Source organism: Boleophthalmus pectinirostris, unplaced genomic scaffold (genome assembly GCF_026225935.1).
Source record: "Boleophthalmus pectinirostris isolate CB_2022bp ecotype Guang Dong unplaced genomic scaffold, ASM2622593v1 HiC_scaffold_18, whole genome shotgun sequence".
Lineage (NCBI taxonomy): Eukaryota > Metazoa > Chordata > Actinopteri > Gobiiformes > Gobiidae > Boleophthalmus > Boleophthalmus pectinirostris.
Genome location: NW_026571133.1, coordinates 25,216,825 through 25,288,913, shown reverse-complemented (window position 1 = coordinate 25,288,913; position 72,089 = coordinate 25,216,825). Strand labels below are relative to the sequence as shown.

General features: G+C 38.5%; 1 protein-coding gene across 2 annotated transcripts; it reads right to left on the bottom strand.

Annotated features, from left to right (window-relative positions):
- Positions 1 to 12,394: 12,394 nt before the first annotated feature.
- On the bottom strand, positions 12,395 to 61,981 carry col5a1 (procollagen, type V, alpha 1). 2 transcript variants are annotated; one of them, XM_055153394.1, is made up of 66 exons: positions 61,562 to 61,981; positions 51,173 to 51,340; positions 45,521 to 45,734; positions 44,892 to 45,054; positions 36,768 to 36,899; positions 35,929 to 36,039; positions 35,459 to 35,836; positions 33,587 to 34,111; positions 33,457 to 33,513; positions 33,174 to 33,215; positions 32,607 to 32,669; positions 32,458 to 32,532; positions 31,636 to 31,728; positions 31,330 to 31,386; positions 31,195 to 31,248; positions 31,068 to 31,121; positions 30,944 to 30,997; positions 30,819 to 30,872; positions 30,679 to 30,732; positions 30,025 to 30,069; positions 29,536 to 29,589; positions 29,302 to 29,346; positions 28,950 to 29,003; positions 28,825 to 28,869; positions 28,595 to 28,648; positions 27,963 to 28,007; positions 27,784 to 27,837; positions 26,132 to 26,176; positions 25,819 to 25,872; positions 24,677 to 24,784; positions 24,459 to 24,512; positions 24,219 to 24,272; positions 23,769 to 23,813; positions 23,613 to 23,666; positions 23,495 to 23,539; positions 23,360 to 23,413; positions 23,226 to 23,279; positions 23,089 to 23,142; positions 22,658 to 22,765; positions 22,478 to 22,567; positions 22,306 to 22,359; positions 22,072 to 22,179; positions 21,875 to 21,982; positions 21,367 to 21,420; positions 21,210 to 21,263; positions 21,015 to 21,122; positions 20,884 to 20,937; positions 20,588 to 20,695; positions 20,110 to 20,163; positions 19,898 to 20,005; positions 19,762 to 19,815; positions 19,618 to 19,671; positions 19,487 to 19,540; positions 19,331 to 19,384; positions 19,153 to 19,260; positions 19,023 to 19,076; positions 18,893 to 18,946; positions 18,697 to 18,804; positions 18,558 to 18,611; positions 18,435 to 18,470; positions 18,292 to 18,345; positions 17,936 to 18,203; positions 17,708 to 17,820; positions 16,241 to 16,309; positions 14,717 to 14,950; positions 12,395 to 14,598 (listed from the first exon to the last, which is right to left on the bottom strand). In XM_055153394.1, exons 1-66 carry the CDS (start codon positions 61,659 to 61,661, stop codon positions 14,452 to 14,454), a joined length of 5,988 nt encoding a protein of 1,995 aa, XP_055009369.1. In that variant the 5' UTR covers positions 61,662 to 61,981; the 3' UTR covers positions 12,395 to 14,451. The 2 variants fall into 2 exon arrangements, with proteins under 2 accessions (XP_055009369.1, XP_055009370.1); XM_055153395.1 differs by lacking the exon at positions 16,241 to 16,309 and adding an exon at positions 16,113 to 16,181.
- Between the last annotated feature and the right edge of the window lie 10,108 nt (positions 61,982 to 72,089).

Here is a 72,089-nt window from a genome sequence, read left to right as displayed (position 1 = left end):
ACCGGGTGCTCTTCTTATGACACCATATTGTCCTTCACTGGAAAAAACACAGATGCTGTCCATGTGCTGCACTGTCCTTGTTTCTGTAGACAAGTGAGTACCTTAATGAAGTAGTCCTTTCAACTGGAACATCACGTATCCATCGGGAAGCTGTTGAGTTTGAGATAGAAATAATTTAGTTTTGCTTGAAAATGACTGCTTGTGTTGAATCAGGGGATAATCATTAAGAAATTGCCTATAGCTTCAGTGTCATTTGTGAATCATCACATGTGTCATGATTCCTGTGCTGTCAGTGTTTTTTGTCATTGAGCACACTGTACCATTGGTTTCCAAATCAACTTATAATACTACATGCCTACAAACAATATTTGTAGTTTATTTTAAAGATTTTATATGCCGAATCACCTTTTGGAGCTTTTATCCATGTAGCAATATTTTCTCATCAAAAAATTCTTGGTGTTTTGTTTCAGTCGTGTAGTAATAAGTGGTGGGTGAAGGACTCATTATTGCTACTTAAATAAAAGTACTGGATACTGGAGACAAAAAAAAAATCAAGTGAAAGTGATTCTTGGAAAAATCTTCTTTAAAAACGTACTAAAATACCAGTTTAATACTGTACTCAAAAGTAAACATTTTTCTACTTTAAAATGTACTTAAGTAAAGAAACCACATTTTTACTGAAGTATGGTATTTTACTACTTTTACTTAGTTATATTCCGCTACTGGTAGTAATCAATACAAAGATGTTCAATAGTTCATAAAGCCCAAACGAGGCAGGACTAGCTGTGTGGATTTGGCCATTTGACGGTCATGCTGCTGGTCACTTTACTGTGATAATCTGAGCATTTGTCATGTTGTTTTCAGAATAGCCATGGTGGTTGTTATGTCACTGAGAATCATAATCAGGATTTTCATTTTGAATAACCTTAAATTATAGTTAAGCCACAATGATCAGGCCTGTAAAATAGGGCTACAAGAGTCATCACTGCAAAGAAGTCACAATTGGAATGGACGCAATCAGCAAATCGCAAAGGCTGCAATTTTTGAAGTACCATAATTTCCTTCACAAACAACAAAATATCCTGTCTTATTCTGCTTAAAAGCCTCTAACCCTATAAGTACAAACATGTTATGAAATCTGATTTTGTATTTTAACTGTTGTTTATCAGTTCTTCTGGACAAGTATAAAGTGTGAACTTTGAGCTAAATCCTCCTATTAAAGCATGACTAATCTAATCACACTTGCAGTGCTTGTGAGAAAAAATATTTTCCCCAAATTGTTCAGACCTAATTTCCATACATTGTATCAGCATCATAATTATTCTATTACTCTTCACAATTAGTTTGTGATGACACAGGTAATATGAGTCTTCTTTGTTCTACTGAAGCAAATAATAAGGAAATATGAAAAAAATTGGATTCTGCATATATTGTTCTTTATACTGTCAAATACTGTATCATTCTTTAACATTGTAATTGGCATTCCAACATGACAAGTGGCCCACACACTGACGCTAATTGCCAGTGTGCTATACCTGGAGTGAGCTATGATTTATGTACATAATACTTCCTGGAGCCTGCTGCAACTCCTTTAAAGATACTGTTGCCATGGCTTTAGATGTGGCTGTATTTGAAGATAGATTGTCTTTATTGTTCATCTCATACAGCTCCTTCCTAATGCAGCTGTCATTTTCATTAACATCTAATGACAGACAAGGTCAAGTCAGCATTTCTAACCAACCACGTGGGGGTGTGCTGCTACGGCAACAACAGGTGTGTGCTCTGCTCACAGAAGATGAGGAGACGTTCACAAACATGTTCTACACGACATACAAAGAGCACTGTTGGTGTTTTGTTTATCTCATTCAGACTTCAAAATATCAATAACTTTAAAAAAAAAAAAAAAACAAGGATGAAAGGGGCAAATGACTGTATGAATCCATCTAGAAAATTAAGAAATCTTTGTCGGTCTGCTGCTTGTGAGAAAGTTTCCCATTTTGGTCACAAATTATACAAATGATTGTGTCCAAGAAATACACTGTTGTTTTCCTGTAGTAATGTAGTGACAGGTAAATCCAGGTTTGCAGGTTTGTTAGCAAGAAAACATACAGTGGTTAATTCATGATCCCAACTTTTTTTTTTTTTTTTAATCAGTGATGATTATGACAGACTTGATTTTAATCATTAATTAATTAATCATTGCATTTATATAGCAACTTTCATGACACCTAAAGTGCTTTACAGAGCATTATTTATCATCATTATGTATTCAATCCACACTCAGTAGTGGTAAGCTACTATTGGAACCACCGCTGCCCTGGGGCAGACTGACTGAAGCAAAGCTGCCAATCTGTGCCATTGGCCCCTCTGACCAACACCATCACTCATGCACACTCTACTTTCTTACTAGCAATGTGGGTGAATTGTCTTGCATAAGGACACAGCAACAGTTTTTTGACATTGGCGCCTCACTGTGGCACCTGATTTTCCCAGCGGTAACCAGGCTCAGCCTTTCTTAGCTTCTGAGATCTGATGAGATCAGACTTTAACAACCTGGTATGGCCACAGTTGGTAAGGGAACATCTAGTGAAAAAACAACTCACTACTTTACCTAGACCTGTAACTAATTTCTGCTGATTATTTTGGGTTTTTACACAGTGGTGCTCTCTTAAGTTGGCCTTTCTGTTTGAGGTGTGATGTAAAATATCTTGAATGTTCAAGTGGTGAGCTTTGCCTGTGGCGTCATGTGAATTCACTTGGTATTCTTGTCATGCCCATCCTTTAGTTTGCACGTACTGTACTGTGTAAATGTATGTAATAGGGGCACTACACAGCCTCGAGGTTTTGTTGACAGCCACATACCATCTGTTCATTATTTACCAGAACCTCGTATTTTCATCATCAAATATTAATTCATCAATGTGTGACCAAGTCTGGATTGCAATATACTTAAGAGACAAAGACTATTGAATTGAAATAGCATTTTCACAAACAATAATTCATAATATGTTCTCAAAATGCATGTTAAAACAGCAAAGAAAAGCTATGAACATTTTTTTTCTTCTAATCTTAGATTAAATTACATGGTTGCAGTAAGAAGACATTTAGACAGTAAATTGTACAAAATGGAACATGGAAATGAACTGAACTACCAAGGGCATCACAGTTTTGTCCTTCAGTACATGTTTTTGTGGATAACCCTACAACCTCCACTGCAGGTACTGTACTGAACTAAGGTTTTTTGCCTCAGACATTGAGTGAGTCATCAAATTATCCATTATAAAGCCAGGGCCACTATGAATTCTCTTTCAATGTGGCACTACAAACAGGACATATCTGCCAGAACTTCACACATTGTTCATTGTCCTGCAGATCTATAGCAGATCCACCGTAGCAGTAGCGACTGCCTATTCATAAAACCAATTTTGCCCACTAGATTGAAGTGGTAGTTTATGGAACATGCTCCCTGTCCAATTAAAACAGTGACAAAACGTGTCATCTTAAACAGAAATGCATGTCTCCAATTAATGTATTTGTGCTGAAACTGTCATAATCCCTTATAAATCCAATATTTTTATGGAGCTCAACAGTGACCACTCACTCCCTGGTTACAGAAGTAAATTTCTTATTCATTTTTCTCATAAACTTTCCAAAAAAAGAATGAATATTAAAAGTTTTAAAACTTGCTCAGGGCTAATCAGCTACATGATAACTAATGACCACAAGACCTGTAATTTTATTTAAAATCAGTTTCTGAAACTTTATAAACCGTCAAGTTATTAAACCTTCATTTTAAATCTTTCGCTTTTAGAGCTTAAAACAACGGTGTTATGGATGTTAGTTACCACATAGCCTCTGCAATGGATTTGAACTCTTAATATTTGAATTTTTCGAAAAGCCTAGGACTATTATGGTACCACTTTATAATACTCTAACTGGTCTTATTAAAGGATGAACAGAGATTTGATTTGATTTGCTTTGAAATAATTAATAATGTAGAAATTGTTTATTCAGAGTAATTCAGGTTTAATAAAACACATAATGGAAGCAATAGGGTATTAGTTACTAAGTCTGAAGTAAACAATTTGCTTAGTGTAGTTATATTGTTAAACCAAATGATGTAGGTCATATGCTAACCTATATTTACAGGTGTCTTTGGCAAAGTGACCATTAAACTTTCTGAGTCTGATTAAAATAATAATTCACCAGCAAATCAAATCTCAAACTCAAACATTTTCAAAGTGTGGATAAGATAAACCGTCGTTGAGTTATCGTGTGCACAAAAGTTATGATACCAATGTTTTACCCTCATAAAATGTGTAAGCTATTTGTGTTAGAAGATAAACAGTGCAGGCAAAATGTGGTAAAATCAGGCTGGAGTAAAGTGAGACACTATGGGAGAGTTGATGTACCTCTCCCTCATGAGACAGGATTGGCGGAGGACAGATAGTGTGTGCTAGCAGAGCCATGGCAGGTAGAAGAGACAGGTGATGACAGCACTGAGCCCTGTCTGCTTAATACCAGTAGATGAATTACTCTCTCCATCTTTCAGAGTGTCTGTTAGGGCAGATTTTTATGTGGTCACTGCCCACTGTGGACCATAGAACAGAGATGAATACTGACGTCAACAAGAGGACACAATGATGGCTTTGTCTTCAATCATTCATGATGTTTTTTCACTTTTGCCTTAAAATAAAGTTGCCACACTCACTGTCACAAATACAATAAATGCACTTCTTTTTGTTTGTTTTCTGGCAGTCAGTTTTTCCAAGAATTTTTCATATTCTCTAAACAAGAGCTAAATTGAAATTTTAATTCAGCAGGGTAAAGTTTAAATTCGTTAAAAGGACAAAGTTTGAGCACTACTAGATTTAATGATGTTAGTGCACTGAAATTTCAAGTCTGATTTTAGTACTAAGGAAAAAACTCAATACTCAGAACCTATTTCGGTACCTCAATGATAATTAAAACGCTCTTTTTATAGTCCGAGTCATTTTCAACAGTAAATAAGCTTTCTTTCTATTATAATATGGTCTTACAAATTATGATCATTATAAAATTATTCACAAAGGTTCACTTATGTGATTTTTTTTTTTTAGCATGTTTACTTTTTCAAATGACTGTTTTGACACTAGTTTTAGTATTGAATAGTAATAGTGTTATTCACAGTTTTGATAACAGATAAATGGAGACCCTCGAAGCTTGCCTGGTGGATGAGAATTGGGTTTCAGATTCTCAAATGCAATAATGTCATAATTCCAGATGTGGGACAGATATACTACTATATTGTACTTTTCCAAAAAGTAAATGCACAAACTTGATTATTTCCATTATTTACACTGTATATATATATATATATATATATATATATATATATATATATATATATATATATATATATATATATATATAAGCATTTTAATAATATTTTATATAATATAATATAATATAATTTCAGCTACCCCCATTTGTATAAAATATTTTTGGCCTATAGAATTTTATGAAACCCAGCAGCATCTAATTGTAATACGAAAGGTACCATAGATTTTGGAGGCAAACCTCAAAGTATAGTGGATGCAGGCTGTGTCTAATTAAATGTAGTCCATTGGATTAGAAAGAGATGGATCTGTTTGGTAGTTTGTGTGTGAGTGTGTGAGTGCATGAGTGCGTCTGAGCCTTGTTTAATCAGAGGGCTCTTTGACCTGCTGCTCAGGTGTGATGTGGAAATGACAGTGATGAATTACCTCCCCGCTCTGACCTCCGGGCTTTTCCATAATTTAATCTCACTTTTTAAGAACATCTTTTTTGGCAGGATGCTGTGGAGGCAGAAGATTCCGGGTGACTCTAATCAATAGCAAATTAAGTTTCCAATCATTGCGGTTTTCTGTCTTGACTTGAGGTTTTTCACAAGAAAACGGAGAAAGATACCCGAGATGGGCAAATCTGAAGCAAAAATAACTCTCTTACCCAAAGTACTCCACTTAAACAAGGCCTTTCAGATAAGTGCAGTTTGAAACACACTATATTGCATCAAGAAGCCATTTTGGTCAGACCGAGTCCAAGTGTATTATGGCCATGGCCAGAGTGTTTGTGGAGTTGTGCAGTGGGCCTTTGGATTTGTCCAGGGAATAAATCAATATTTGCTGTGTTGTTGTACATAAACAGAACAATATGGATATGCTAATGCATTCTAGGTTTCACATTTGCATGAGGAAATGACTGCGGCTGGGTTCTATTTTGTTACTTCACAAATGATTTAATAGGAAATAAAAGTGCGGGAGAGGAGCCGCCAATGGCTTTTACCGGCTTCATGAAATATTCAGCTGAGTGCACAGACACTCAAATGATTTTATAACCTGATTCATTTGAATGTGTTAGACATATGCTGATGCACAGTCCAGGTATGTACCTGTGCCTTCGTGGAAATTCAAAATTATGCATATTTGAAAAATATGTGTTATGTAAATTAACAGATGCAAACTTTTGTCTGCTCATAAAAGTTCATTCTTTTTACAGTATTACAATATAAAATTCAGTGTAGTCAATTCAAATATAGTTTGTGTAATTCTAAAGTTATCCTACTCCTAAAATAAAATAAAATACAATAAATAAATAAATAACTACATAAAAATGCTGATTGAGAACAAGTGCAGAAATCCCACTTGCTTTTACCAGGTCACCTATTACAGGCTTAGTGCTGTCTGAGCTCAGAACAGCACCAAGGGACAAATATTAGGAACAGCGCAGCCATGTAAAAACTCTGATTGAATTCACCCCATTGGTTCCTGAGTTCATTTTCACCAACCCTTTCCACAATATCATCATCTTTTTTTTTCTTTTTCTTTTTACTACACACAAGCTTCTAAGGGAACTGATCAGACTGCAGGTTATAGCAAAATGTTCAGAGCTACAGTATGTTTCTCTAGTGTGGGCTTCTCAACTCATAGAACTATGTGGGCTTTGCAGATTTATCTTATCTACAAGTTGTATATACAATTTTATATATCCCCATGTCCCCAAAATCAATAATATAATAGTATTCTTTTATTAACGGGTAGTTGAATAGTTAGTTTATAACAGTGCTAATTTTTCATCATTCTGTAAATCACAGAACAAACCACTGCTGCCCTATTTATCAGAAGATTGTACAGGGCACCCCAGAAATAATACATACAAAGCAATATATAATATTTTCTTCTCAAATGCACATAATGTTTATGGACAGAATAATGAATGAAAGTAGTAAATGAAGCAAACCAATTATGTAAACTTAAAACCTTTTATGTGTGTCGTGTGGACAACTTTTGGGGGTCCTGCTGCAGTGCCTCAAGGGGTCATCGGACCCACTTTGAGAATCACTGACCTAGACTGAACATTTAATTCAGTTGTTGCTTAATAAAAGAAATTATACGGATTAAAATATATATATCAGCTATTTAGTACCACTTTATGATAATCCTTAAAGCAAAGACTTAATTCTAGTAACTACTTAACTAAGAGGTTAGAAGTTAAAAATGTTAATTAAATAGTTACTCCTGAATCATTCTTTTAACTATTCATTATGATTTAAGACTTTGTTCATGAACGCCTATTAAAAGTGTGGTTTTACTGTGCTACCAAATGTTCAACAAAATCTGTGGGAAACATTCTGAACAGAAACAAACACACCTGATCATGCCTTAAGCAACTTTTCCTTCTCAGTGCAAAGTAGCAAGTACACACAGAATACTGCAGTATTTCACACAAGAGCTGCTTATTCATGCACTGGGTCACAAGGCCACTGTAATATTGATATATAAACCAATTAGAGGGACATTGGCTTTGTCCTTTGGCTGAATAATATGGCCTGTCCTTATTTGTCATAGCTGAATGACATGGTGGTGAAGGTGTGGTGGGTGGTGGGGGAGGTAATTAAAGCTGATAATATGAGCCTGTCCTTGTGTGCTGTTGGGGGCTCATCCGCAGGTGCTTTTGACCCTCATGTCTCCACTGGGGAGCCTTTAGCAGACAGGAGCACTGTCCCACTACACTTCAAACACTCACATCTTGAAATAGCACACCGCTGCATGAGAAGGCAAAACAGTGCGCTGCCATATGCTCTTCCTTCTGGCCCCAGAAACAAGATGGTCTAATTAAATCAAGGACTAAGTTTTACATGAGTGGGACAAAGCATCCCCCAGCGAGGCACCATGCAAACTTTCATTGTTTCACATCAGACAGACGTTTGAACTAAGTATCATTGTTTCCCATTAAGTGGCCTCACATAGTCACATAGTCTAGCTGAGCAATACATTTATATAAAAAATACTTTTTGTTTGCTGTTTTATCATATATAGAAGTAACTTTATTTAAAGGTCTTACTCTTATGACGCTTATATTTTATACATATTATAATCTTGTTATCTCACCAAACCATACTCATTGTGTTAAATTTCTTTCACACAGTGTGAGTGACCCTGCATTATTAGTCTGTCTAAGCTCATAATGCTCTGTTTCACCTTGTGATGTCATGAAGCGGTAGTTTTTACACCTACCATTTGCCTACCATTTTGTTTTCATAGGGATTAGCAATTCCAGGACAAGTATATAGGCAATTGTATTCAATAAAATTATTCAAATAAGTCCAAGACTTATGGTTTAACATTATTGTTATCATTACTTCTGGTAACAGATTATTATTCTTTTTAATTGTTGGCTACTTTGGTTGTAACTTCATTTTCACTTTTTCACAATGTATGTTATATGCCTCTTTTTACTTTTCAACATTTGACTTTATTTTATTAAATTTTCAACCACAGCAGCAGTATTCTGACTCTGGGATAAATGCTATGGAGTCAGGCACTATGGCTTTTTAACCCATAATTGACTGTATCTAGTCATATATTTACTGACCTCTTGTGGTTACTTTAGTTAATATATTACAATACATATGCAATACAAAAACATTCCTCTGCAAACTTGATTTGTGGGTGCTGTGGATCTAAATCATGTAATGGCTATGCTATGGCTATGTTTTATTTAATTTCAAAATTGGGGTTCTCGTCACATCTGAGCATCTGCTTCTCTCGGGAATCCCTCATGTTCTAAAAAAGTAGATTTAATGACATCCCAGATGTTTGTGTGTGACAAAAGCATGAGAGGAACAAAAGGATTCTGCTGCTCTGGTTGTATCTATGCTAATCACATCTGCTCCATTGGAATATCATTCGGATACGCAAGCTTGCTCATGGGTTATTTACCTGGATTTTATCAGGGGAAAAAACTCTGCACTGGAGTGTGCTGTATTTACACTTCAAACGTCTCCCACCTTTTCCCTAGTGTAGCCGCCATTTTGGGCTTGTATTTTACTTCTCATTTTGCATTATATAAATATCTGTCATTCACTAACTCTCCTTGCTACAATAAACCAGTCATTTTGTTCTGTTTATATACAAAAATTTACTTATTTATTTTCATTTAATAGCAAAAAAATAAATAAAAAAATTATGTCAATTGGACAAAAGTTTCTTTTTTTTTTTTTTTTGTACTCAAAAAATTTTTGTCCAGTTTTTGTTTTTGTTTAGTTTTTTGCAAGACCAACAGTTTGAAAGTATGTTGTGTGAAGAAGCATGACGGCAGAATGTGCCCACGTAATCCATTTCACAGGTGCAGACATTTATCTGTTGCTGGGGCTGCAGCGGTGAGTGGGCAGGAGCTCATTTGACTGACAGGCCACAGTCCTTGAGGAAGTACAGTTTGTACCATGAGAGCAAAAGTTTGATTCTTTTAACAGCAGAAAAATAGACTTATTGTACAAAATAAAGTCTTAAAGGGAAAACACCTGTGTAGCTGCAGAGAACGTTTTAATCTGAACTTTTATATTAATAAAGTTAGTTGTCAGTTAGTTAGTCAGGCACAATATCGTCAGGAAGGAGTCTGATCTTAAATAAATAACATCTGGACACGTCACCGGTGGTCAAACCTGTATGCTGGGACCACTGGGAATACCAGATGCCACAGTGGGGCAACTGCGACTCTAACACGCACTGTTGTTGTATTTCTTCAGTAAGATAATTCACCTACATTGCCTAGTATGAATGCGGTGTGAATCCATGACTGGTGGTGGTCAGAGGGGCAGATGGTGCATATTGGTAGCCTCTCTTCCATCAGTCCCTGGACAGCTGTGACTACAATAGTAACTTACTAACACAGAGTATAGAGTGTATGAAAGAAGCACAAAATTGTAAAGTGACTTATACCATGGGGAAAAGCGCAGTATGAAGTGCTGACAGTTGGCTTAATCCAACACTTGGCTTTTAAAATGTGGTATGGAAGTGAGTCCAAAGGCAAAGTTTGTTTAAATGCTCTACCTCCTCCCCACACTGCTCTAATGGGATTTAAAAAGTTAAACTATTACCACCAATCTGTCTTCAAAGCCGTTTAGTGCATAAGAGCCTGGTATTAAAATCCTAAAAAGGCATGTGTGTCGTACTAGTATCTTTGTGTCTTTGCCTGTCCTATCTTATTCAAATGGAAGTGGGTCAGTGGTCTATGAATGGGCCCTGTTCATTCCACATCCACTGGCTCTGAGCTATTAGACCTGAACAACAGCTCTGTCCTAATACTTCCTTCAATAGGCCACACCACTGTGAGCAGTTAAGTTATATTAAAATCATTTTGTAATGCAATAGCATGGAGTAGACTGGGCATTTTCCTAGCTCTTGGAAACATGCCTACCTCTAAGTTTATAGTGATAAACTGTTTTTTGTCAACTTATGTTTAACTGTACTATGTGTGCTGACTATAGTGATGTGTTACTTATATGTAGTGTATTACTTAAATAATACACTAGGCAGTAATTAATACCCTCCAAAACTTACTTGAAACTGCATCTTAATATGTTCTCCTTTAAGAATCAGCCACAGCTCTAATTTAGGCTAGGAAGCTTAAGTAGATCTCCAAGTCCTGAAATGACCTATTCATAAATCTTAAGGTGTCTAAAAATGCCTCCCATGATTAACTCATCTGGGGAGATGTAGAATTACCTTGAAACATGACCTGTTGCACAAAACAGTCCCCCATCTGCAATTTTTCTCTTTCTTTTCAACCCATTTTGTGCCCCACTTTTTCCACTGCTGTCACTGATGCTATTATTTCTCACATAGCTCTTCCCTCCTAGTACTTCTTGGTCAAATCCACAGGCTGGAATCCACTCTGCAAACACCACATTAAACATTGATTGTAGTACTAGCACAAATGTTTTGCTTTATGATGATCACTTTCTGCTGCGCTCAGCTTTTGCATAAAGTAAGAATTTCGCTCTCTAATGAGGCATAGGAGGTTGCTCCTCATTGCGGCACCAGCTGATCAAAGCAGAGCATAAAAATGTATAGAAAAGACTGTCCTATAGGAGTTAACTCCAGCAGGGATAAGGGTGAATTATGACTTATGACTTTGTTGTGATCCATCCAAAGGAAACTTAAAAAATATGTGTGTCTAAGCAATTATTAGGACAGTAAGTGACGGTGCATATTCTTAGAGTAAGAGAAAAAAGCAAAAATAAGGTACATTATAAAAACCCTGAGCACTAATAAAAACCTACTGTACCTATAGGGAAGTAGATCATCATTTCAGTTTGTTCATTGTCAACCACCATATTAATATAAAAAGGCCTTAATAGTGACCCCAGGTCTTCGTAGTTGCATTTCACTGTAGCAAGAAGCACATGTTCATATTCTTATTTGATGTTCCTATTTGACATTTTAGATCTCCACATGTATCAGAGTCTTGTTCAAATAATCACAGCTAAGTGCAGGAATGTGGGTGGGGGATAGATGAAAACAGAAATTGTCTGAGCACTTAAGCCTTAAATGAAGGACAATACAGGATTACTCTGTCAGCTAGTGTTATAACAAAGCTAAAAGCTCAAAAAAGCTTAAAGTTGATTTAGCTTATGTCTCCATAATGCCCCCATATTCTGTAATAATATTAACAAAGACAACTTTACTGCTGTCCAAGTGCTTGTGGCCATGGAGCCCTGTCGACTGCCCCTCCAAAAGCAGGTGTGAAGGAGCATGTGACTTCATGTTTGGCCACAAGTTCTGCACCTGTGAAATTCTCCAAAGAAAATGAACAAGACCGTACGACTCTATATGTCACTGCTCAACCACAAGAGGTCTCAATGTATTTTGTGCTTATCCCAAAGAAATGAGGGACGCAGCACTGGGAGGTCCCTGAAGAGCAGGAAAAGGCAGGAAGTAGTGCTTTTAACAGAGGAAATGTCATATATTTAGCCACACACAAAAAGACTATAATGGTGTATAATGGTGTATAGTACAGTTTTGTACTATATAGTACAGTTTTGTATAGTACAGTTTAGTCTGAAAATGTAAAGAGTGGCCTTATACACTTATGCTATGGTCTCATTTTACATTTATTGATTTTAAATAGTACAATAAATATACTACAAAAACATTGTCTTTGGTAGAGTTACAAGTTCATCATTTTCTCTGCACTTCACAATTTTGGACATGATCCTTTGGTTTATCGGTAGCAATGGAAAAGCTGCTATATCCTGATTAGAAAACATGAGCATGAGATCATGTCATGGCACAATATAACAAGAGAAAAAAACTTTACAGTTTCATGCATACAGATAGGGTTTAATGCTTCAAAAGACATACAAGAGTGGATGGCCACAGTAAACTTGAATTTATTGACATAAAAACCAAATATCTTTTATCCTCCTATTCTTACACAGGTTTGACAAGATTGTGAAAACAAACAAACAAACAACCACATAGAAATCTACAAACACAAGAAACGATGGCAGCCTTGGCTGGTTTGAAAAATTTACAAAAGGATCTGTCTGATTAAGAGCGTATTGCATGACATGAAAAATAATACCAGGAATCTACAAGCATGGAGTTCACTAAACAGACATTGTTCAAGTCTCTCATTTTATTAAAAAAGCAATCCTATGCAGGGGGGCAACTCTGTGGTCAATACTAGTGGTCATAAGCAAAAAGAGTGCATAGTTTAAATTGAGCATCAGAACATGGCAAAAAGGAGCACAACAAGCAGTATTTGGTGTTGCATACGTATTTGTGTTGCTAATTTGGTGACATTTATTGATTCATTAATAAGTACAGATTCTTTTTTTCCCAAGTTCTTTTTACATACAAAAATAGATTTTAAAATATACACGAAACACTTTGGTTGGAAGGGATTGAGGAAATCAATTTGGCACGTCCACTCCTTGAGGTTTGTTGCGGCACCGATGATGGGCACATACCAGCCAAAGACAAGCCCAGAATGCAGCATCTTGAAACAGCCATGTTCAAAGCCAACGTCATTAATTGCCATTCGCCAGACATGGGCCACTGAAGCAGGGTACACTCTGGGCAAGCTGCACCAGCCAGTATGTGGATAGGCAGGCAAGTGGCATGCACACACCACAGCAATGCAAGTCAACAATACTTAAAGGGCAGTCATCTACAATTTCAATCAGACAGTATAAAATAGAAAATATTACATAGCACCACAGAAGAGAGAAAATAGCACCTATGTGGTCTGTGTTTTAGTGAACCATGACCTCATCTGCCATTGCATAGTCCGACATTTATTAAGTTAAACTCCCACTGGAACAGGGATAACACTCAGGGACAAAAAGAAGGAATGTATTTTTTTTTCTTTGGAAATCAATTGTCACATACTATCACAGAACTTGAATGTGTTTTATTTGTATTCTGTTCTTAAATTACAACAAGCCGTTCTCCACACCTGCAACAAGAGAGGACTTCCTCATTTTTGTTTTGCTCTAATTAACAATTGAAGTATTCCATATTTCTAAAATTGAATGCTACTTTCCCAGTTGATTCCTTACCTTCCAAAGATAAAGTCACATGCATGTTTTGAAGCCAGAAACAACACACTTAACCAGGAAAAATATACAGAATGTACTTACAAACATAAAATTATTTATATATATTTATATATAAGGTCCATTTCAAGATAATTGGAAGATCATTATGCACAAACAAAGCTCCCGTGGAGAATGAGCGAACACCAAAACGTGTAGAAGCCATGTGAAGAGACGCAGGTCTGATGTAAAGCATGATACCAGGTGTGATATCAGTGATATTAAGTCCACAGTAAACAGTGCGGCCATCAGACAGCAGCAGCTCACAGTGCTGCCTTCCTGGACAGAGAGTCGAAATGAGAGGGGCATGACCTGACATCCAGTTTCAAAACTTGCATGTGATGGAGAAGGCACACTGAGGTTTCAAGGTTGCTCTTTTTCACTTTCCTCTATTCTTTTAAAATATCACCTTTGTCTCATTGATTTCATTGTACTCGTACTTGTTGTTTTAAGGAGAAGGTACTTTTTTACAAATAGAATTGTCCTAGTTTTAAATTGTTTTTCTGAGAAAACAAATATGCTTTTTTCCTCCATTCACACAGTAAACAGTCTTAGCCGATGAAACAAGCTGGGCCCACTTCAAATCCGAACTTCTGCGTGGAGCCGCCAAAGTCATTAAACATGATGTCCACAAAAGGCACTTGTTCCACCTTTGGTGTGTTGATCTCAAGTACTGTCTTTTCATAGCCCTTTTTCAACTGTGGAAGAAACAGAAAAGCAGCACTGAGTGACAGCATTAGCAAACGTGCAGTCTAAAACACTACAGAGAGTACACAGTCTAGTGTGAATGCCCTGAGAAATAAGACAGTTACTTACCGCACATCCATCGACTAGAGCATGCATGAAGGGGTTGTTATCATATGACATCTCCTCATCATTGGAGCCCAGGAAGCGGATGGCTTTGTCATAATTGTCCTGCTCTTGATCGTGCCAGGCCACAGATTGGTAGCAGTTGTATGTAAGGTTCTGCCTAGCTGCTGCGCTCAGTAACCGCAGGAAGGTCATCTGGACCACTCCGATGGGGTTTCCCTCTGCATCCACATAGGAGAGCTGCAACAAAAGCACAGCACTGTGACAATAGTGCATGGCATTATATCATTCTCATATCAATCCCTCCAAAATAAATGAAGGTAAAAACACTTTAGTATGGGAAAAGATTATTGAAACTGTTTATTATAACTTGTGGTTCACAAGCTGTTTCACAAAATTATTTTTTTTAGATTATTCTCTTTTCATAGAAAAGAAGACAAAATTGAAAAAGGAAGTTGTATAAAATATACATTCTAATATTATATTTTTGCCAAGACTTTTTTCTGCTTCTGCTTCTGTTCATCTTGTTCTTGTACTGCTTGTACTGTTCAAACTGAACTATTATTTTGACTAATGTTCTAGTAACGACATTTGTGATGTGTTAAGAAAGAAGATACATCAGTTGGGCCTGAGAATAGTTTGAGTCGAGACCTGGTACATTTTTTTCCTTAATGTGACTATTTTCATACCAACCATCAAGAATCCATCAGATCCAAAATGTCTCTTCGTCTTTGCAACATTAAGACCTCCTTAAAATTAAAGCTCATGCAGCATCCATGCCATGCAGCCAAAGCACCATCCAAGAGCACCAAACCTCCCACAGGCACAAACATGCGTGTTCTTCTCATATAGCACACACATTAATATGCCAACTGGAAGCAGCACTACCCTGCTCATGCCCTATATTCATGCAGGTCATATGTGCTTCTTTACTGCAAGGTGTGCATCAGCACCATTCACAAAGAAACATTACCTCTTCATCATCATAGCCGCAAGTCAAGAGTGACTGAGTACCCAGGGACCCCTGGGTGTTGACTGAGCACCTGCACTGCATAATTTGGGTGATTCAATTGGAGTTTGAGGGGAGTCTACTTTTAAGACCTCTCACATTTACTGTTACTGCTAGATTATTTGATACAAATATATTTGAGTCACTGCAGTGCCAAGGCACAAAGTCATATTTCGTGATGCTTTCTTATGGCAAAGGTATGGCAGAGGTAACTCTACTAACCTTTCCAGAGCACCAGAGCATCACCAGATCTAGTAGGACTGGGGTCATGCACAACAGCCAGGTGCAGCATCACATACACATACATACTGTGTGGAGCAGTCCCATGCAGAGCCCCTGGCAGACAGAGTCCTGCCTCAGCCAGGACCCTGCACCAGAGGCACGGGCACTTACCAGGGAACCCCGCTTGTAGTGACTATACCATGTGCCTGGTGTGTCTTTGGGCCATTTTGCCATTTTGCTCTGTAAAATATGAACAGTATTCAGGAAAGGGGGCTTAGGAAAAGAAGGGTGTGGCTTACCAGTTTACCACGTTTGAATTCACTGAACCAGGAACCAGGATTCTCCTTAGCCCAAGACGTAAGCCTAGCCTGGGGGCATAGATTGATAGAGAAGCAAAAGAGGAGGAAAAATGGCAATGTTAAAGAAGAAGAGTGCATTTGAGAAACACACTAGTGTGGCATTCACACTCAGACCTTCTTCTCTTCCACCAAAGGATTTATCCAGACCTGCAACAAGAGTGAGACCACCCCGAGAAAATGAACCAACAAAGTGTAACAGAATTACTCTCCATTTTGTACTGACCAAACTGTAACAGCTTGATAATTGCTACTGAAAAATGTATGAGTACAAACTGTTTAATTATGGAATTATTACCTGCATGGAGCTCAGCAGCCACTGCTTCTTTTCACGCCACGCAGAAACCTGACTAGTTATGTAATAAAAGCTGTGACTTGGTCAATGCGACACAGACCTAATGGTTTTAGCAATGACAATGATAGATTTCTGTGTAATTAGGTAACAGCAATCTATATGAGCTGGTCATTAAATCTGTGTAATGAACGATGGCTTAGACATGGCCTATAGCTGTGAGATGACATATACATTAGAGTCATGGTGATTTAAAGGTGACCTTCACTTACGGTATTTGTTGAGAAGTGATACTGCCTTTGACTACTGCAGTGTTACTGCAGTGCAACTGTCTATTATCCATGTTTCTGCATACTACATGAACAGCACACATGGTGTCAGTAAAGAAAGTGGGCCAGTCTACACATATGTGGGCTTTTAAATCCCTCGACTGACAGCACAGGCTTTTTTCTCATCTCAACCAACACGTTTGTGAGGAGCCCATCAACAGTGAGCTATAAAAAGTCTTCTTCATTATTCCAAGTTTAAGCAAACCCAGCTCCTCTGAGACTTGGTGAGTGGGATCATTAAAGTGGCTGTAACAGTGTGCTATTACACAACTCCTGACTTGTCAAAGAGTGTTTCACCACACTCCTCTCCCTACCAATTCAGGCCTATAAACTCCAAATTGACCAAAATGTCTCAACATCCTTGTTGACTACTAAATACTTCCAGTATGATGAAGTTTGTTATGTAATTTTATATTAAAGGATTAGTGCTAAAACCAGTCTTTAAAAAGTCCTCTCTGGCATTACAGATTTAATATAGTAAAACATTGTAACTTGCACTTTTTAATGAGACAAAACTACTTACTATGTTTTGGGACAAAGTAATTACTCTGTTACACCAGCAAATCTTCCAGTCATTAAATAAATGTAGTTATTATTAAGGATGGGCTTTTTGTGACATGAAGATATTAAGATAAAACCTTTATTACTATTTAGTCGCTTCTCTATATTTTCCAGTTAAAACAAAAATCTAATCTCTTATGTGCTTTCACATCAATAATTTTGATGTATTTTGTTCAATCAGGTCACTGTTTTCATGGTATATTTGCGTGTATCTGTTTCTTTACTTACCCCTTCTGATTTTTTATCTGGGAATATGCAGCTTTCCCCTCCTGCTGTGAAGTTGCAATACACCTTGAAGGAGTCTCGAGAGCAGCCTTGGTTTGGATCAATCCAGTATTCACCTGGAGTGGAACATACAAATGTATGTCAATATATTCTGGGCACAAACTTTAAATAGCTGTAAAAAAATTGATACTGCAATAGTAAACTGGTTTGGGGATGCACTGTCTTACACACCATCTGGGAAATCAGGGTGGCAGAGCTGCAGGTCCTTGCAGGTCCGTGCAGGGTTGCCTTGTGTTCCCAGTGGATGCTTCATCTGCTCAATCTCAAGTTTTAGAGAGTTCAGTGATCCAAAGATCTCCTCCATGCCATCATCATAGTCCTTGTAATTGGCGTCTACAGAGGCATCATCCACTATCTGGCTGGCATCTATGTTTCTGCGTGTTCTACCTTTCACAGGGGCTTGGATAGGCAGTGGATGGATAACATCACCAGGAGGGCCCTGTGGTAAAAAGAAAATGGATAGAATTTTTGTTTATCCATTTATAGAAACAGAAACAGGACAGAAAAAGAGAGTGAAATGAACTTACAGGCGGACCTGGTGGTCCAGGTGTTCCAGTTTCTCCCTTTGGTCCTGTTTGGCCCTAATTTGCACAAATAAACATGCATAAGGACATCATGGGTAAGAAGTTATAATTGTTTTTAAGTACTTTTGTTTGCAAAAATCACTTACGGATGATCCCTTGGCTCCTTTGGGACCAGGAGGGCCCTAAAACAGATCAGATAATATCACTGTCATCTGTTTTTTTTTTTTTAACAAAATAATAAACAAAATAAAAAGACTTTTGAGCCTTACAGGTAATCCAGGTGGACCAACTGGGCCAAGAGGACCGGGTGGACCAGCAATACCCTTTAAAAAGAAATAAACTGTATTGACCCCAGAAAATGATCATGTTAAATGATAATCATATTTCTACATGCATTTAAGTCCTCACATTATCTCCTTTTGGACCTGATGCTCCTGAAGGACCAGGAAGACCCCGGTCACCCTTTTCCCCCTGTTCACCTGGGGGTCCTATTAGGCCTATGAGGCCAGGATGGCCCTGTTCAGAAGACAACACATGGTTGCTTAGATACATTTCAGGCAGATGTACCCAGAAAGACAAACGATTCGGTTTAAATAATACTCACTTTTTCACCTTTAACACCTGAATCTCCTTTCATGCCTGGTAAACCTGGAGGGCCCTGTGGTGCAGACATTGCAGTGGATGAGGACAGTCACATTGCAAATAAATGTACTGACAATATATTTTTTAATTACCATAGGTCCAGGAGGCCCATCTGGCCCTGGGGCACCAGGAAGACCTTGTTCTCCCTGTGTACAAATAGAGTTAGTACTAATACAACCCATACAAAGCAGCTCACATCATAAAAAGAACCTGGATACTTACAACTGGGCCAGGGATTCCTCTGAGGCCCTCTGAGCCAGGTTTTCCAGGTGAACCTTGGGGACCTACAGGACCAGTCTTTCCCTGGGGACCCTCCAAACCAGGCTCTCCCTTAAATGCAAACATTAAGAGTTGTAATTGGTTCAAAAGAATACAACTTTGTGATGGATGATTAAAATACCTTGGCTCCCTTCTCGCCTTGTCGGCCCTCTGGTCCAGCAGGTCCAGGAGGTCCCTAATTACACATATGACACACATTAATATTATATAAGACAAAATTATTTTGCAGCATTCTTCTCCATCAGTATGGTGAATAGTGTATAGGAATAGTGCTTACCCGTTTGCCTGGTGGCCCTGAGGGACCAGACTCTCCAGTTGGTCCAGGAGAGCCCTGGATTTTGTACAAAATGAGCATGAATAGTTTTACTTTATTTTTAACATTTTCTCTATATTGAAAGCATTACTTACTGGCTGACCAGGTTCTCCATCATCTCCCTTGTCTCCTGGTGGACCATCTAAACCCTATATTGAAATGTAGTTTGAAAGAGATCATAGCTGAATGGCTAAATGGCAAACTATTCATAAATGAAGTACAGTATGAATTTTACTTACAGCAGGACCAGGCTCTCCGGGTGGACCAGGGTCACCAGGGAAACCACTTGGGCCCTAAAATACACAGTAATCTTTAAATAATAAAACTAATTTTGATTGGATTGAGTATTGATTACATTTAAAAACTCAAACCTACCGGACTTCCTTTGGGACCATCATCTCCAGGGGGACCTTTGGGGCCAGGAGGTCCAGCTGTGCCAGCAGGACCTGCCTCACCCTTTTCTCCTCGTTCTCCTCTTGGTCCCTATCATTCACACAGATCATTAAGGGCAAGCTGCTCTCAGGGTAATCCAAAATGTATCAAAATGCTTGAAGTAAGTATCAGTGTCAGTCAAATTCACTACTTACTGGAGGACCGACTTCTCCTTGAAGTCCAGGCTCTCCCGGTTCACCAGAATCTCCCTAGAAACAGATAGGAACAACAATTATTGGTCCATAATTAATTATTTTTGGCATTTGGCAATATAAAGAACAACTACTTGGCATTCACTAATAAGTGCTGACTGAATCCGATGAGACAGTAGCATATCCATATGTTATGTAAGGATGTGGCTGTTCCACTATGTAAGTGTGACAGCCGCAGTTTCTATTACTCTATGAAGAAGTTCAAAGTCCAAAGTTCAAAAAAGTTTACTGTCAATTCTTCATACAAAGATCATACAAAGAATCGAAATTGTGTTTCTCACTATCACATGTGTATTAAATAAATAAATAATGGTAAATAGTGCAAAAGTGCAAAAGGCATACAGTGCAAGGCCCAAGTCTTTCTTTTTTTTTCTTTTCTTTTTAATATAGACTATGAAACATGAAAAATGTGTAAGGGTACCTTTTCTCCAACAGCTCCAGGATTTCCAATACCACCAGGAGGTCCTTGAGGGCCATCAGCTCCAGGAGGTCCAGACGGTCCTCTGGGCCCTGGCGGGCCAGGTGGACCCTAAAGATAATGGCACAATAGTACCTTTTGTATATTTACCTCTTTCATTGTATCTATATTATTAATTGCTTCTTGCTAAAAGTTTACATCAACTGCCTAGGTATAGTTCTATGATTGTCATTTTTTTATTCACTGACAAGGAAAACTGCTTCTGATTCTAAATTTGTAAATAATTGAAAAAGCCATACCTGTTTACCAGCATCTCCAGTTTCACCTTTCTCACCAGGTGGACCTGGCAAGCCCTATTGAATTGTATATAAAATTAGCTGAGTGCATCATCCATTATTTGTTACAATTAAATACTGTGCATTTGTCATACTTGCAGTCCAACTGGGCCAGGAGGTCCAGGGAAACCTCTTGTCCCTTCATCTCCCTTCTGGCCAAACAGACCCTGCTGTCCTCTGGGACCAGGCTCTCCGTCAGCTCCCTACACACAGAATTATTAAGTTTAATTCATACTCAAAAAGACCAATGTCCAGACAGTATTTTTAATGATTCAAAACTGAGTACTTACCGCAGGACCAGGTGCTCCGACAGGTCCCTGGGGCCCAGTTGGACCTGGAGGACCCTGTGAAATACAACAATATACATTCAATATACAACAATATGTATTCAATTCTAAAATATATAACTGTGGTATAATGATACTGCATGGCTCCAACATGACTTACATGTTCTCCTTTGTCCCCCTTGCTTCCCTTTTGACCTGGTTCTCCAATCTCACCCTAGAAAAAAAAGTTATGTGTTTAAAACAAATACATTTTCACATGTATAAATCAAAGTTCAATTATGTTGAAATTTAACTAATAAATTAACAAATTTGAAGTTGCACAGTCCATTTGTACTATCGGATCAATATTATTTAGTAAGTGAGCTGTCCATCACATCCTTGATCTAGCTTAGATACTTTGAGTTAGTCGGTGTGGTTTACATCATCCCTTTTTCACACATTCTGTCCATGTCACAAATGTTTCTCACTTCCCTCTTAGTCTAATACTATGCACTGTTGTTCTAAAAAGTCTTTAGTGCAATTAAAGACAAAGTAAGAAATAAAGAAACAGCCTTAGATGCCATCATAAACATTAGCTGTGTGACTTATATGACTGGATGAGACAATGCACAGTTCATCTTAAAGATAGATTATATAGTAATATATACAATACATTAAATAAAACTAACCTTGTCTCCATCCTCCCCAGGTGGCCCAGGCGGACCTCCAGGTCCAGGAAGCCCTACTGGTCCCTGAATACCATCTCTTCCAGCTGGGCCTTGAGGTCCTTTTTCACCCTTAAAAATAATTAGAAATGAACATTTTTTAGACTTGTATATAGTGTATGACATCTAAGCTTGGGTTCATTACGAATTAAGAGAATTACCGGTCCGCCCTTCTCTCCAGCGGGGCCTGGTGGACCCTGAGGACCTGGACGTCCAGGAAGCCCAGTAGGTCCTGCAGGGCCAGCTGGGCCACGTTCACCAGGAGAACCCTAAAGCAAAGAATACATGAATTATGGAAATCATATCACTTGAACACACAACATTCACTGAATGTAATAATTATCAGCAAAGCAGTAAGAGAAAGGTAGCATTAAGATACTGGTATCTGTACTTACTGCAGGGCCAGGTGGGCCATGAGGACCTTCATTTCCTTTCAGTCCATGAGCTCCCTGTAGCATACAAGAAAAGAGAGTTTTCACAGACACGACTTCACTGTCTTTAAACATGCATATTAAAATTAGCTATTATTTTATTTGTAGTTTATTCCCAGTACAAAATATAACATACCACAGGACCAGGCAGGCCCCTGTCTCCAGGGAAACCTCTTTGCCCAGGAGGTCCATCTTTACCAGCAGGTCCAGCAGGACCAGGGTCACCCTAAACATAAAGATAAGATCAGTCTGTGATATTACATGGCATGAAACATAAATCTACATGAAGACATTAAAATTCAAAATAATTCTTTACCTTAGCCCCTTCTTTTCCAGCAGCTCCTGGTAGACCCTGTTCGCCAGGAGGGCCAGGGGGTCCAGGGTGACCCCGGTCACCCATTTGTCCTGTCTCTCCTGTTGGCCCCTGAATAAAAGTTTTCAAGAAGATTGAATATATCAAACATTATTTTCAAAAAACGATACACTTTATCAACTATAGACTGTAAAGTGCTCCAGTTTTCTACGAATTAAAATGAGCAAGCATATTCAGTGTGAGAGGATCACTAGTTCTTATGTCCTACTAGGCTGAGCTATGGTCTTAGCTGAGCAGCTGGGAGACAAGGCCTGGTTAATGTTTACACAATGACTAAAAGTCAAATCAATAGTAAAATATACTTGAAGGGTCATTCCAATGGATAGCTCATGTCTTTCAGACAACATTTATCTGAGAGAAAGTTTGACTCTCACCTGTGGTCCAACCACACCTGGTGGCCCGGGAGGGCCAGTCTTTCCTTGGAAACCCTGTGTAGGACAGAAAGACGCTGCTAACTGAAGCTCAAATGACTCTGATTGCAATAGTGATAGAGAAGAAAAACATTACTTACAGTCTCTCCTCTCTGCCCAGGATGTCCAGGAAGTCCATCTTTGCCTGGAGGTCCCTGAACCCCAAACCAACCAAATGTTTACATAATATTCTCAGAGGGAAGAAGAGAATGAAAATTCATCGAGCAGGACTTACAGGAGGTCCTTTTGGACCAGGGAATCCTGTTGGGCCTTGAGGTCCAGGCAGACCCTAAAACAATACAACAAATTGTTAATTATGAGGAGTTAGAACATGGCAGCCCTAATAAATTAGGACATCTTTCATACATACCCTCTCACCCGGAGGTCCTGGTGGACCATCATTTCCGGAGTTACCCTGAAAAAATTAAGTATTTAATTAAGTATATCTGTCTAAACATAATGTATCAACAACTACCTAAGAAATATACCTTTGGTCCTGCTTTTCCTGTTGGTCCTCTTGGCCCTCTCTCTCCCCGAGGCCCCTTTAGAAGAACAAACAAAAGCTTGGTTATCACTGATGCTCCACACAATTGAGTGCCAAGCTTGCCATCTGCATACTACTGAGTGTGCTGAGTAAGACTAACCGTTGGTCCTCTCTGTCCGCGTGGGCCAGGCTTTCCTCCTGTTCCCTGTGGGCATCAAGAGCAAATGCAAGGATCAAAGAAATGGCACTTCTATCAAAGGGCAAAAAGCATCAGATACTCTACTGTAATGAAATAGTAATCACAACAAATACATTTAAAATATACACAATATTCTATTTTCTCTGACTTTCTTTAACTTTTAACAAAAGAAATAAAGATAGGCAAATTTTTAATTCCATGAATTAACATGGCCATGAAGGAGGTCAAGTTCTTGCAAAATATTTCTCATACTGCCATACTGGATTCCTCTTCTAACTTGCACATTCTACTACACAAACTTATGCATTTTGTACATGTTTGCACTGGTGCGCAGGTTAAGGTGTGATTTTCAGATAATTGTGAGAACAATGTTATTTACAAAATTACATACTGATGTACTGTGAGACTTACTCGTGTTCCTTTCTCCCCATTGGCACCGGGGAACCCTTGGAAACCTTGAGATCCCTGCAAGTATAAAAGAAAATAAGTGAGTCAATATGCAAAATGTATAAAGCAGAAATTTGTGATAAAGATCTCACATAATGTTGTAATATTGTATTATTCTTACACAGCATCAAAGCCATATGGTTAAAACAGGCTCTTTAAATAACCTTGTACATAATTATACAATAGCAATAAAAACATAGTAACCTTTGGTCCTTGTCTTCCAGGATATCCAGGCAACCCGGGAACACCAAGTTTACCCTGTGAGACATTTTATAACACTATTAATAATTTGTGTATATATATATATATATATATATATATATATATATATATATATATATATATATATATATATATATATATATATATATATATATATATAAAAAACTGCTAATGTTTTGTGAATACATTAACACAATTACCTTCTCACCAGTTGATCCAAGTGGTCCTGGGTCTCCTGGAAGACCTGCACGACCCTTTGGACCTTCAGGGCCATCTTCTCCTCTGGGTCCAGCAGGTCCAAGTTCACCCTAGAAGGAAAACACAATGAGCTCTGTTGTGTTTTCAAATAGTCAGACATATTTTTCATTTTTTATCTTTGTTTTAGTCAACAAGTATATTAGATACACATTTTCTACATAGTAACTCCCTTCTCAGCATGTATGGCTACACCCAAAAATCACAAATACAAGAAACTGTACTTGATGCACATTTGTAGGCTCATAGAAGATGCCTTTAAAACTGAGCACACATTTTCCTTGGTGATGTTTAAAAATTAGTTATTCATATTCCTCTCCATGTCTGTCTCCCCAGAGTTGAGGGCTGTCTTAAATCTTTGCTTTCATCTGGATTTGCCATATCTCCAGAGAAACAGAGAGGGCTTAAACTGCCATTGATTTATCCTGCCCTGCACACAGCTTTACAGTACCACATGGGTTGATGTTTAAAGTGTAAGATGCTGTGGCTGTGTTCTCTTATGTAGTTTCTCAAAATCAGGATTGGTTTGGTATAGAGCTGTTGTCAGCAAAGCCCAACACACAAAGCATCCATAGAGATACATTAGCCAAAAAGGATTTTTTTTTAAATACTGGCACTTTACATTTATTATTTATTTACAATAGACTCAGAATATTTGAATGAATGCTCTGAATGAAGTTTAGTTTTTAGCATATTGGTTTAATATTAGGCTAACTGAAAATTCCATAACATGTGACAACACAATCTTGAGCTTTATGGGTTTCAGAATGATAACCATTATCATAGCGATTAACAATTTCAAACTAAATACATAATAAATAATGTCTTTTGAATGAGACAAAGTTCAGAAAATATTGCTTATAAGAAAAAACTGAAACCCATGAATAGGAATGAGAAAAACTTGATTATCATTAGGTCTGAGTGGTGCAGTGACTTATGTGTGCTCATTACACACAGCTACACACTGGTCACAAAGGTTGGCCCCGAAAGCGGCTAACGTGACATGAGTTTTTAGCACTTTCATTTATTTTTGCTAAAGGTCACAGAACCAGAATTCACTGAGTTCAACATAAACAAGAACTCTTACCCTGTCACCCTTGACGCCCATATCTCCTTTAAATCCTGGGAAGCCGTCTTCTCCCTTTAGAGTGAGGTAAAGAACAGAGGTGAGAATGTTAATGAAGTAGAAAGGCCCATTCAAGCTCAAGGACCAAGAGACACGCGCCAACTAAATATCCTGTTGCCATAGTAACCGACAGTGGGAACAAATTTATGATTAATTTCATGAATAACTGGATATCTGAAAGTGTTAAATCTGTGTCACTGTAGGAAGATGTTTTATTGATATTTTATAACAATTAAAATAGTCACAAAAGCATACATTTCTGAGTTGCACTTACTTTCTCACCCTTGTTTCCTTTTAGGCCACGCACACCATCGGCTCCCTGTGTACCAAGCATAAGAAAATATTAGGCATGTTACAGTGAAGCAGTGTAATTAGCTTATTTAAAATTCAATTAAAATAATTGCTCTAATCAGTTACAAAACGCTGTTGGGCAAGTTACTTTAAAACTGTAATGTGTTATTTATTACTTGTTACTGTAATTTCAAGTAATTTGTTACATTACAATGTTAATGCATTTAAAATCTAAGACATTACATTACTACTGTATTACTTTTAAGTTACTCTCACCAAAATAACTGCCAAGATGCTGAGCTTTTGCACCATATATGGACTGAACCAGGACTAAACCAGGACTGAACCGTGGACTGAACCAGAAGGACTGAACCAGAAGGATTGAACCAGGACTAAACCAGGTCTAAACCAGGACTAAACCCGAAATAAACCAGAACTGAACCAGGACTAAACCACAACTAAAGCAGAACTAAACCAGGACTAAACCAGGACTGAACCAAAACTAAACCAGGTCTAAACCAGAGCTGAACCAGGATTGAACCAGGACAAAACCAGGACTAAACTAGGTCTAAACCAGAACTGAACCAGGAGTAAACCAGGTCTAAACCAGAAGTAAACCAGGTCTAAACCAGGACTAAACCAGAACTGAACCAGGTCTAAACCAGCTAAACCAGGACTAAACCAAGTCTAAACCAGAACTGAACCAGGTCTAAACCAGCTAAACCAGGACTAAACCAAGTCTAAACCAGGACTAAACCAGAGCTAAACTAGGACTAAATCAGGATTAAACCAAGACTAAACCATGTCTAAACCAAGACTAAACCAGGACCAAACCAGGACTAATCTTGGACTAGAACTTGGAATCTAGGACCGCCCCTGAGAGAACCCCTGAGTGCAATCAGGTGTCAGCTGCGTTTAGCTCCGTAGAGCGCGGAGTTCTGCGCTAGTCCTTTCGCTCACGATCACGGTCTACGCAGGTGCACCTCTGGCGTTTCACCACTGCTGATATCGCGGTGATTTTAGTGAATTTGTATGAAGAAAACCGTAAAAACCCACCACTTGACATTTGTACCGAGTAAAATATTGCAAATTTTTTCCCTGTAATGCCTTACATTACTGCATTATAGCAAAAAGCAATGCATTACAGTAATTTGTTACTTTTATAACGTCTTACTCCCAACACTGGTTATAAATAATGGTGTAATTTACAGTGACTTTTAAAAACATGAAAAACAACATTTTCTAGGACTCAAATAATGATTGTAGACCTAAAAGCCCCACCTCCCCATAGTAGCTTTTTACTGTAGCAAGCTTTTATTGTTGAAAATGTTGTCTATGTGACATTTTTTAACCTGTATGAGATAGGGGGGTAGTTAAAAGCAGAAATCTTCATAGCACTCAAGCCTTAGATGCAGGACAATACAGGATTACTATAAGGCTGAAAGGTTAAAGTTGATTGCATAATATGCCCTCTTAAGTGTTTCTAATAAGAAAAAATGACTGAACTATAGTTAAATACATTAAACTCTCTATGGCAGAGGCTCTACATTTTTTCACACCATGTACTACCAAAGCAAAGATTTGGTTTTCTGAGTACCACTGGATCTAAATCAATTTGTTATGAGTCTAACTTACCTTTACACCGCGAGGGCCAGGGTAACCAATGGGGCCTTGAGGACCAGAAGGACCCTGAAATAGTTTAACACAAGGTCAGATTGAAAAGTATTTTACTTTTGTGCTGATCTAAGAAAAAACTACTGGAAATACAAATACCCAATCATCCTGAAGAAAAACAAAACATCCAAATATCTCACCATGTGTCCCTTTTCTCCAGGAGGCCCTTCCTTTCCAGGATGACCCTGCAAGTACATTGTTGCATAAATATATCATATTGCATTGATCAGAAACCATTATATATATATATATATATGTATATACATATAGATCAGCTTCATGAAATTGTTAAAAAGTACTAAAAGGAGCATCTATCAATTTGTATTTTTATGCATGTTAATACAAGGCTTTACCAGCGCTAATGGGCATGTAAAAGCCAAGGCTGCCCTCAGTAGCCGCACATATACACACATGTCCACACACACACATCTGCAGTCAAAAGATCGGAAGGGAGTTGATTGCTTTCTGTAGAGACAAAGGAAACTAGCAAATCCCCTGATGGGTCCACTTCAGTGAGTGAAAATGGAAGAGGAAAATCAACCAAAAGTGTAGGAAAGACAAAAATATGTCTGTTGGCCTAATGAGAGACTAGTGAAAGAAGCACTGTTGTAAAAGCTCAGTAAATCAACATTATCCCCTTAAATAAAACTATAATTAGTCCTGAGACAATTAGTAACATATATACCTAACTAAACAAATTAATTATATTATCATATAATATCATATCATCATATAACTTAATAATTTAAGATGTAAAGTAAGAGTAACTCACTGGTGGACCATCAGCTCCTGGCATTCCTGGTAGACCTGGTTTTCCTGTGGGACCCTATACATACCACAAGTAACAATTAATAATATTTAGTACAATCACTTGGAAAAAAATATACATAAACTTAATCAAGCAATTAATTACAACTCAATATAGTGTGGCTAAATCAAGATGGGGATGACTTATGCTGATAAAATCTCAAATTAACAACTTAAATAGCTGCAGCATTGTACCTTCTCCCCTGGGGGTCCTATTGCTCCCTGTGGTCCTGGGAGTCCCTGAAACAATGTCAATGAACAATAAGAACCTTTAATTTAAACATTTGAACAAACGGTGAGTCTAATGAGTCTGCTCTTACCTGAGCACCTGGATTTCCCTGCTGTCCCGGAGGTCCTGGCTCTCCCTGAGGTCCCTGTAAACAAGAGACGGATGCAATTTGTTGTTTTTAATGTATTTATCCACTAACTACATCTACATCAGTTGATAAACTGATATCAGAATCTTTACATTCAGAAGTAGACAAGAAGTGGTTAGAGACAGAACAATCACCATGTGTTTTGCTAAAGCTGTCAGAGGATATTCTTGGATAACTATCAGTCATGTTTGATTCAGTATATTGAAGAAGCTGATACTCCTATATTTTACAATGTGACAGTCTTCACTTTGGTTCTCTCTCTTTCTTAGCTTAATTGTATCTGGGGAACACTTACAATATTTCCTTTTGGTCCAGGTGGTCCATCTGATCCAGTCACGCCCTGTGAGTAAATACATTCAAATTAACAAGCATCAAAGAAAACTTTGTAACCATTACACTAGCAAATGAATACAAATATATAACCAATATTTTGTATATATATAATTTTTGTTTAATTTAAAATGAAAAACAGTGGATGTTGACAACAAAAATATAAAAATGCAGAGCTTGAGATTTAATGTTGACTTACAGGAGGTCCAGGAGGCCCTTGAGGTCCTTTTGGTCCCAACAAACCACGGGGCCCCTATGAGAAAAAGAGTAATAAATCCTTCACCCTTTGATAACATTCCCAACAACAAATTTCCATCACATATTCTTCACAACCACGCTGTTACCTACAGTAGAATCTATGTCTATGTATCTATGTATTCTGCATGTGCCCAAACATACAAAAAGAAGCCTAACTTCTTGTACCGGACAGTGAAACCAAATTGACACACCCTGGTGGACAAACTAAGATATGGCATCTATGGAGAGTCTTTCCATGAAATTTCCCTGTCTGACTTCACAAAATACTTGAAATAGTTTGAAGATTAACTTTTTTATAATGCTGAAATAGTGGAATAGAATAAATATGGATGTTCTGTTGAGTGACATTATAGGAGGCCATATTTTGACCTCTAGCTCTATCATATCGGTTCTCAGAAGACTGAGAATGGGAATAGAAGTGATCACTCACTGGTTCACCAGGAAGTCCCCTGGGTCCGATCTCTCCATCATCTCCCTGAGAAAGAGAAAGTGCAGGTCAGAGAGTGGAACAGACAGAGAATGATAATGGAGAGGAAATTGAGGAAGTGTGAGGTGGGGGATGAAGGGATAATAGGAAGGCACAAAGACAGAGGAGGGTGAGGCGGACTCAGGTTGCATTAGCAGCAGGTAATGAGCACGGAGGCAGGATAAAACGCAGACAATGGAGTGGAGATATAAAAGATGTTCAAGAGAAAACTGAGTAACAGGTGAACTAGAGAATGGCTATAAGGAGCAATGATATGATGACATTATACAGTCATGGGGAGAGGATGATGTTCTATGTCTGACATTCAGCCTCGAATGTAACAAGCTCAACATACTCAGAGAAGGGTAAGGGTGTCAAAATAATATGGAGCTGGTAGGTTACATTTTGTATGGATTTTTAAATAGAATAGCATATAATCAATCATGTGGTAGAGTTTGGACTTTGGAGAAAAATTGGAGTTGCTTGTGTTCAGTGGCAAAGTAGAAAGCATTAATTTGTTGTTTAAGCAGAGATTAATTCAAAATGTCTTCTATCTATGTTCACAAACTCATTTATTTATTTATTTTATTTTATTTTTTCATGAAATGCAACACTTACCCTTTCTCCATCCTCACCAGGTGCACCAGGGGGCCCCGCAGGACCTGGTTCACCCTGTAATAAGAACATGTTTGAACTATTTTAGCTCACAATACAAAAAGTAAACTCAATGAGAAACAATGCAACAACAAAAATCTTACTCTGTGTCCTTTTTCACCAGGAAGCCCAGCCAGGCCATCAAAGCCCCTGTCTCCCTAAAAATCACATACAATAAACATATGTTAGTTCTGATAAAAATATTACACTAAGTTAAGTGTAGTGTTACCTTTGGTCCAGACTGTCCTGGCATGCCTCTAGCACCATCAGCTCCAGATCGACCCTGAAAAGAAGTTGTGTAAAAGTTCTGATCTTTTTTTTCACAAAATTATGAGCAATAGTCTAATATTTACCCTTCGACCTGGTTTTCCAGGAGGTCCTGGAGAGCCCATGGGTCCTCTCGGTCCCTGAAACAGACACTTATTTTAAATATTTGAATTTCTACAAATGCACAAATGTTGTCATTTGTATTTGACAAACCTGTGGCCCGGCTTCTCCCGATTCTCCCTTCAAACCTGGTACACCAGGAGGTCCCTAAAAATTAAAAAGCAATTGAGACAAAACTGTAGAAGAATGGATTTTCAGATTAGGTGACAATTGCTTTGAAATACGTACAAGTGGGCCAGGGCGACCCGTTAAACCCATAGGACCAGTTGGGCCTCTCATTGCCAGCTGAAAGAAATAGTTAATACATAAAAGGTAAGAAAGTAATACCAAAACAACTGAATTATGATTTTAAAAATGGCTGCCAATCTATGACCATGAACAGTCACTCACACAAGCGTTACATTCACACAAGGTATTGCCTACATGTTTGCATTATTGTATATGTTAATGTTATTTTATCATTCTGAAGTCACAAGGACACACAATACACATTGAAAAAAGTCAAAAGTTAGAGTTCTATAAAGTGGTGGTTACCCTGGCCTGCTGCATAATGGCTTGCATCTGGGCTTCTTGAGCTGACATTGCAGGTCCCTTTTGTCCAGAGTCACCTCCAGCACTGAACCTGAACTATAGACACAAACACATAGTCTAATCACTCAAATCAGGAAAAAGCATTTTTAACAAAAGTATAAAATAGTTTTCTCAAACTCAGAGTACAGCTTGAGGTCAAACAAGAGTGCTAAATAAAACAACTATAACATTACTAAAATCTGAAAGGCATGGCTTAAATGAGTAAAGTGATGTCTAGTGACATCTGCTGGTGATATTGTGGAATTGCATAGTTTGTGAGTATGACAGAAAAGCTTCTTGGAGCTAAGTCACATAAAATATATTTTACCAGATTAATGACTGCATTAAATGTATGCTGACACACTGTAAACCCACCTCATAATATCTACAATGGATCTAGAATGGAACAGTGATCCATTGTATTTGCTCTGTCATGCACATAAACAACTTAATAGTTATAGCTTTTATGTTGAGGATGTGAAATTTAAACCATCATTACCACCGGTTTATGATATAAAATATGTATATATGTCCCTATGTTTGGGTCAGGTCAAATACAATAATTTTGGTCTAAATCTAAATTGATAAGCAACTCTTCCCCTGATGATATACAGAGACATTGGCTTACTCCAATACTTACTTACTTATTGTACTAAGACATTACTTTTTCCCAGATGTGTGCATATATGAATTACTTTTGGCTTTCCAAAGAACATTAGTCAATAACTCGTACCTTTAAGTGGTGTGGAGCTATCACACCAGGTATAGTGGTTGAATTTTACTTACAGGTAACATTAGGACAGTTCCCGGAGGTCCTGGTAAACCATCGGCACCAGGAAGACCAGGCCGACCTGGATCACCCTGGAGGAAAACACAAAATTACTATTACTATTTTTCACATCGGCAGATTTAATCTGAATATAAATGTTACTCACCCTCTCTCCAGGATCTCCAGGACTGCCTGGAGGACCAGAAGAACCTGGGGGTCCAGGGAGACCCTGTAAAGATAAAACATTAGGACTTGACACAGAGAGCAATGCAGAAATACCATATCTGACGCTGTATATGCTGCTGTTTTATCTCACTAAGTAGTCACATGTGGGAGATAGGAATGCATGAGGCAATACAACACTGTTGAGTGCTAAATCCTTTGTGAGGCACTCTCTGTTTGACTATTGCTTAGTGCTTCAGTGGCTTATTTCTATGGAACTCCATCAGCTGAGTGTCAGGAGCAACTGTTTGACTAAGAAAACTTGGCTAAATAAATTATTTTGTTCTTTCACATCTGGACAAGTTCTTTATCTCCTCAGGGGAAATCACAAGACTACTCCCTTTGCCTCACTAACAGAATTTTACTTTAAGCCAACTTCTAATCTTCTAATGCTATTATACAATATTCTACTGCTGAGTAATAAATTATATTCCTAAGAAATATCTAGCAGAAGTGAGAAACTGTAAGAGAAACTGAAAAAAGACATAATAGTGTGAGAGAGATGACTTACTGTTGGCCCTTCAGGCCCTGATGGACCTTCAACCAGCATTCCCTAAAAACACAAACCACATAATGGTCATTATACAGTACACTACTTGTTTTTGTTTGGCTTCATTGTTTTAGCTTTCTGAGTAAATATGAATAAATATGGTTCATTCTCTGCTAACACTTAGCTAACACTTACTGATGACACACACACATACACATATACATATATGTGTGTGTGTGTGCGTGTGTGTGTGTGTGTGCGTGTGTGTGTGTGTGTGTATGTATGTGTTATCTTCACTACTTACTGGCTCAATGACAGCAGGCTCACCCTTCTGTCCCTTTTCACCACGAGCACCATCAATCTACAAACACAAAAGAATTAGACACACTACTTCTAGTTTGACACTTTTGACTATTTTCCTCATTTATTTTTACCTGTCCATAATATTCATCAGTCTCGGCTGGGAGCTCTTTTTCTTTCTGTCCATAATCCAGCTCATCATAGGCGCCATACCCTTCAAGTTCACTATCAGAATAATCAATGTCCTCCTCCTTGAATTTATCAATTTCATAGTCGAGCTCGCCATCAATGCCCAGGCCGGTTCCACCAGCCCCTGCCCCGGCACTTGCTGAGCCTGCCCCTGTGGTAGACGATCCTCCTGAGGCAGAAGAACCTCCCGCAGACACAGAGCCCCCTCCAATGGAAATGGTGCCTCCTCCGACCGAGACAGAACCACCTCCAACTGACACAGAACTGCTGCCTGTGTCGCCCCCTCCAAGACTGATGGTTGAACTGCTGCTGCTGCTGCTGCTGCTGCTGCTGCTGCTGCTGCTGCTGCTGCTGCTGCTGCTGCTGCCTCCACCACCAATGTGAACAGAAGTGCTGCCACCTCCACCTGTTGTGTAAGATCCATCAACGTTGTAGTCATATCCATCATAGTCTTCATAGGCACCACCAACCTGTAAGACAGGTGGAACTGAATGAGCAACCAAGTACATTTAGGCATAATTTATAAAAAAAGAAAAGAAAAGAAATAAGACCTAAACACATACAATTCCTTCAATTGCCCACATGGACAAAGTTAACTAATGAAAAAAATATATTAACTAGCTAATGCTACCTTTCTTATAACTCTTTACTATAAACTGCATTGAAATGATAATTTTTTAATTAAGTATTTTTAATTAATTTCAAGTAAGTATTATATGAGTAATCAATATTACTGATTTGTACATGTGGGAATGAGAGAGACCTTAGTGTAGAGGTGGGCAATATGCCAAAACAGAAATTATTTATTCAATCTCTCACATTTTTTTTTAGAGTGAATACAAGTGGCTTCTTCAGTTTTGCTTCACAATGAACATGAGTAAACTGATATATTTATTCATTCTTTTCAATCAGTCACTTTTAGGCCTACGTACTGTCCAACTGGTCAGTACTTTGAATTTTTAAAAAATTATAACTGATACTCCTTTGCTGTAAACAACTTGGATGTGTTAGTTTGTGTGGTTAACTAGAACAGAAGAAGCTCCTTGGATGAATGGCAAAATGTATTCACTATAAAATACATTGGACGGAATTCAATCTTTTTTCCTATGGGCCCTCCTGGACAGCTGTGGAATAACACGGACTCTATGTTCCTTGTTCACACTTCACTGTGATTGGTTAACTCCAACTGTCACACAGTTGCACTAAACAGGGACGCACAGAATCATAATATGACAAAGGAGAAGACCACGATTACGTTTTTATTGCCATATCACTCAGCCCTACCCTAGAGGTGTGGTGAGTTACAGGGTGTGAGTGCCGAGTGGTGGACTGTCTGGAAAAGAGGAGATATGTGTGTAAGCAGGTCAGAGTAGGAAAAAAGTGTCTTTTGTCGGTGAATATCGATGAATGTAGTATGGTTTACAGTGGCACTAAACTGCAGGAGACACAGCATGAGGTCGCAGAATAAATGATTTTGAAGTTCTCTTTGGGAGTGACTTCATGTTGGATGTCTTGGAAATAAAGACTGGGTGATGTGGTGATAAAAATGTTACTGTGAACTCATTCCTTCGACAATATGGAATTTAGATTAAATATTGTGATTTTCTTGAATGCAGCTCTATGCTTAAACAAAGATACTTTCAGCATTTCTTTGAATGAGTGACATGTGAATTTAACCAAAGGAATGGAGTGTGATGCTTTAGAAGAAGATTACTTTAATTGCCTTCTAAGACAATATAAGATACTATACATGAACTGTCAAAAATCAGAAACACAATCCGACGGCAAGACCAACAAAAGAACTTCTGTCTACTTACTGTTGTCTTGTTGGTTGTGATGCTGATTGTTCCTCCTCCGCCTCCTATGACACTCCCTGTTTCCAGTTCGACCTTTGACCCAGCACCCAAGTCAATGTCCCCTCCGGTGCCGATGTTGGTGATGGTGAAACGGCCAGTTGTGTCCTTCTCCGGAGGTGGTGTAGATTCGTCGTAGTAGGTGTCATAACTGTCATAGTTGTCATAGGGACTGGTTTCATAGTTTTCATCTCCTGTTGTTGAACTGGCTGAAGCCGAGGAGCTGCTAGAAGAACCAGACGATGGCGAACTAGACACGACCGATGTCACTACACCGGTGGCACTAGAGCCGCCTCGTGAAGCCTTCTCCACATTGGTCACCACGCTGTCAGAATCAGTCACCTATAAGAAAAAACAAACATGTGCATTATTGTAGTATGCATTAATCAAAAGTATTGAACAGTAATTCCACAAACATGCATAGCTGCAGGTACCTTATCTGCATCTGCGGTTGTCTCCTCTGCATCAGTGGTAGATTCATAAACTTTGCCATCCACATCTCCATAGTATGGATATTCATAGTAGTAGGGGTCATCATCTGGTTTCTTTATCAGCAAAACACCACAAACCAATGTAAATAATAATAATAATGATAATGTATTTTTGATATCTTTCTATCTCAGTCTCATAATTTACAGTTGGGATAAGGGCACTCCACATTGTTAGGCTTATCACAATAATTACGATATCGACTTATGGTTCAATAAATTATAGCGGGAACAATATGTTTTCAGCTCAATATTTAATGTGTGTAACATTTCTTTGCACGGGTGTTTCATTATATGGAGTTAATATGATTGATTGACTGAGGTTCAGGAGCAGGACTACGCCTCAGTTACCTCATTATATCATTCATCAATAAATATCTTAATTGCAAGCCATTGCTGTGACATGGTCCTTACTAGTGAACAATTTTTAATCATGATATTTTCCAACGCACAATACAGAACATGTGATGGGCTTATAAAATCTATCAGCACATTCAAGAAGTTCAAAGGACCAAATCACTCACTGCTTATATCAGCTTTTACACATAAGGTCAAAAGGTGAAGCGAGTGTTCTCGTTGTGATAGCAAGTACACTGTATATTTAGAGCATGTGTGGAAGCTTGGTACAGGCTTAGGCAGGCATCACATTAGTTTAGCATCATTCCAACAATATTAACAAAATATCTTCCCTTATAACTTTAAACAGTTTGACTCCTATTTTTACATGTCTTTTTGTCAGCATGGTGTAGATCAGACTGAGAGTGTGTGTGTATTAGAAAACATACATCATCTTCTGTGTTGGGATCTTGGTTCTGAGGCTGGTCTGGAACCGCCACTTCACAATCAGGGCTGTAGTGCTCACAGTAGTCATAGGCAGCACGGTGGTCTGCTACAATCATTAGCTGCTGGATGTCTCCCTGGAAACAAACAAAAAAGAACAAGTTAGAAGACTGAAGAAAAGACTAATTACAAAGATTATACATAAACATAGGAAACTTTTTTAATATAAGGACTAGAGGTGTAAGAAAAACCTGTGATCTATCTTGCAACTTCATTGCACGATTCTCGTATCGATTCAAAATGTGCCCGAATTGATTTATTAAAGTCATGTTTTTCATGAAAAAAATCATAAGTTTTATTTACTAATCTCATGATTTAAAAAATAAATAAATTGTATTTCATTTTGTGAAGGTGTACTCAGCCATAATATTATATGCAATTACTGATAAATCGCAATGTATAGTCCTTTATTTAAGTATCTGAATGTAACATAAGTATCATAAAGCCACATTCATGGCATTGTACACCCCTAATAAGGACATTACAGACACATGAATCTCCTTCCAGTTATATGATAATAACGTAGTGTGTGACTGTGCATATAATCTTATTCACTCTGGCATACATGCTGTTTATCTTAATATAAAATACATATCTGAAACTGTCATATAGCAATGCATGTGCGTCTACAACAAATGAGTTATTTTCAAGCAACACCTGTGCATTTTCCCCCTCAAGCAGAGTGTTGAATAGACGTATTTGGCATAGGGAACAAGAACAAGCTTGTGGTAGCTGACCTGATTGATGGTAGTACTATGTGGAGCACAGGACAGTGGCATAAGTCAAAGATTCAGGAAACAAATGTGAAAACCAGAGCAGAGATGAAAAAGGCTCAGCAGGATCCCCAGGCTACACAGGAAGTCGGGTGTCAACTGTATATTCAACACAATGGATACGCTACAAAACAATTTACCCAAAATTCCCTCCCATCACATCCAAATGTGATGATGTCATTCTTCATCGCTCAACAAATTCTCATCTGAGCCCATCAATGTGTGCGACGCAGCCATGGGAAAAAGCAACAGCACGGAGATGTTTTCAATTATGTCAGAATGCCAAACCCCAAGTTAGTCATTCCAGCTCAGATTCTCAAAAGGATTCCTATTTTTTCCAGCAAACACAATGAATTTTATTTGTGGTCTACTCAGTGACAGTTTACAAAGGACACCAATCATAGTTGTAACCACTGAGCGCACCACACAGATTTTTTTGGTCCTTTAATAATCGGAACAGAATATTCCACAAGATGTTGTTTCCTGCTCATTGAGGCTATCACTGTTGTTTATGGGGGATACTGAAAAACAAATCCTCTTCCCCAGTACACAAGGACTGTGTTAGTCATTAGTCAGCTCCTCTCCAGGCTCTAAAGTCCAGAGGAAAATTTAAAATGGCGTCCGGTAACTGCCCCCACGTGATTCTGTCCGTCCAAGTTTTCTACACTGAGAGGGGATATGGAGAATTTACAGTTTATTAGTCACAAAGGAATGAACACTTAATTGTTTCATCCATTAGACAACAGTAACATGCATTAAAGAGATGTACTATGTAACTTTTCTGGTGGTGGTGTCACCATCTTCTACCAAGCTAGGTTACAGGTCAGATTTGTGGAGAGCACACCCCACTCAATATAAGAATGCATGTTTTTCAAGATAGATACATTTAATACTATGGAACATTTCAGGCAAAGCAAGAACATCTGGATGGACGCAAGCAGGTGGTGCACTTTTTATCAGAAAAGTTACATAGTGCACCTTTAACACTGCAGTAAACAAATAATAACCGCAATGGGATTATTGTTGTATCTGTATCAGAGAAAGTGGTGCAAGTGAATAATAATTAGATGCCATATGGATGCATTCTTTGGGACCCAATCTAATATTAAATTTAAAGACTTTAGATGGTGTGGTTCCTACACAAGAAACCACTCCAGGGAACAAGAGCCAAAACTTATATAAGCTACAGTTTAACAGATGTATGAAAGCAGAGTAAATTCCTACAGAGTGCTATTGCTCTATGCCAGATCTCCCAGCCATGACCATTACCGAAGGGAATTGATTTATTTATTTATTTTTTATCAACTAATCCATAAGGTACTAGACAGCCATGACAAAAAAACAACCCCAAATGTAGAAATGGTATAAAACAAATGGAATCTAATAGAAACTAGTTGCAAAAACAAACAAAAACAAACAACTATAAATTACTATACTACATAAACTAAACAGATATACGTCTTAATAACCAATTGATTGATTTCAAAAACAGCAAACTGTTGATAATTTTGGTTTGGCAGGTTAGTAAGATTTCTTAAAATATACAGTATAGAGCTATTCTGAAAATAGGGTGTATTCAAATATCAGTTACTCAGTTGTATATTATTTGAAACTAAATTGATTTGCAAATGTTTTTCAGTATAACCTTCAATGCATTTATTTGTCAGTGCTCCTATAGTTTGGATATTGTTTGTGCTATACCTCTCACATACTGCAGCTTGTGTCAGGATCCCTTCAAACAACAGGATGTAATAACTTATGTTACAATTACAGCTATAGTGAATCAGCATGTCGTCTATACAGATAACACGTGTGCAACAGACACATGCTTTTATCACATACAGGCTACATACTCACACCACTGATCCCACACCCAAACAGCTTTGGTAAGAACACTATGAAAACGATAAGACATGTAATCAGTGTTCTTATTTAAGCTGAGAGACACCGTCATTTTTCATTGTGGAGCATCATGTGGCACATCTGAGTGGTGCTTAAGGGACAGCCATCTGACAATAACAGGGCTACAGCTGTCAGCCAAACCCTGGATGTCTCTGATATATGAGAGAGACTGGCCACTGCTCCTCCAGCCACACTCCACTGCAAATCATCAGAAAATGACTGACCTCACTTATACTCTATGTTACAAAACTAGGTTCAAATGCACAAATCAGAAAGAATAAGAACAGGTTGTACTTTATTCAAGCAATGACTAGTTTTGCAGGTTCCCCAGCAGAGTAATAGAGGGTTCATGCTGGCTTCTTATATAGGGTGTATAGTAGTTTTATTGAGTGTAATAGTAATAGCAGTAGATTCTCATATACATTGTGTTGTCAGTGGTATGATTACAGTGGCTCATGATTCCAGCACTTGCAATACCCAAGTGCATATATGTGATACATGTTGTGACCAGATGGGGGCATAGGAGAGCTCTAGAGGGGCTGAAGCCAAACATCTGGCGGCATCTGTGTCTGACCCACAATCATAAAAGAGAGACTGAGCTCATTGTGTTCCCTCTATTGAAAAGCACAGGCCTCAAAATGCCTGACACATTACTGTTAATGTATTTTATTGAATTCTATATCCCACATGTTTAAGTACTGAAGACATGAAGTGAGTAAACAAACAAACAAACAAACAAAAAGACATAAGACAGTGGCACCTCTGCACAATAGCCAGAAAGCAGTCAGCTATTATTTATCATTTCCTGTGTGCTAATAGAGAATGTGGGTAGGACAACCCCTCCGGAGCAGAGTTGGTTTGTGGGAGGTCTGGCTGTGCTTAAGGAGAACTACTTCCATGACATATTTACACAGTCAGCCGTGAGCTTGGAGCCAGCCTTTTTTCCCACTGCCAGAGCACACCACACCAGCACATTCACAGTCCCACCACCACCTGGGCTCTTTCCAACATGACCGCACAAACCAAACAACATGGAGCACAGGTCAGTGAGCTGCAGTGGGGACATAAATCAGGACGGACAACAGTCAACACCTGCCTAGGCTGCCGGTATGGGGCTGGGCCATATGACAAAAAAAATACTCAAGATACTTTTTCTCATATTGAACAGTCACAATTTTCTTATTAAAACACATAAAATGTCTTCCAATGTTAATTTTCTAATCATAAACAAGACAGACAAACCCAATCCTTAATCATTTCCATTTACAACAAAAAAGCATTCCTCAAAAGTCTGAACTCTGCTCCAAACCACATGCTTTTCAGATGCAGACCTCTCGATTAAAAAGAACAAAATGATCTTTGGCGATTAGAGATGACTGAATCTTGATCTTGTTTAAAACTCAGCTAACCAATTCCATGTTTTTTGTACAAATTATTGTTTTTACAGTCATGCATTGTTTCCTTTTTTGTTTTGTTGTATTTAGAAAGGAAAGATCAACTATTTCAGTGAGTCAAGGGATTCAGTCTCCTTTTGAAATAGAAACAGCATAATATTTTTACCATTTTGACACTGAGAAACTTAACCTTCATTCAATTTCAAACAAAACTTTCAACTCAGAAATACAGACAGCATCAACCTACTCATCCAGACTGTAGCTTGATTCCAACGGTCCAAGCTTTCCAAGAGCAACAGACCTGTCTGCCACACAAAGTACCCAAACTTATCCAACTCAAGCCTCTGAAACAAATCTCTCATCCCTCCATTTCCCCTCGACCATATGCTTCTCCATCAAAACTCAGCATCAAGACAGCATCTTTTCTGACTATTTAACTCGACACAGCACAGCATTTTCATCTACCTACTGCATTTTCTTTTGCATCTGTGGAAATTTGAACATCTTGCCGAGCCTAAAAGCAAAGAAAAGGACTGTTTGAGTTGGCTGTTAGCAGAAATCTACATAAGAAAACTGCTGAGGGCACACTTCGACGTGCTGACACGGTGAAGAAATAACAGAAGAAAAGTGAGTGAAAGACAAACATCTGACACGAGTTAGAGAATTTCTGTTCATTATCCGCAGTGGAAATTTGAACAACTCGGGGGGCTGGGAATCCTGCTGCCTAATGTACACTATTAAGAGAAGTCTGTTGGCACATTTGGACAATTGCTTTATTTTTGTGATTTTGTATGTAGTTTCTACCAGTGTTTCAGTAAAAACACCTCCAAAAAGGGCTTTTAATAGCCATCTTAAAGAGTTGTCTTCAATTATAACTCTCCTAGCATCTGTGTCTCACTGAGTAAACCATCTCCATGTGTATGTGTACCAACATATAACAATACAAGGCAATTTATTAGGCTACAATTTCAAGAAATACATTCATTATATGGTAAACAGAAACTTATCTGTGAAAACCTATAACCATTACTATAACCAGATAACTACCCTAACCCGCTCTGCATTAATCTCTAACCAGTAGAAAGGTACAAACCACAGTTTTGGAAGCAAACATTTTACAAGCTTTGTACTTTAAAATGCATTAGGTGTTCAACAATCTAAATTAGTATTATATTATGTCACACAACATAGCATTACCACAAATCTTGTCTATAAAATGGCTACTGTGTCCAAATAATTTCCCTTGTGAATCAATCAAGTTTGTCTAAGTCTAAGGCTAAAATGCAAACACTACATGGAGGTTTGGGTGAGAGTGCAAATGAGATCCTTCAGATGCACCTCTGTTCCTCATGACTGATCCCTCTGATCTCCAAAGGGTAGTGACCCAGACTGAAGGCACTAGAATGTGTAAAAGTCATCAGTCTAATAAAGCTCTTAACAAGCCCAAGTTCATGTGCTGCCTTCTCCGTGGCCTTGTTTTCCTATCCTCTAATAAATGAACACTAGTGTCTTGGCTGTACAGTCTATTTTCACAAAGTTTTACTAACCCATTATAAACAATCACACACATGACATGGACAGACAGCCGGATCAGTGGAAACCACAAACCTCAGGATGAGGTCATGAGCACAAACAGAGTGTTATCATTGTTTCCAGGGTTTGATCCAAACTGATGACTCTATATCTCCTTCCCATTTTTCATACAACATGATCATTTGTACTATTTTTTGGACCATCTCCACTTCACTTAAACATCATTTAGCAAAATTAAAAGATGTTACTTAAGCAACATGTTACTTAAGCACATTAAGGTATAAAATAATATTAAATATTAATGAATTAATCAATATCTGTGACAGTGCTTTTAATAGTGTTTTGCAACAAAAACCAAAGTAGTACCATATGTAGTACAAAGTGGCACTGTATGTAGACATGTGTACTCTTGCTTAAACACACCACACATACTTTTATTATACTTATATACTATTATACATTTTACAACTCTGCAATCTGGCATATCAGACTAATTTCTTATAACACATAATTAAGCACAGTTTGAAGCTGTGTTTGCTTGACAAATATGCTCAATTTACGCTCAAGCTTAATAAGTATAAAGTCATTAGCTGCTGTTATAATGACGAGGTAATAGCCTCTCATGGGTGATATTTAAAGGTGTATGACAGTCATTATAACGCTGTAATTACTGCATTTGGAACACATCATTACCAGGTGAAATAGTTTTCTTCTTAAATCATCCTCACCATAATTACACTCTATGTCTTAACTGGCAGGAGAATTCTTATACTTGATACCGGGAAAAGGCACAAAGGTAGAGTCAGACAGCTCTGTGGCCACAGTAACCAAACCACAAACCACTTCAGTCCATAGGCACCATCAGGCCCATGGCTACTGTACGCACAAACACTCTTTGTGTCATACATAGTCATCGTTAGCAAGGAAAACTTTGGAGAAGGGAGTAAAAAGGAGAAAGGGGGGACCTCAATTTGAAAACAACGCAACATATTTTCCATTTGGCTCACTCTTTGGAGTCAGCCATGCCTCCCACCTGGCAGACACAGTAGGAGCCCTTAAAACACCCGTCACAAAATATCAGTCTGTTCCCATGGTAACTAGTAGTGTGACGTATACACAAATTGTCAATTGTTAATTTAATATGATATTGCAAGTATACTTTCACATAAATGCATAAAACAATACCCTAGATAATGTATAACAGTAGTGGGGAGAGCAGAACCTGGAATTACACATAAGGCACGACAAAGCGTAATTCCAGTAGTTTCCAGACTAATGGAAAGAGCATAAAAGCTTTATTTATTTATTAGTAAAATGCTAATTTCCAAGCAGAATCAAGAATACTTATAGTTCTGTTTGACCATAGCCAAAATAGCCCGATTTATGGCAGACTGTTGGTCCAATGACCATTACAGTGTTTTAGGATCTCAGTAAAAAGTGCCATTTTACGTTCCATCACATATAGAGATCTGCTGTGGGCTCTGAGAAGTGCTTGGGGCTGGTGATGTCATATCACATTCTTTCTGTGTGCTGGAGTTTAGCAGTGCAGAGGAGAGGGGTCAGCTGGCTCAGCATCACTCACATCAGTCAGCCTCTGTTACTAATTATTATTGAGTGCTCCATACTCATAGACTAATCCCTCTTTAAACAAGCAGCACAAAGACAATACGATTTCTTGTGCTTCTTTGTGCACACATATGCGTTTGCCTCAGATGGTTCATATACACACACACAAATATAACACACACACAAATGCATGCACCTCTCAGTTCACAATAGACGGCTCCCGTCCCAGGATCAGCATACATTATTCTTGTGTTTACATGAGGCATCAGCTGGTATTAGAGCATTCTGGCATTTCAACATAAATCTTCCTCAGCAATGATTCAGATAAAACTACGGGAAAGCCCTTTCTTCAATAACTATAAAAAACTTGTCAAAACTTGTTGCAAAAATATATAAACACAATGTGATTGGAGGAGCTTTTTTAAGAAAACCACACTATTGATGAAAAGATTATAACTCTTTTGAAGCCACAATGAGGTGTAACAAAACATAAGAGACAGTGGGTAGTCAGATTTATTAATAGGTGTGACTGTACGTCTGGAATTTTGAGTTCTGATCTAATCTTTGATGAGAATTTCTCAAAATGCCTGCAAGACCTCCAGCACTATCTCCTCATTTGATCTGATTTCAACAAATGTTACAATCTTTATACACACATAAATAATAACGTTAAAACACAAGCCAATCTTATTATTCAATGGTGTCTTTGTCCATTTTCTCCCATTGCCTCAGACCCAAGACTCAACAGGAAACGTCCCATTAAACAACGCTACAGGCAGCAAAATTACAGAACAAAAGTCTACAGAAATGAGCCATGCTGTGTTAACTATCATCATTTTAATACAGATGCAATAATGTAAATCTGTGCTGATGAATACTTGTAATTATGAGAGATGCCTACCTCAAAAACCTCTTCGTCAAGTATCCTAGTTCCAAACACAATAATTCCTCTGGTGTCAATAACAGGGTTGGGGCTTCGGAGCAGTTTCTGTGTGGTCTTCTTTTTACAGTCCAAAATGAGAGTGATGCTCTGTTTGTGCACACTGATGGCCACCCGATGCCACCTGAAAAAGATACCATGTTAACTAGCATTAGCATACACTGCACTCAGGATTTGTATTTGATAGACATTTTATAGAGTATTAGAGTATAGTATATATAGAGTATACTGTATTGCAAATGGGTATTGCACTATACACTACAGTACACACAAAGCAACAATAGCAAATATGTTTTTCTTGTGTGTGGTTGTACAACTCAACTACAATTGTTGTTCAGTGTACAGACAAAAATAACTTGATTGTGATTTAGAGACACGACTGGTAAAGTAAGTCCATTTAGTCTTTAATTCTTCTGATTTTACCTATTAGTGTCAGCACTATCAGTCCAGTGGGGATGTGCCAAAGGGCTAATAGGTACTGAGTACATGTAATGGGAGACATTTAATAACATAACAGTGAATAAATGTGATGACAGATTGATAGCTGATCCCTAAATCACGTAATCACTTAAATGACTTAAAGAACTTACTTTCCATCGGCGAGGTTGACTCCTCTGAAGAGTGGGTAGTCCTCAGGGCTGGGTTTGCCTGTTTGGTCCTCATAGAGGAATACAGGGGAGCGGCCAACCTCCAGTCCCAGCTGCTGGATGCCCTGTTCATTGTACACGGACAATAGGAAAGACTGGCTACCCCTCTTGGGCTTCACTGTGGCCAAGATGGAAAAGTCTTCTGGGAACGCATCACCTGAACACAAAGATTGAAGAATGAATGACAAATGATAAAATTAAGGATGGCCACAGACATAAAAAGAAAGGTATTTAAAAGTGAAGTGTCAAAATTCCATCACTCCAATATGTATATGTATGTATGTATGTATGTATGTATATGTATGTATATATATATATATATATATATATATATATATATATATATATATATATATATATATATATATATATATATATATATATATATATATATATATATATATATATATATGTCTTAACATCTGTGGTCTGTATCTCCTCCTTTGGCCAGCAGAAGAGGTGCTGGAGGGACCATCATGGCAGGACAAACCCCTACATGGGGCGTACCACCGGAACATAACTGAAGTGGCTGATATCAAGAAATCCTACCAATGGCTTGAGAGGGCTGGTCTGAAGGACAGCACAGAGGCACTGATCCTGGCTGCTCAGGAGCAGGCCCTGGGCACTCGAGCAATAGAGGCCCAGATCTACCACACCAGACAAGACCCACGGTGTAGACTGTGCAAAGAGGCTCCTGAGACAGTCCAGCACATAACTGCAGGGTGTAAGATGCTGGCAGGGAAAGCATACATGGAGCGACATAACCAAGTGGCGGGCATAGTGTACAGAAACATCTGTGCAGAGTACGGGCTGGAAACCCCAGGATCAAGGTGGGAAACACCTCCAAAGGTTGTGGAGAATGACCGAGCCAAGATCCTGTGGGACTTCCAGATACAGACTGACAGAATGGTGATGGCGAACCAACCAGACATAGTGGTGGTGGATAAGAAACAGAGCAGAGCCGTGGTGGTTGACATCGCAATACCAAGCGATGGTAATATCAGGAAAAAGGAACACGAGAAGCTAGAGAAATACCAGGGGCTCAAGGAAGAGCTGGAGAGAGCCTGGAAAGTAAAGGCATCAGTGGTGCCTGTGGTGATCGGAGCACTCGGGGCTGTAACCCCCAAACTGGAAGAGTGGCTACAACAGATACCGGGAAAAACAATGGACATCTCAGTCCAGAAAAGTGCAGTACTGGGAACAGCAAAGATACTGCGCAGAACTCTCAAGCTCCCAGGCCTCTGGTAGAGGACCCGAGCTCAATGAGGGTGAGAGAGACCTACCACCGTGGAAGGTGAGAAACACATTTATATATATATATATATATATATATATATATATATATATATATATATATATATATATATATATATATATATATATATATATATATATAATAAGCAGATGTTTTGGGGTTTTTTTTCTCAAACAATATAGAGCCATGCAAGAGAGACTGTGTATATCTTTTTATCTAAACAAAGGAGACAGATTGATTGGTTTTTCATTTTTAATCTTAAGAATATAGTATTTCGGCTGACAAGAGAAAGTTCCAGAACTGTGAAGAAAGAGTCCAGATTTGTGGTTGCCGTGGTTTTGTAGCACCTCATGCAGCCATCAGACTCCTGCTATACCGCGGTCTGGAAAATGTAACATTGGCACAAGTCCGTCTGAACAGCCAATCAGAGGCCGAGGAGGATGAGCTGCCTCTGAGGGAATGCGGTATGGAAACCTGAGGTTGGACAAAGCAGAGGGGCTCAAGTACTAAACCATTCCAGAGTCGCAGAAGCTGCAGTCTTCTTTTTTACTCTATATTTAACTTTTCTATTTCAGTGATCACATTGCAAGAGTAAAATTAAAAATAAGAATAATCTTAAATGCCCTGGGGCAATTATCCATCTGCTTGTTTCTTGTTCATCTCCTATCTTTTGACTCTAAAGTTCAATTGCTTGATTTTCAAAATTTCTGGTCTAAAGATTTGTTAATATAAATCACGCTCATTAAAACTACATTTGGATATTCCTGGAAGAATGGAATATATGCTCTTGTAAGGCATACTGTACTGAGGTAGAGACAATGAGCTACAGATATGAAAAAAGAATAAACATCTCCGTTGTGCGTTCGTGCTGCTGTAGGGCTCATGGGGTCCTGGAGGAGGGCAGTGGGGGGTCACTCTACCAGGCTCAGGTTTCTCAGGAATGTGTTTCTCCAACCTGTGCTCTAGGCCACCAGATGACAGATAGCTCATTCCTCCTCTATGTGAGGGAACACAGTGGGAATGCAGGGTCAGTGATGCCAAAAGACCCAGAGTTTACAAGACTACCAATAACCCAAATTGCTTGAAAATACATCACATTTTGGAGGGTCATATTCTTGAGGTCTACCTAAATGCTTAATTTATTCTAAAAAAAATATAATTGGTTACAGAGTCAGACGCAGTAATGCCAGCGCTGTGACAGAACCTCTCAGCTATCACTCTGGTTGGTAAATGGACCATAAAAAAATGTGTTCACAATAATAAAAGGCAACTCAGTCACTGCTGTCATGTATTGTTCTTTTTTTGTTAAATAGCATTCCAATGGACTTAGGCAACATAATAAACATGTTTGTGGATACAACATAAAGAGTAGGTTTCAGAATTTGAGGAAAAGTGATGCACCTGGGTTACATTGTTAATGCATGATTGTTTCTAGGGAAGAACTGGAGACCTTTACTTCTTGGTTTGATAAACTGATAATCTAATCTGATTTAAGTAAAACCATATTCAAACAAAACACCCACACTAAAAGCATTATTCTATGTTTCTACTTGCTGAGGCTGGTATCTCTAGTGTAGTTGCTCATTAAGAGTAATAAAACTGTAACTGGGTCCATTTTCAGCAGTGGCTGGGCTCATAGGGTAGGACAAACAAAAGGTACCCAGTCAGATATCACTGGAGATTGGGATGCCTGCAGATGATTGACTGTAGTGCTCCACGAGAGCATCTGAACATGTGCCAACATAAACTTAGTACTTTCTGTTTTCACTTGTACAGCATAGAAGTGCCTGTTCTTTTTCCACACTAAGAAATACTAAGAAAGATTCCCTGTGTTTCCAATCCTTAGTATATTGAAATGAATCATCTCTTCCACGTGTTTGCATAATGATTGCATGTCTGCTCTTGCACTTTTCCAACACATCATTTCAGACTGGTTTAGGGTCATGGGCCACTTTAATTCTGCATCAGAGCTACTGCTAATACTTAACGAATAGGAAAAAAGAAGCTTGTTTACACGGTACACACTTTCCTCTGTGTATTCACAAACTTTTACTTTTCACTTAAACTATGACTTTGATAACTGAGAAAAACAGTACCTCTAGGCTCTGGGCCAAAGTCATAATTTAGTAGAAAACATGGGTTTAATGGGAATGGGTAAAATGATTTCATAGATTCAATTGTCTTCTGGAATATATTACTGTAATTTAAGTAAGTCTAAGTATACAGATGAAGCAAGAGAACTGCAGTTACATTATCTCAATAGTGTACAGTATTTGTGTGAACATGAATAAGGACAATGTCCTTCTGTGTGCTCTGTTCAAAAACACCATCCAAACTTTTTACATACTTTCTTTGTTACCTATTATGGGCTAATATTCCTATGACTGTGTATAGACAAAATATATAAGATATGCCAAAGAATTAATAGCCAGATTTTTTTGGAGCTAGATCTTAGAGCTTAGGTTCTTGCCTTGAAAAGGTAACTAAAGTCATCTGGTTCTTCTCAATGTTGACACTTCATTGTAATTTGTTAATTATACCTGTCACTCACTCAGGGCAGAGCTGAGACTGACAAATATAGCAGGTGTGGGCAAGAAATGGAGTATAGAGTTGTATTTAAGATAAAATTAGCAATCACAATATGGTGATTTGACCAAAATAGCAGATTGTCACAAGAATTAGATCACAATTACATGTTTAACGCCATTTCCAGGCCATTGTCAAAGTATTGCGAAATCTGGTGTTTTGGTGCAAATTTATTTACATAATTACATCTATATTTTACTAACTAGCAATCTTTTTTTCTCTTTACAGTAACTCCAGAAAAGTTGCTTTTTTAAGATTGGACGACCACTGAGGCCTGTAATGTACTCTCTCAAGTTTGTTTTAAGCATTGCAGACTATTATTTTGTAGGATCCACAGAAGTGTAATTACAGCATATTTATCTCTCCGACTCATATGGACTGTGGTGTCACCGGGCTTCAAAGAGAACTCAGTTTGTTTGATTGAAGAGCATGACAAAACACGCCATCTCTGCAGGCTCTAACCTAAAGCCCCAAAGCTGAGCCATGACACGCATCAAAGGTCCAGTCAGGCCAAAGATACATCTGTGAAAACGTCTGGGGCCACCATCCAATACAAGCTTTGAGAAGTCTTAAGAGGAAAGAATAGCTAGTCCTCTTCCTGTCTGAGTCCTAGCAGCACCAGTGCTATCTGTCAACTAGAGCAGTGCTACCACAACTTTTTTGTCTCAAGTACCCCCCTAAGCTTTGTCTCTCACACTTGAAGACCCCGTAACTCATATACTGAGCAAATATATATGTTGAAGAGTAGTAATTAGGGATGGGACAAGATCTCGTGCCACAAGATTACGTGAGATAAACACAAGACTATGCAAACATGATCTTGTGAGATTTTTTTTCCCTTTTATTTTACGTCTATAACAAAAATATAAAATTAGAAAATGTTAAGCCAAAACTGCAAGCGCCATATTTGCCACAATTATTTTATTATAAATAATTTCAAAATCTCATCTTATCTCATTCTTGTGGACCTCATCTTGTGTCTCTATCTGGAAATTATGTCTCATCCCACCCCTAGTAGTAATCAAGTACAATTTCATGTTTTATTCACTCTAATGGCCAAACTCCTCCAAAACATTCTTGAGGATGTACTTTTGTATTAAAGTTCACCTTCTTCTAAAAATCTGAAAGCAACTAAGTATCCCCTGCTAAATGCTCCCATAGCCCTGGTTGGGAAACACTGAGCTAAAGGAAAAATAACAAGCCATTACTTTGAGTCTAGATGCTAAACAGAGGTTATTTCAAGAGACCAGTAGCAATGGCGGATGAGAATGAGAGAAAATTGTGAGGGAAAATAACGAAAAGAGAAGAAGAAGGAGGGAGGAGAGGAGCAGTAACCCAAAGCCACGTCAGCACAATAGAACAAGGCAGAAGTGGAAATCCAGACATCCCTTCACCCCACCTCTGTTTTCACTGCTTTTCCATTCAGTTTAATGGGGCTCTTTTAATCTTATCTGGCTGTTAACAAGAAATGTGGTGTATATATACATTTGTGGTGTAGTTGTTTTATTTATGTTGAGATAATTACAACTAAAGTTAGCTGAGAAAAGGGGGAATATAAAAGGCAAAATTATCCTTTATAGAAAAAAAGATTTAAAAGGCACTAACAAATGAGTAGGAAAAGCAGGAAGTATGTCTCCCAGCTGGTCTAGGAACATTTTGGGATTTCCCCGGCAGACTTGAGGATATGTCAGAGCAAAGGGGCCTCTGAGCATTTCTGATGTAGTGAAATGAAGCTGCTGTAGCATGCAACTCACCTGTATAGAGCTGTCTGGTGGGCGCAGAGAGCTGGGCATCCTTGGCTACTCGGTAAGCTTCATCAGGTCCTTGTGTTGACCGCCGATGTGTGCAAAATCCCGTTGTTTTCGTAACACCGTCCGGTAAATTGTGAAAATCTAAAATCTTCAAGAGGTCTACTGGTTCCACTGCAAGAAAACACAACAAAGAGCATTTTTAGCATTTGTTTTACAGCTGTGGGATCATGCATTAGGATGTGACAAACACTGACAGAGCAGGAATGTATGGTTTAACAAGCTTTCATTATGTAAATTCCTGACTTTGGTTTTTAAACTTGAGCTGACTCAGAAACTGTACAGTCACTAAGAGGGACACTTGACTGTTGTGGTCGTGGGAAGATTTTGTTATCCATTTAAGCACTAAACAGAGACATACCCATTTATAGATCTGCCATGATCATGGGTTACAGCAGTGCAAAGCCAACCCTTCCATCCATCTCTTTACATGCTAAACCTATCACTGCTTGCCTTTGGCCACAACCATACAATTAGCACACTTTCAGGCCATTGGTCTGGGCTATACCCTGGTCACCGCAGCAGTACACTAGGTCACAGCACAATATGATGTGGGTTTGTGACCTACAACCGCATCTCCACAAACCAAAACCACCAGGACAAACAGTTGCTCCTAAAGCCAGAAGCACACCGGGAGCTTTGCAGGACACAGCTGTGGCCAAGACACTCTTATGTCTATAGACACAGCAGAGTCTTGTATTGCCAAAGGCAACTAAATGTAGTTAGATGTATTTGCTACATAATTACACAACTACCACAAATACATAATTGTATTTAATCAGCTATTCTTCCTGGAGACCTATGTAGCAGGTTTTAGGTTGATGGGGGAAACCAGACTGCCCAGAGAAAACCCATCCAGACTCGGGGAGAACATGCAAAACCACACAGAAATGTCCAAGTAACCCGGGGGGCTAGCCACTCGGCCACCATGCCGCCTGTTTACATCAAACATATATGCAACGCAGAAGCAATCTGTAGTTGCTGAGTAGTCACTGTGTGTATAGCTGTTATCAAATTTTTAAGAACACTTCTTCTCTCACAACATTGCTGCATGATTGATCAACTGTCTGGGATATTCCCAGGTAGCTGATTCCACATGGTTCTCATCCAATAATATGCCTAAAAGAAGAAAACTGTCCACGACACATGGCTATTACTTACTATCCTTCTCAGTCAGGATTTTTTTTGTTTGTTTGTTTTACTGCATTTACACCACACAGCATAGAAACAAAAAGGAGATACAGTGCCTTTAAGTTTTGTCTGATAAATACAAACAATATTTACATTTATGATTGGCTATAGTGCAAACACCATTTGGTAAGTAAATGTCTTATTTGCCGAGGATCAGTCAGCAAAAGAGCAAAGAACTGTCAGGACTTCATAGAAATGGTCACAAGAATATATGAATGTTTAGGCAAACACTGCTAGAACAACAGTGCTAACATTATTTTATGACACAGGAGACAAACAAAAAGACAATAGTTACCATTCTGTTGCTTGCGTTTTTGTGTCAAGTCATGGCTTCCAATCATTTAGTCAAATATATTTGCCCAGCACACACACACAGGTATAGTGTTTCTAGTGTCTATAGAGACCACACACACTGAGCAGCACAGAGCTCTTCAATAGCCCCAATCTTGAGAGTGAAAGGTGGGAAGGCAAATGGCTCGTGTTTGTACATTCTGCAAATGGCTCCAGCTGGATGCCATTACACTGGCCTCACATGGAGTGCAGTGCAGGTTCATTCAGAAGTTCTTTCTTTAAACAATATTGTTTTTATTGTGTGTGTATGTATGTGTGTGTGTATGGTCATGTCTTTTCACAAGACATAAAACCTTCCTGGTTGTGTTATGTGAAGATGCAAAGTTAAACTAAGGTTGTAAGATGTGTTGTTCCATATGGCAAATAGTTGTCTCCAAGGAGATGCTATTGCCTTATCTGGAATGTTACATGGCATTAAACTTATCTATCTTGCATTTAACCATATTCAGTAAGCAGCTTCACCTCTTTAAAGATAAAGAGTAATTTGGCCTGGTAGCATCACCTGCATCTCCATAGAAATAACTAAGTTTACTTTCCTGGCAAAGCAATGACAAGACAAAGAGGTTGTGGACTCTCCACTATAAAAGTTACATAATTCCCCTTTAATAAAGTAAATATTACACTATAACATTATTGTTTGTGTGTAGAAGATTTAGATACAACAGCAACACATCATTTAAGAGTAACTTAAAGGAGCTGATGATAGATCACACATTAGATGGTTACATAAAATAGATATTTCAGATAGGCACAGGTACATACAAGGCCTAAAACAGCTGAACCTGAGGCAAAGGGAAGAGCATTAATTCCAGCACCACGCCCTTGACTTTGAAAAGGAGATGTCAATGTGATGGACTGTAGTCACATTCATATTTCATGTACATACCACAGGCTGATGTCCAAATAAAGAGAGCACTTTGTCTGTCGTCAACTCATAATGAAACTCACAGACTGAGCCAGAGGACACAAAATGTCCATCAGTCACTGCACACCGAGGCTCACTTCATTAACCTTAGTCTGGTTATGTCATGGCAACCCTCACTTTGACAAACTGTCTTTCTGCCACTCTTTTGTGTATGTGGATACACATTTATCACCTAAATTTGACAAAATTTTCTAAACTTTTTTTTTTTTCCATCCAGAAAGTAGTACCAAGATCTGAGATTGAGAACTGCTCTGTCTAATGTGTAACAAGCTTGAGTGTTCCACAATTAAAGGAACTAAAATCAAACTAAAGCAGACATTTATTGTGCATCCCATTTTTGATGATAAGAGCAACTGAGACTAGCTGCTAGCTAGTTTTAGAGTGAATTTTACAGAGAAAACATGCTTGGTACTGCTTTGTACAAACTCACTCATACTAATAGAAGTAAAGATACAAACAGTTCAACCAATGCCTGTGAATCCTCTTTAGAGCAATACGTTCCTGGATACAATGAGAAAAACTGCCTTCAAGCAAAAATTAGCACCTAAATAATTCCAATGCAAATATTGTATAAAATTATACAAGACAGGGCAAGAGTGTTTAAGACCAATAACCCATAGTATCAAGACCGAGGACATGGAGTGCTGTTTCTACTTCAAACTGACACTTGGCAACCCCACAAACACTATTAGTTGGACACAAATTGATTTAACGTTCAAGCGTCCGTATTTTCTTCTTCTAAATCCCTGTAAGAAAGTCATATTCTTGGAAGGATTATAAAGGAAATATAAAATCTGGGAAGTTGTTTGGCAATTTGCCAAAGGGTCAAGTAGAGGCTTATAGGTCAAGTAAGCATGACATAATATATTCAATAATAATAAAGCGTGTCAAACCAACTTTAATTGATGCAAATGAACTCTGAAACTGTTGCATACAGTAGCATTAACTGACCTTTTTGTGGACTCACTGAGACCACAGGTATGGCCCAGGTCACACCTTGTTAAGTGGAGTGTTTAGCTTCTCAGGGCAGCATTCCCTCGAGAGTCCCGCTCCTCTGACTCTAAAAACTAAATTTACTTTTCCCTCACACACAAGCCTTCATGTGCAAAAGGCAGCTTCCCTATGAGCTGTTTACATGACACGGTCTTGTGTACACTGCCCACCACAGCCCTCTTTGGCTTCCTTTACTGCACTGATTGCCAAGAAATATATCAGCTCATCAACATCAAAATCACATTTCTGCTCTGGCTCTTTCATCTGTCAACATAAACATCCTATATTTGACTCCTATAAAGTCCATACATTTCTGTCAACACATCAAAGCACTTTAAGAGAAAATACTTTGTCATCAAAACCCTGTTATGTAATATACCAAAATATAACATTTAAGCTTTAGGCAAACAGTGACCACCATGAACTGATCTACAGGTACATAGAAAAATGCAAGTTGAGCCTATAGAGATTCCATATGTGATTTTTTTGTTTCCATGTCCTCAAAGGCACAGCACAAAGGGGGTGTAATGGACTAAAGAAATTCTTGATCAGCTAAAGTTGAGCTCTGTGCATCGATTAGTCATTGTAAGTAGGATGTACTACTACGTAAGATGTACAGAGTAGCGGGTGCTACATCTCTTGGGGAGCAGTGGGTGCCACAAAATAGGTCTGGACTACCTTAGCAGGAGTTTTTGTGTGTGTGTGTGTGTGTGTGTGTGTGTGTGTGTGTGTGTGTGTGTGTGTGTGTGTGTGTGTGTGTGTGTGTGTGTGTGTGTGTGTGTGTGTGTGTGTGTGTGTGTGTGCGTGTGTGCGCGTGTGTGTGTGTGTTATGGGTTAAGGGGGAAAACTGAAGTGCCTGGAAGATACCCACCCAGATACAGGGAAAAATTATGCAAACTTCACACAGAAAGAAGTTAGCGGCCTAGGAATCAAACCTTTTTGCTGTGAGGTGAAAGTGCTCACCACTCAGCCTATAATGTTTTAATTATAGGCTGCAATGAAAATGTTTTTGCAATAAATTTTAATTAATTAATCACTCCCAAATCTCAACATAACTCAGTCTATGACTTCTTCTTTCTGCTTTGGTCTACATGAACCTTTGTAATGCAATACAATAAACAATGATCAGCTGCTAAAATTGTTGGTTTACTAAGACTCCATTGACAGATTAATCGACTTAACAACCCCTGGGCACAGACAGTGTAATTTTCAAGTTTGATCTAAGAAGTAAGCTCTAAGAAGTAAGAACCCAGTGGTATTGTTGGTTCTTTTATGGGCATGTTTGCCAGACACAAGTTGGCACTTTATACTATACAGTAAAATGTTATGAATTCATAAAATTACACAGTCTAAGTGTAAAGTGTTTGCAATCCTCTGCTTGGATATACTACATTACTCTCAAGTGCTACTGTTAGCTTTGCTGTGCGCACTTCTCCACCTCCTTCTGTCGCTCTGCCTTTTCCTTGTTCCTGGGAACAGTAACTTCACAGGCAGATTTGTAAGCCTGGAGTGGGCACAGAGCCAGCTCTGTGGTGGATCCCATTCACCAGCTTCTCTCTCCAGACACTATTTCCGCACAAAGCCCATGGACTAACAACAACACATACAGACAGGATCATTTGACAGGAGGAGGGTTGCCTAAGTTTTTTATGAGGGAGATTAACATTCTTGTGTCTCTGACTGCCCCCTGTGCTGCTGTGGGACGTCCTGAATTGAGGCCTGGCTTCGGCACATGCTTGACCTGGTGCTGAGGACATGGAGTAATTAGGAGTCAAAGGGAGGACCCTGCACTTCAGAAAATATCAACACCCAATGAGAAACTTCCCCCTCCTGCTGAGCATCCCTGGCACACTGTGTCTGCATCCACCTGATTCTGTGATAAAAAACAACATAACTAAAGCCAAATGTGGTGAGAATGGAAGACTGCAGTGGATACAGAAGGTTACCATTAAGGCTAATAACAAAGTAAAAGCAAACTATGATAAAAAAAAAACAAAAAAACAAAAAAACAGGAACTGCAAGGTTAAGCACATACAAATTTAACGATAATCAGGCAAGTACCAACCCAAGCAAGCAGCTTAGCTTCTACAATGCAGAGTCAAGATCTGTCTCCCAAAATGACGAGAGGTAGAGAGGTAAACTGGGTTCCAGGCAAATGATTTGAGAGGAGAACTTTCTGACTTATAAGCACACCTGCACACTTCCTGCCAACATAGTGTTTGAGGTCTAGTTTTTTTATAACCAGACATAAATCTTTCAGTATGTACTGTATGTGGTAAACAGAAAACAAATACTTAAAATTTGCTCTTAACAGAAACTGAGGTACGATGGATCATTTTCATCAAATCAGCATTTTACTATCAAATCAAGTGAGTCAGATTCTGCAACTTCAAAGTAGCCTGCTCTGTAAAGAGTCTACAGGACCATAGGAGCAAAATAAACAGATGACATAGACCTACAGACTGACAGCTATGCGATGTCACACAGTCAAAGCACTAAGCACCTGAACGTTTGTCTCAGTGCCTCTCCTGTGGACTGCTGTTTTACACAAACTTGTATTGCTTTAACAGGGGGAATACCAGATGGTTGACTTCACTGTCTCCATGCTGCAGCACACAGCCATGGAGATAAATCACTGTCTGCTGTCCACCACAGCCTGAGATGGAAAAACTGACTCAAGATTACAATTCACAGGAGCAATCACACTTCTCCAATTTACAACCCCATCAACTTAACATAACCTTCTCTGATGCCAAGTTTTACTTAGTTTTAAGTACATTTCATTTGTTATATTTTGTACCTTTTCACCATGGGTAATCAGTTTACTCTGTCTATTAACAGAGAAGTGGCATAAAATACTGCACAAATCCATAAACTGCTCATAGAGAGGCATTTGTCAAACTAATGTGAACAAAAGTAAACAAAAGAGCTGTGGAACAATCCACTAAGCTGCTGGGTCACTACTGGTAAAAACATTTAATACTCTGTAGAGCAGGATGGGCTTTTTTTTTCCTGAGGTCCATATTTGAATCCAGGTATGTGGCAGAGTGCTCAGTCACTGGTGTAACAAATGCTCATCATAAGCAAAATTCTGTAAACTAAGGGCTACTGTCATGTATTTCTATGCTATAATAATTCCTATCAAAAACTTGCCGGAGGCCAGATTGAAAAAGACCAAGGGCCCAGGTCTGCTATGCTAAGTTTGGATCTACTTATCATCTGAAAATCTCCATGGTTTAACACAGTCCCAAGCTCTATATAAATGTAAATGAGAACTCTCAAACTCATACCAAGCGAGAACTGAACCAGAGCCTCTCAGAACTTATATCCATTGTCCTTCATAGTCTCTTATACTGTATCTCACAAGGGTAAAACATAAAAAATGAATGAAAGCAGTGGGATTTAACAACACTAACACAACACTATGAGTTAGATTACTTTTAAGTGTTATATATTTCTTCCTAGCCCCATACTACTTCCTAAATACAACATTGAATTGTTGCTTTATGAGTTATATTGCAAACAGTAAGAAATATCAATCAATTTTATGAAAACTATTCTTTACTGATAGCAGAAAGGACCTGAAGTGACCATAATGAAGCAGTGAGGCTAAAGTGCTTACAGTGAGTATTTTTTGCGGTGAGGCAGTGGGCTGAGGCAGAGCTGGGCTGACCGAGGGGGACTGGGGTTGGAAAGGATGACTCATTCATTGCTTTCCATGCTCAATGATTATAATACCATTACACTGAAAAGTACTGTTTTCCAGCACAAGTCAATACAGCTCTTTATGTTTTTCAACCAGATTTACAGTTCTCATCCTGTCAGGCATACTAAATATTACACCAATACTAAACATCCCATATTGGAAGAACCGCTGCATGATGGGAGTTAAGCATATTTAGTTTATCTATGAGGCTTAAACTAGGGCAGCTCAATGAGAACATTGCGTTTGTAGCTATACCTCAATAACAAATTTGCTTGTGGCTCTACTACATCACAAGCACAACGGCCTAAACTTGGCCCCAATTAGTTTCCATAGTCTATAATGAGTACAAAGTAGTCATGTTTTGAACCCTAATTGGTCCGGAAAAGTAGACAACACATTGATAAAGATACTGGCTTCAGCAATACAGCAGGCTTTGTTCTCCACAAAGAACCATGTAAACATAAGGGGCTTAAATCTTGCATATTTGGTTTTATCTACCATTTTGTTGTCAGGCATTAGCACTGATTTACAGAGTGCCGTCCACAAAGGCTGCATTTACAAGATGAAGTGGCACATGCAGTCGAGGGTCACTGCCTCGCTCCACAGCACAGCTCACTCAGATTCCTTCCTCAGGGCTACACCATAAGGCACACACACAATGCCACTCCAATTATCTGATTGAGTTGGACACAAGTCTGAAACAGGCCACTGCTGTAGAACAACACAGTTTGGGATATGCACTGAAAAATATGAAGTGAAAGGTGTGAACAGGTGAGTTCAGACAGAATGGATTCTGACCAGAGCAAGGGTGAAAGAAAACTTGTGTTTTCATTTTCTGATCTGCTTCATAAATACATATAATATGAATTGAATTCCAGCCAGTTATACAGTCTGTGCTATACATCTTCAGGGTTGGAGGGGTTCCAACTAAAAACACAACATACTATTTTTAAAAACTTGGCTATAGTGACAGTTGTTTTGTGATAAGAAATCTTTTTAAAAACTTCACAAGTTGGTGCAAAAGCTACTCCCTCATAGTTTCTGCTAGAATGGGAAAAACACATCTGGAAGACATTTTTTCTGGCCTTTTGAAAGGCTTAGCAGACAGCACAATGGAACCTATTGAATCCAGATGTGGAAGAGTTCAGTAAAACTGAAGAATGGCTTTCTTCAGTGTATGGAGATATGACAAAAACATACAGCACAGTATGGATGTGGTACTCCTGTTGTGTATCTACTGGACCATCTTAAGATGCCCCTGTGTCTCACCTACCACCATTGTTTTCATGTATAAAAGTATTCAAAGAATGTTATTTTGTTATTAAAGTTATTAAGTATGTCAACAACTCATAAAAAACTATTCTGAATAAGCAACTCATAAAAGTTTGCTTTGTTGCAAGCTGTGGAAACACCCATCCAACAAAAATTCAGTGTACTCTGCAGTGAAACTGTAAACCCAGAAGAAGAAGCTGTTTAAAAGTCCTGACCTTCACCTTTGACCCTCTAACCTTCTGCTCATTCTTGACCTGCGTGTCTCATAGAGCGCCTGTTATTACCAGTCAGTTCAAAGTGGGCTTTCCCCATTAATGTCATGTCAAGATGACCTCCAAGAAGAACCGACCACTGGGACTTCACGTTCTGCTTCAGAATTTGACTTACAATGCAACTGCTGCTGCATTATGGTTATGAGGGATACTAATAACCTGCATTGTAAAAAAAAATCACATGTACTACACCAATAACTGTGCTCATTTGTCTTCCTTGACTTAATGTTTGCTCTTCAAACTAGCATGGCAACATATGGACTGAAAAATGTAAGTGTTATAACTGCTACACTGTTGCACTGCTGTATGTCTGTTTTCTATATAATGGTTTTAAATATGGTCTACTCTAAACATCTACTCATGGCATATATATCCAATTTCCGTGATTTACATGGAACAGGGGGACAACCTATATAAAATTGCTCACACCAAAATCATTGGCCTCCATTAGTTTACATAGAAGCTGTCATGTTGCCAACAATCAGTCATCAAGTCATTTCCCATTTGGCATGTGTCAAGTGTCAGGTTTCAGGAAGTGTACCACTACCCTTGAGGATTGCTTACAAGAGTCTGGTTGCTCTCTTTGTCAGTGTGAGGAGCTGATTAAATATTGCCTGCAGAAATAACTTAATCTGCCTTTTCCAGGGTGTTATCTAATAAATACTTTCCACCAGTGATCACATATTTGCCAAACACGCTCCAACTAAACTAATAACAAAGTGTACATTTAACAACCCCATTTTATAGGCTGCAATTAAAAACATTTTTGCTGTAAATTGTAATTCTATTCAGCCATAAAATACTGCCAGCTGTTATATTTCTACCACAAATTATTTTAGCTGCAGCATGCATCTTTTACTCAGCTTTTGGAGATTCAGCACATTCTGAGACACTTTCTCATTTTTGTAAACCATAGCTCTCCTGAAGCCACCTGTTGAACATAAAGACATGTGCAGCAGACTTACAGCTTACAGACCACCAACAAAGCAGGCCTTCTAATGGGGCTAATAATACATGAGGGCAGAGCCTGTGAGTGACCAAGACAGTGCTTTGTGACCTCTGCAGGACCCTACAAACACAACAGTCCCTTTGCTGAGTGGTGATGAAATCAGGACTCCAGAAAAAAAAGGCCTCAAACTGACAACTGTCTACTGCCTTTACAGTCCTGAACAAAAAACGTACGCTGGACATCTTTACCAGCTCCACCCTACCACTTCAGAAAAGCTGCAGCCCCGCCCTTTTAAAAATTAATCTTGTGCGTTGTTCTGGTATTAAAAATGGCCAATGCAAAACAACTGCATCCAAATTGCAAAGTCCATAGCGAGCATGCAACCCGAGACTAATAGACTATTAGGGAGCTTAAATGTAAGTCAAATAAATGAGACAATTTAGACTCAAACTCTAAATAAATGTTTAGGCAAAACAAACACTTTCACCATATATTGTGAGCTTTTCCTTTTCTCTTAGAATTAGGCAATTGCGTTAGATGGACAACTTCTCCAGTTCTTCATTGTTGCCAATAAAGAATGAGACAGGGAGGAGGGGTTGGCTTCACCACAGATCAGACAGAAACTTTGAGTGCTGTTGCCTTAAAAGTGGATGTGCAAACTGCAGCCTCTCCTTACCTGAAAATGCTTGCGATGTGACAAAAAGCAGAATCACCACTAAAGTGAGTTGAGCGTCCCTTATCCTCCGTTTAACTTTCCACCTAATATGGGTATCCATGACCGCCAGAGACGTCCACGGCAAGTGGATTCACTTTCAACCTGAAGAAACTTTTTAGACTCAACACGTTCTGTGGACGACAAAGTAAAAACCAAAAGTCCCAGAGAAAGAGAAGAAAGGGGGAAGGGGGGGTCTGTCGCTGTGTCTCAAGCAGCCATAAGGGTCGGGTAGTGGGGTTCCTCCAGCTGCTTGACGGATGGACACCGTCACTCCCGCGACTCCCGTGTCTCCTCTGCTCTGTCCTGGAGCACAAGTGTCGCCCCCTCCGCAGCGTCACGTACAGCCCCTCCAAGTCCAGCGGGGCAACACGAGAAGTCTTCACTCGTGGGCTGTCACTCAGCGCGAGGACAAGACACACGAGCAAATCAGAGCACACCCCACTTTGGAGTCAGCCCTGTTATTGGCCGCGGGAGGAGCAGAGAGGAAAAGTTGAGGGGAAAGTTTCACGCCTACATCGCAGGCTCGATGAGCTGGAGGGTCCGTTATCATCAGAAGAATAGGTCAATAAGGGCGCGAAATACAAAATGATGCCACGACGCACGGACCATCACTTGTATGGCGGGGTTTGCAAATGAGAGGTACCAGACACTATTTTATTTACAACTAGTATTGAAAACGACTAATTCTAACATGGAACTTTTTCGATTACTGTTAAAAGCATTTCAAGTTACTTTTGGGGTTAAGGATAGTCGTTTTACACAAGAACCACAAATGTTTACCTTTTATTGGGGACCTGTGCACACAGATCTCCACCTGTCCATGTAAACTTTACAGCCGCCATAGGCGAGAGTGCAGTTTTGTCACCAGTGGCAGAAATGTCAGCTGTCTTTTACACGTAGTAAAATGGTGCATTCAAACAGAAGGAATATTTGTATGCAATACAAAGTGGGCATTACAAGCTCTTAAAAGTACAACCGCTAGTATCATTCATGGCTATACAGTGCAGCCTACCTCAACACAGCGTTTATGTCAAGAAACTAAGTAGTGTGTAGAAAGAGACCATTAGGCTTTAGAGTGGTTTGGTGGTCATAGTTTGGTCAGACTCTGGGCAGCAGCTTGTCCACTAAGAGCTCTACCTCCACCACAGTAATCACAGAGCTACACTCATGCTCTTGTACAAGGATTATATTTATGGCCAATCCAGATAGACATAAACTTTTACAAATGAGTTTAATCTATTTGAGGTTAAAAAGTAAACATCGTACACAAAGCATGAAGAAAGACTTCAATAACTTATTAATTAAGGGGCTGTTAGTTATAAGATTGAAACATTCTTAATAAACTGTTTGTTCATCATAATGAGTTCAGTCTTTGTTCATGCTTTATTAATGTAGTAGTGTAGTGATTAAGTGTGGTTTTTTTTTGTTTTTTTCACATATCCCCATTTATGTTGTGAAATATAGTGCTTTTATTACGATTCACTAGTATGCCAGAAGTTGTTTTATGAAAAGTTTTAAAGTTCTTACTGAAAATAACACTTTGATATAACTGTTAGATTTTGCTTCACCTCAACTGTGCTCCTACCAAAGCTGTATAAATAAAGTGGCAAATTGTCGCCTGCCATCTAAAGATTTAACTAACCATGTCTCCTACTGCCTAACCTCCAAATGTGGGCCACACCCTGCAGTGTGTTTGTAGTGGTGCAAGTGTAATTGTGAAGCCTGGTCATATGGCTGTATTTTGTTTTTTTCTACTGTGTTGATGCTCTGTAATTCCACTATTGTTGAGCTCTACCCTATAGCCTCACATGTAAAAGTTAAAGGACATTTATTAGTTGTCATTTAACTTTTGTAAGATCCATCTATTTTACTTTCAAAATAGTGAGAGGAATTGCTTCAATAAAATGCATTTGTAATCCAGTACCCTGTATATTTTATGAGTAGGAAAAGTCAAATGTCCCAAAGCGGAACCTTAAAAATCTGAAAAATGTAGATCAGTTTTCTCACATTTTTTTCACACCACTTTCACTCCAAGCCTGGGGTTGCACAGCCTTCACTTCAGTCAAATCTCTTCTTCATAATAAAATCTGATGCAAATCTTGGTTCAAAGACCTAATTTATTTTTGTCACAATTCACATAACATTGTGTCCTACTGCTCTTCTGTGTCCTTCATCATTTCATTTCTGTTAATATGTAATGATAAATTAAATAAAGTTAAAATTGTACTCATTAGACAAAGACGCAGGGGGTACACACTGTTGAATGCATTTTTACTTTTGCATTATGTTTTAGGTTTTTTTTTTGTTTGTTTTTGTTTGTTTGTTTCATAATTAATTTAATTCAATTAAAAGCAACATATTCACAATGTTCAGATGATGACAAGCTTGTGTTAACAGTCTTACTTGAGATTAATCATTTAATGCCCTTGTATGTGTAAAGACTGTTCAGCAGCAGTCAGTTTACCAGCTTGCTTTTGACTTAAGCTCTCACTCCAAACTCTTCAGCCTGTGGTGACACTTGGCACTGGTGCACTTGTCATGCACAACAGCTAAACTCTGGTGTTCACACATCGTTACAACATGAGAAGGTTCAACAATACTACAGTAACACACTTCAAATACACAGGCGAGTATTCAGTTGAGTCTTTTGGGTCTGTGTTGGCAATGTGTTTGAAAGTAACTGTAACAAGTTTCCTTTGTCGTGTATGATGCAGTAATGTCTGCTTTAATACGAGCTGTCATTCACATTGACAGTGCAGTGGCAGACCATGGCGAGACACTGTTGGTTTCTCTCACATTTACATTCCCAAACTCCATCCTCTTTTACTACCTAAAGTATAATTATTCAAAGTCAACATTAAATGATAAGTACTTGCTGAAAAAGAACATAAAGCCTTTTAGTGTGTCCCTTTTGTAAAGAAAGATCCTCCATATTCTGTGGATAATGTGAGAAGTGCAGTTTAACCCATGAACATGTGACCTCACAAATTCAACACATGTCTCAACACTGTGAGACTTTTGACACAGTGTCACAAACTAGCCTATTACAAGTTGTCAAGAGACCACTAATCCTCCAGTGGCTCTTGCCAAGAGTACAGATGTCAAGATTATTACTTCAATCAATAATTGTGGTGACTCAGGTCACAGTGTAATCACAAGAGCTAAAAAATTATAGTTGTGACAGTTTACAAGCAAAATTAAGTCATTTGCATTCAAGCTATACTCAAAGAACTAAAATTGTGTGTGTTTGGCTGTTTATGTCACATTATCAATGAGAAGGTTTTAATAAAACTGGAGGAATGGCAACATGTTAGTCCACAGAAATTAGAGAAAATGGTGCATTTCACTGTTTGGTGATGGTGTCAGTAACCGTGAATAATTGTAAAATTGTAATGTTTCTTCTCACTATTATTGCATCACTAAAATATGATATTGTGACATCCCTTGTCTAGAGGTCTGTTGGATATTACTAGATCATCTATGAGACAATATGGAAATTGATGTTTTGAAACTGAAGGCAAGCACAATTTTAAGATCATATACAGTATACTACGAGAAAGCTGCCAAAAGAGTTTGTTAAACAAAAGAACAGAATCTGTTCTGTGTAATCTTCCAAACTGAATACGTTTAATTACTTTAAAAGTCGGCCCACTTATATTTTAAATTTAATATGTTCATATGCACATTCTAACACATTTATGGCTTGTAAAAAATGTGGATATGATCATAGCTTGAAAAAGGTATATTGGAATATTTATTACATTTATTGTTCACCTCTAATATAAAGGTGGGCTAGTTTTGGAAAGATACTTGACTATAACACTATAACGTTAGTACACTTGTTTACTGTTGTGAGGAAAACAAGGGAGGTCAAAGTTCTTAGAGATGTTTCAGGTCAAATGTAATGTTCTACAATCATATTCCCCACAGCTGGAGTCTATTTGTCGCCTCATAATACCACAAAGAATGGGCACGTGTTGACGCAAGACACCAAAATAAACTTCAACAATTAACAATTTGAAGAGTAAGACTTTTATTATTATAATGTTTGAATTTGTGATGACCTGAAAATACATGCAAACAAACCTGCATTAACTGGAAACGTTTTCCTTCTTCTCAACAAAAAAATAAACCACAAATGTAACACATGTCTTGGTCTGACATGTGGCCTTGCTCCTTGTTGTGGTCCTGCTGTAATTGTGTTCCACAATTAATTAAATTTTTCTTTTTTAACAAACCCCCAAAATGGTTCAAGGGGTGGCACTGGGGGGAGGCACAAGCCCACTGAGATCTGATGGGTGGAACTTAGACACTGTAGGCTACTTGATATTTTATGGAGACATGAGAATCAGAACTAGTTCATTTTAAACAGTTTGCAGTGCAAAGTTATTCCCCACCTACAGTACCTAATGCATTCTGAGCAATCTAATTACTCATCATGATGAGCTTATCAATGCTTTTCACAGCTCTCTGGGAGCAGAGCAGAGGTAAAGCTGACAAATACTAGCATCTTACCTGATTATGTGACAATAAAACACTTTCTAATTAGGTGTAGGCAGCAAGCAGTGGACTTATTCTGACAACAAGAGCTCCTTATATATATATACATATATATACATATATATACATACATATATATATATATATATATATATATATATATATATATATATATATATATACCTTCTTCTGTCATACTGATCTAATTCTTTCACATTAGAAAATGTACTTGAGTATGAAGTTGCAATTCTAAACTTTTTGTTTGTTTGTTTGTTTCCAACTTTTGTTGGAGAAATACAATGTGTGAAGGATTATAAAGAACAGGTAACAGTTAAACAGTTGCGTTGCAGCCTGATTCATGGAACATTTATATATATGAACTTTTGCAAGTTCAGGAAATACTAGAAATGGTGAGAAGTGAGTCATGGCGCCTGTGGTCTCGTTTTTTTTTTTTTCCTTCTGTGGTGATGACGATGCTATCGCTTTAGTTACCATTGTGGCCAGTACAAGAAGTGATCTCTGGGATTAGAATAGAATTATGTAATTACTCAGCAATATGTTGGATACTTTTACCTTTCTGGTTCTTATATTTTTAGGAAAGTAAGTAACAAAATAGACTGACAAAATTGTGTAAGGCCAGTGTTTCTACATTGGCAAAATTGACTCTTGTGAGCTTTAAGCCATGTTGTAATGTTGTTGCCTCTTCAAAAATACACCCAGATGTTTAATGTATTATTAGGCTGTCTACATCTTCAAAACTCCAAATGCTCTGTTCCACCTTGTGATGTCACGAAGCAGTAGTTTTCAAGTTAACAACTACCCTTTACCTTTAGTTCAGTCGAAACTGGCAATTTCAGGGCTGAAATTACTCAAATGATTGTAGTGAAGTTGTATGTTTAACATCATCATATGGAGCAGAGTGTTTTTTGTTTGAGAGAAGAACTCAGCCTAAATAGGCAGAAAAATACAAAATACAACTCCAGGTATGTTTTTGATGAGGAAACAACGCTTGATCATATATAGCATATTATACGCAGGTTTTTGTTTCTCTTGGCAAAGCTCTTTCTTTATGTTATGCATGAATGAACTTTTTCAAAGACAAGATTAAAAAACAGGTGGAGCCTTGTGCAAATGTTCGACTCAAAGTTGATATAGATTCCAAGATTTTTTTCTTTTCATTGAGGATCAGGTTGTGGCTTGTGTTTATATTGAAATATTTCATTCTCATATCATTTCAAGAGCAGGGATCTTTTCTTAGCAAAGCTTATCAAATTTACATAAACCTTACTGAGCTGAGCAAGACATAGATTGATGACCTTTAATGTTATCATTGCAACCTCAGAAGTTTAAACTCTGCACTAGTTCTTGTTGGATCTTTTCTACTTCTTTGAAAAGCAATAAACAAACCCAGTCCAAGACATTTGCAGTATTACAGTATTTATGTTCCAGTGCTCATCAGGGAATAATTTGAGTGGTAATCTCTCTGGTCCAGTGTGTTTAGTAGTCTTTCCATCTAACACAGTCGATCGCAAACTTCTCATTGAGGCTTGGCAGCGCTCCTGTGGAAAATCTTAACAGTGCAGCCCATGCCAAAGCACTCATCGGTCATGATAAACAAAATGTCTGGAAACAGAATGCAGAACTGTACTGCAAATCTGGAAAAGACAAAGTTGCACATACATGTAAATCCAAAGGGAAAGATGTGTGTTGTATTGTATTAATGGTGTATTGATGTGTTACAGCCAGTGCCACTTATTTATAGGTTCCATTTTCCTGTCATGTCCTGCCATTTTGAGGATCATAAAAAAGATACAGTATTTTGTTTTGAATTGTTATTTACTATAGCAACGGCCTCAATTTTCAGCATTCAACCCATGGTTTCACGTCTGTTGTTATTTTCCAGCTGCCAGTTGCCACTTTGCTATGATCATGAGAGGTCAGTTCTCAGTATTTGTAAAGAGCCAGATGTTTGCCGCTGAATGACCACTCAGCAGAGGAGGGTTTTTCTCAAAGGAAACAGAGGGAGGAGAGATTGTAGGAGAATGAGTCAATACAAGCATTGCGCATTACAGAGAAGTCAGAGCTCTTACCCCTCTTGCCCCTCAAGTGTCTCTGGCTCTGATTAGGGAATGTGTTAATGGTGCTTGTGTGTAATGGTGGTCATCTACAGGTTATGGGTGCTATAATCTTCCATAGTCACCCACCTCCAGGCAGCCCTGGGTGCAGGTGGCTCAGGACACTATAATTACAGCTGAATCAAAGAACAACAATTATGTCTGTCTGTGTAAATGTCTCTCAAGTGAGAATGGCAATACTTTTAGATTATATATACATACATTTAATGTATCTGTACTTGAATTTATTTTAAAGTGGATACGTTTTATGTTTACTTCACTACATTTGAGAGCAGGTATCTCTCTCCTCCTTTATTTTGAACAGAACTGAAAAGTAAAGTCCTTTTTATGATGGTTGGGGGCTGGTGGCTGGGGGGTTTATTTTTAATATGTGCATAATGTGAGCAAACACAAATATGCAAATAAATAGAGCTGGGGGAAAAAAGTATTGATTCAGTTGTTTGTGTTGAACAAAATTCAGCACCAAATCTCTACATCTTTATTAGATGTCAAAATTATCTTGAAATACATTTTTAAACAGGTACTTTTACTTAAGTGGATTCCATGTGATACTTTTTACTTTTATTTGTGTATTTATTAGGTCTGATATCTGCATTTTTACTTAAGTCACAAAATTGAGGACATCTTCCACCACTAGATTCCTGTGACTGAAGTCTTTTAGAGCATCATTTTTGGTTGTAATACACAAAGAAAGAAATAGTAAATACGTGTTGTTGTGTTGTGGACAAACTCTCTGTGGCACGAATACAAATGACTAAAGTTACCTGCCCATTGCCCACTGTGTGTAACCTGCTCTGTTCAGTGCCCCATTCAGTCCAGGAGGTGTCTGGGGATCTTGGCTGAGGCAATCAATTTTAGGGACTTTCCCACTGCACATTACTTTTGGTGAACATTTGCTTCTACTTATTTTTATACCAATTTAGCACATTTAAAAGAGCATGTAATAAAGTTGAAGCCAGAAAAGGTATGAGGAGACACTGGCATGGAAAAATGGCAGGGGAGTAGGGTGCGATGTGGAAGAGCGTGTCTAGACTGTTTCTGGCCTGCCTGAGCCCAACTCTTTGAAGTGTGTGTTGGTGATGTGTGATGTGTGATGTGTGATGTGTGATGTGTGCGCCTTGGAGAACACTGCTTCCCAAACTGTGGGGCTGGTACCTGTCATGGTGTGCTTAGCCTTTTTGATGCTACTCATGAGATTGTTGTTATTCATGTTGTGGTGTTTTAAATATTTTTACCCAGTTTTAGTTTTGGTTGAATAAGAATATCTCAAGACCATATATAGACCTGTTCAAACTTCTTTGTTAATCTTGGTGTGGATCCTAGTTAAGGCCTAATTTAAACATCTTATTCCTCTTTTTATTTTTCATGCCATTTTCCATCTTCTTCCTCAGCACAGCCCCCACCCACCCCCCCACCCCCCACCCCCATTACGTTCCAGAAAGATGTGAAGTGTGTTCCTTTGGCGTGACTGTGTAGAGAAAAAATGGTTAGAGTTTTATCAGAGATGTATTTCTGTAATAGCTTACTCTTTTGGCCCAACATAGCCAAGAGTTTCACAGCATGTAGCAAAGATAGTATCAGTTAATTGGTCTATTGTACAATATTAAGTACCTCTTTTGGAGTATTTGGCTTCTATAACAGTGCTTGAAATTAAAATGCTGGGAATCACACTCCCTTGATCATTTGGGTATATCTGTGTATATCTACAAACTGCAAAACCTCAACTGACTTTATTTTCCATCTTATACTAATTCTATGAGATATTCCATGTCACACAAAATTAATTTCTTAGTTAAACGTGAGATTAAGAATATAATTGAAAAATGTAGTGTGTGTAATATTATTTGATGTTTTTTTTAAATACAAAGTGCTGGTTAGTGTACATTATTTAATCGGGTTCCTAGTTTCCACTGAGACTAAATTGCACGCTAATACAAATGCGAGTCAAACAGTATTGCACATTTACACACAGGCTTCTGCATTCTTAAAGGTGCACTATGTAACTTTTTGGTTGGGGGTCCGTCACCTTAGCCTGATTCATCAGCCAGTTTTACTTTGTTTCACTTCTTTCAAACCGTCTGATCTCGCAGCTTTAGATTTCGTTCACTCGACGGTAGGCGGGTAATTTTTATCATTTGACCAATCGCTGCTATTTGGTCATGACGTATGTGATGCGCCGTTAGCGGGGCTAACTGGTATATTAAGCTTTTCCCAAATCCCGTAGGAAGAAGGGCAATAACGTCTTTGCCCTTGATGAAATTCACCAAACATTCTCTTTATTCCGTCTTCAAATCCTCGATCTCGGGAATCATTGACAACACTGAATATATGACACTTCACTGATTGGCTGGTGCCCGAACTTGCACTTCTGAGGTTTTTGCAAACCGTCTAGTGTATTACGATTCCTGACCTAGTTGCTGGAGAGAAATGAAATTGAGAAGAGGCACTAGGTGGCGCCAGCCTGGCTACCATCACCTGCCTGTTTCTATGGATATGTCATTGCTCTGCCTGGAATGTTCCACAGTATGACCTTAAACAGCTCTACTTTATATTTATTAAATTGCAGATGGATTTATAGCTCAAAAATGCATAGAAAAACAGGCACTCTGTCTGTGAGCAGGACTGCCTCTCTACAGACCTTCACAGAACCTGATCTGGTTTGATTTCCATGATAAAAAAGGTAGAAAGGTTTAATACCAGACTGTAAAACACTCCAGACAAATCAACAGCTTCTCCATGTAGAAAATATTTTGATGGACCCTCCACCGGAAAAGTTACACAATGCTCCTTTAACAACTGCTTGATCTACTTGAATTATTCACAGCCACTCACTCATTTGCTAACTCCTCTTTGTAAAGGATTTACAGAAAGGATGAAGTAGCATTTTCCATTATGTTCCAAAAAATTATGAGGGAAAAGTAGGATGCCAAAAGTAGGAGGAGACGAAGAGAGGGGGTAGGAAAGGAAGCGCGGAGGTTTGGAAGGAGCCCGTTGGCAGTTATTTGGCTATATGACCCACTGAGAAAAACGTACAGCCTGAAAGCTTTTAAAACTGTGTGTATTTTAGCACTAATGAGCCAAGAGGATTAAACTACTTGGTTTAACACCCTCTGTGGTCACTTTTAGATGTTATTTGGAGTCTAGCATTAACCCGCATGACTCAAGAGAGCTTTATAAGGGAAGACTGATTTACTACACTCTGATAAATCCTATTAAAATGAATGGCAGATTATAATTGTGACATGTGTTGAGGATTGTGTATAAAAGTGAGATGTTGCTAGGTTGATTTAATAGAGATAGACAGTGGATTTTAGCAGTGGAAGATTTGGCACATCTCAGTGGAATAATTTGGTGAAGGCTATGAGCTTTAAAAGAGAGTTGGCAGGAAGGAGGAGGTCAAAGGGTTCAAGATGGTTTGTGAATCGGCTGGCATCCTCTCCGCCCTGATACCTCCAGCAGGTCCAGGCAGCAACCATCCAAAAATGTTCCTTCATAAGTGGATAGAGGTGTGCTAGACGAAGCAGGCATGGTTTGGGCAAAAGTGAGCTGCTCCAAAGGAAAAATCTGTCATTTCCTGTATTAATCATCCACCTGTATCGGAAATCGCATGGACATTTGAATTCCATAAAAACACATGGCAGAAGTCTCCACTGGAAACTATTTTATGTGATTTTGATTCGTTATTACTATTGGCAAGGATCAATTCATGTTCTACAAGCATGAAAAAAAGATTTGGAGATTGTATTGATAAAGTGCATGTGTTAGGGGCCAACTTGCAAAATGTGCATTAATTTTGACAGTGCTGTTGGCCCATATTAAGCTATTTTCAGATCTATGTTATAATGTTGTTTCCT

What these genes read in the sequence shown, in the direction of transcription:
- col5a1 (XM_055153394.1), bottom strand. Translation starts at nt 61,661, where the DNA reads ATGGATACCCATATTAGGTGGAAAGTTAAACGGAGGATAAGGGACGCT. An exon ending in CTGATGAATATTATGGACAG is followed by an intron (nt 33,514 to 33,586) that starts GTAAAAATAAAT and finishes TTGTGTTTGTAG; the next exon opens with ATTGATGGTGCTCGTGGTGA. An exon ending in GGGGACTTCCTGGTGAACCA is followed by an intron (nt 29,590 to 30,024) that starts GTGAGTGATCAC and finishes TTTTTCTCATAG; the next exon opens with GGGCCCCGTGGTTTGTTGGG.